This window comes from Heterodontus francisci, chromosome 10 (genome assembly GCF_036365525.1).
Source record: "Heterodontus francisci isolate sHetFra1 chromosome 10, sHetFra1.hap1, whole genome shotgun sequence".
In the NCBI taxonomy this organism is placed as follows: domain Eukaryota; kingdom Metazoa; phylum Chordata; class Chondrichthyes; order Heterodontiformes; family Heterodontidae; genus Heterodontus; species Heterodontus francisci.
This window is the reverse complement of record NC_090380.1, coordinates 119483476-119555564: the sequence shown is the minus strand read 5'-3', so window position 1 is coordinate 119555564 and position 72089 is coordinate 119483476.

Below are 72089 nucleotides of genomic sequence, written 5' to 3'. Positions count from 1 at the left end.
ATGTTATGTGCAACTGTAACATGACGTCCCAACTCTTGTACTCAATGCCTCGGCCAATGAAGGCAAGCATGCCATACACCTTCTTCATCACCCTGTCTACCTGTGTTGCCACTTTCAGGGAACTATGGACTTGCACCCCAAGGTCTGAATATGTCCTGCCATGGTTTAACTTCCCAAAATGCATCACTTCGTACTTGTCTGCATTAAATTCCATTTGCCACACCCTTGCCCACTTTCCCAGTTGATCTATATCCTGTTGTAACCTTAGACAACCTTCTTCGCTGTCCACTATACCACCAATTTTGGTGTCATCTGCAAACTTACTAATCATGCCCCTTACATTCACATCCAAGTCATTAGTATATATGACAAACAACAGAGGGCCCAGCACCGATCCCTGCGGCACACCACTGGTCACCGGCCTCCAATCTGAAAAACAACCCTCCACTACCACCCTCTGCCTCCTATCACCAAGCCAATTTTGTCTCCAATTTGCTAGCTCACTCTGGATCCCATGTGTTCGAATCTTCTGGACCAGCATACCATGCGGGACCTTGTCAAAGGCCTTGCTAAAGTCCCTGTAGACAACGTCCATTGCCCTGCCCTCGTTAATCCTCTTGGTCACCTCCTCGAAAAACTCAATCAAATTCTTGAGACATGATTTCCCATGTACAAAGCCATGCTGACTATCACTGCGGCACAGCTCCAGGGACCCGGGTTCAATTCTGGGTACTGCCTGTGCGGAGTTTGCAAGTTCTCCCTGTGACCGCATGGGTTTTCGCCGGGTGCTCCGGTTTCCTCCCACAGCCAAAGACTTGCAGGTGATAGGTAAATTGGCCATTGTAAATAGTCCCTAGTGTAGGTAGGTGGTAGGGAATATGGGATTACTGCAGGGTTAGTATAAATGGGTGGTTGTTGGTCGGCACAGACTCGGTGGGCCGAAGGGCCTGTTTCAGTGCTGTATCTCTAAATAAAAAAAATAAATAAACCATGCCTTTCCAGATGCTTATAAATCCTGTCTCGCAGAATCCCTTCCAATAACTTTCCCATCACTGATGTAAGGTTCACCGGCCTGTAGTTCCCTGGCTTATCCCTGCTGCCCTTCTTAAATAAAGGCACAACATTAGCTATCCTCCAGTCTTCCGTTACCTTACCCGTGGCTAACGATGATACAAAAGTCTCTGCCAGGGCCCCAGCAATCTCCTCCCTTGCTTCACAGAGCATCCTAGGATATACCTGGTCAAGCCCTGGGGATTTATACACCTTAATGCGCTTCAAGACCTCCAACACCTGCTCCTTTGTAATGTTGATATGCTCCAGGATATTACTGTTCCCTCCCTTGAACTCACTAGCTTCCATGACCTTCTCCATGGTAAATACAGACGAGAAATATTCATTTAAGACCTCGCCCATTTCCCATGGCTCCACACATAGATTGCCACACTGATCCTTAAGGGGACCTACTCTCTCCCTAGCTACCCTTTTACTCTTAATATACTTATCGAATCTTTTAGGATTCTCCTTTATCTTATCTGCCAGGGAAAACTCATGGCCCCTTTTTGCCCTCCTAATTTCCTTCTTAAGTGTAGTCCTACATCCCCTATACTCCTCGAGGGACTCGCTCGATCCCAGCTGCCTATACCTGACATATGCCTCCTTCTTTGTCCTGACCAGACCCTCAATATCCCTTGTCAACCAAGGTTCCCTAAACTTGCCAGCCTTGCCCTTCCATCTAACAGGATGAACTCTCGGCCCTGAACTCTTCCTATCTCACGTTTAAAAGCCTCCCACTTGCCAGACGTCCCTTTACCTGTAAACAGCCTCTCCCATTCAACTTTTGAGAGTTCCTGTCTGATGCCATCGAAATTAGCTTCCCCCAATTTAGGACTTCAACCTGAGGACCAGTCCTATCCTATTCCATAACTATCTTTATACCCCGTCCCACAGTGTGGTTAATGTTAGGTGGCCTGTACACCACTCCCACAAGTGACTTCATGCCTTTATGATTTCTCATCTCTACCCAAACTGCTTCTACATCCTGGTCTCCTGAACTTAGGTCAGGATAAGGGTGCATGGAATTGAGGGCAATATATTAGCATGGATAGAGAATTAGTTAAAGGAGAGGAAGCAGAGATTAGGAATAAACAGGTCATTTTCAAGTTGGCAGGCTGTAACTAATGGAGTGCCACAAGGTAAAGGCCTGCTCGGGTCTGCAAATGAGACCCGACCGAGGCCGACAGAACCCCATCTGACCACGAGCCCGACCTGGCCCGAGTCCTTCCATTTATTCCCGCACCCGACCCGACCATCCGTTTTTCACTTTGTTCCTTACCTGCACAAGCTTAAAATAACTGTAGCAAAACCACCTTTAAAGTCCAAAAAGTAAATTAACATTACAGTCACTTACCTGAGATGGTGATAGAGCGTGTCCGATCCGGCCCAAGCCCGACCCGAACCCGAATGCCGGACCCGGAAGTGCGACCCAACCTGACCCGAACCCGACACGTCGTCGGGTCCTGCCGGGTTCGGGTCGGGTAGCAGGCCTTTACCACAAGGATCAGTGCTGGGACCTCAGCTATTTACAATCTATATTAATGACTTAGATGGAGAGGCTGAGAGTAATGTATCCAAGTTTGCTGACAATACAAAGCTAGTGGAATGTGAGGAGGACACAAAGAGGGCAGAAAACAGATATAGACAGGTTAAGTGAATGTGCAACGAGATAGCAGATGGAGTTTAATGTGGGGAAGTGTGAAGTAATTCCTATTGGTAGTAAGAATAGAAAAGCAGAGTAGTTTCTTTAAAAACCATGTAACTTCCAAACGTTAATGTTCAGAGAAACTTGGGTTATACTCGTACAAGGAACACAGAAAGTTAGCATGCTGGTACAGCAAGCAATTAGGAAGGCAAATGGCATCTTGGCCTTTATTGCAAGGGGATTGGAGTACAAGAACAAGGAAATCCTGCTATAATTGTACAGGGCTTTGATGAGACCACTACCGGAATACTGGGCTGGATTTTATTAGCCCTCGAGGGATGGGCTGGGGGTCAGTGGGGGCTGTAAAATAGCGAGGAAAGGCGGGGCAGTAGACAGCCTTTTCGCCGCCAGGGCATTTTACCAGCAGCGGGGAAAGTGCAGGAAGGGCCCTCCTGCCCAGAGGCCAATTGAGCCTCTTAAGTAAGGGTCTCTTTCCGCCACCTTGGGCACTTTAGCAGCAGCGGATGAGCCCTCCGCCATGTGGGGAGACCGCCTGGTGAACTCCGGTGACCTCCCTGCAGACTCAGGGGTGGGGGCACTCTGTGGCCCATGGAGGGGGCTCCCGGGTGGCATTGGCCACCCCCACGGCAATCATCTCCCCATCACCAAGGCCTGCCTGACTGGCCTGGCAACCCAAGACCCCCACTTACTGGTTCAGAGGGCATACTGCTCTCAAGGCGTCCGTTCTGCTAAGTGCAGTTCCACCAGCAGCTGCTGCTTGCATTGGGGACTGCTGAGCTGCCAGCCCTCTGAAAAGCTGGCAGCTCCTTGGGGCAGGCACCAGTCCTTGAAAGGGACGGGAGCTCTGACCACAGTTTCCGGAAGGCTGAACAATGCAGTTGGATGTCCCATAAATGGCCAAGGCGGGGTTACTCCTGGCTGTCAGGCCTGCCATCGGGGCCCCTGCCGCGCCGACTAAATTCCAGCCACTGTGTGCAGTTTTGATCTCCATATCTAAGGAAGGATATACTCGCATTCTGTGCGGTATAGCGAAGGTTCAATAGATTGGTTCCTGGGATGAGATGGTTGTCCTATAATGAGAGGTTGAGTCAGTTGGGCCTATACTCTCTGGAGTTCAGAAAAATGAGAGATGATCTCATTGACATACAAGATTCTGAACAGCTTGACAGCATAGGCATCGGGAGGTTGTCTCCCCTGGCTGGGGTATCTTGAGCATGGGGGCACAGTGTCAGGATAAGGAGATGAGGAGAAACTTCTTCACTCAAAAGGTTGTGAATCTTTGGAGTTCTCTACCCCAGAGAACTGTAGATGCTCCATCATTGAGTATACTTAAAGCTGAGATAGACAGATCACTGATCTCTCAGGGAATCAAAGGATATAGTGAGCAGGCAGGAAAGTGGAGTTGAGGCAGACCATCAGCCATGATCAGAGTGAACGATGGAGCAGACTCAACGGGCCATATGGTCCACTCCTGCTCCTATTTCTTCTGTCCTTATGAGTTCCACACACTTATCATTGTAAAATATAACCACAATTAACGCTTACTTTTATTATCCTTGCAAAAGAAGCTGATATTTAACATGGAAATGAACACGCTGGTGTGTTACCTGCATATGTTCCTTACAAGGAGAAAATGCTGGATATGTTCAGTAGGGAGGCCGCAGAGGGGCCTGGGGAAAGATGGAGCTAGAATTTGGCTGTACTGGGGCGCCCCTTTCAACATCAGAAGTCTTGTGGTGCCACAATGAAACAGTCATCTGCAGAGCACTACCATTGACCACCTGGCAACTGTTGCGAAGATGCAAAGACACTGCAGATGAATCTCTTTTGAATGTTCCCACAAATGGTCTCAAGGCATTGGATCTAAAATATAGGGCTTAAATGCAGTTATTTACGGCAAGAGGTAAGATTGACTGGCCTATAATTACTTGGCTTATCCCTCGCACCCTTTTTAAACAATGGTACAACGTCCGCAGACCTCCAATAATCTAGTACCTCGCCTGTATCTAGTGAGGATTTGAAAATGATCCTCAGTGCATCCGCTATTTCCTCCCTGGCTTCCTTTAACAACCTGGGATGCAATCCATCTGGCTCTGGTGATTTATCCACTTTCAGGGATGACAGACCCTCAAGCACTTCCTCTCTCATTATGCTTATTGTATCTAATATTTCACACTCCTCCTCTTTAACTACAATGTCTGCATCAATCCTCTCCTTTGTGAAGACAGAGACAAAAAAATTCATTAAGAACCCTGCCCGCATCTTCTGCATCCATGCATAAGTTCCCCTGTACATCTCTGATAGGCCCTACCCTTTCCTTTGTTATCCTCTTGCTCTTAATGTACTGATAAAACATCTTCGGGTTTTCCTTGATTTTACCTGCCAATAATTTTTCATGTCCTCTCTTTGCTTTTCTAATTTCCTTTTTTATTACACCCCTGCACTTTCTATCCTCCTCTATGCTGTCTAAAGTATTAAGATATTTGTGATCATCATAAGCTTTTTTTTGTTGCTTTAACTTACCCTGTAAGCTTTTAGATAACCAGGGGCTCTAGATTTGGCAGTACCACCCTGAATCTTTGTGGGGGCATGCCTACACTGTGCCCCTAGCATCTCGCTCTTGAATGCCTCCCACTGGTTTGCCATTGATTTTCCTTCAAGTACCTGTATCCAGTCCACTTTCGCCAGGTCACCTCTCAGTTTCGTAAAATTTGCCTTCCCCCAATTTGCTTCTATTTTATCTTTGTCCTTTTCCCTGATTATGCTAAAACTAACTGTATTGTAGTCACCATCTCCAAAATGGTCATCCACTGTTACTTCATCCACTTGCCCATTACTTCATTACTGAAGACTAAATCTAGAATTGTGCACCCTCTTGTTAGGCTTATTACATGCTGGCTAAAAAAGCTCTCTTGAACATAGTTCAAGAATTTTGTCCCCTTTGTGCCCTTCATACTGTTTGTCCCCCAGTTGATATTGGGGTAGTTGAAATCCCCAACTATTATTGCCCTAAAGTTTTTGCACTCAGAAATGTGCCGACATATTTGTTCTTCAATCTCCCTCCCAGTAATGTAGCTGCCCCCTTTTTATTTCTGAGCTCCACCCATATGGCCTCGTTTGATGATTCATTTAACATATCATCCATCCTCAAAGCTGTTATTGATTCCTTAACTAATAATGCTACACCCCTTCATTTTTTTTATCTCCCTCTCTATCACGCCTGAAAACTCTATATCCAGGGATGTTGAGCTGCCATTCTTGCCCCTCTTTAAGCCATGTTTCCTTTATAGCAATGATATTGTGTTGCCATGTGCCTATCTGTGCCCTCAACTCATCGGCCTTATTTACTATTCTCCTTGCATTTAAATAAATAGCCTTTAACACCGCCAACACTTTTTAACCTTTGCTTCTTCTGCCTTTCAGAGTCATTCACTAATTTTGCTGATTTTCTGCGTCCTGTTCCCTGCCCTGAAATTTCCTAAGACTGCGCTCAGGTTCCCATCCCCCCGTCAATATAATTTAAATCAACCCCAACAGCACTAGCAAGTCTTCCTGCAAGGATATTTGTCCCAGTCCTGTTCAGGTGCAGACCGTCCGACTTATACAGGTCCCACCTTCCCCAGAACAGGTCCCAATGCCCCAGAAATCTAAAGCCCTCCCTCCTGCACCATCTCTCCAGCCATGCATTCATTGAGTGTATTTTCCTATGACTATACTCACTAGGACGTGGCCTTGGGAATAATCCGGAGATTACTACCCTTGTGGCCCTGCTTGCTAATCTCTTTCCTAACTCCCTAAACTCAGCCTGTAGAACCCTACCCCTTTTACTTGCTATATCGTTGGTACCAATGTGGACCACGACCTCCGGCTGTGCACCCTCGCCTTCCAGAATGTTCTGTAGCCGCTCGGTGATATCAATGACCCTGCTGGTCATCATACCATCCTGGAATCATGTCTGCGACCACAAAAACGCCTATTGGTTCCCCTAACTATAGAATCCCCTACCACTATTGCTCTCTTGTCCTTTTTCCTCCCTCCCTTCACAGCTGAGTCCGAACATGACTCTCATTGCACTCTACAGAGGAACCCTCCTTCCCATCGGTACTCAGAACTAAATACCAGTTAGAAAGTGGGATGCCCTCTGGGGACTCCTGCACTACCTGCCCTGACCTTCTTGTCTATCTGGCAGCTATCCAGTTCCTCTCTGACTGTTAACCATTAACATATTATTTGCCTTTGCTCCACGACCTTCTGGTCAGCTATTCTGTGACCTTGTCCTATCTACACCTTCTCCTTTGTTATCTATGCCCACACCCCTGTTTTACTTGCTTATAACCTTTCACATTTCTAATATTTGCCAGTTCTGAAGAAGGGTCACTGACCTGAAACGTTAACTCTGCTTCTCTCTCCACAGATGCTGCCAGACCTGCTGAGTATTTCCAGTGTTTCTTGTTTTTATTTCAGATTTCCAGCATCTGCAGTATTTTGCTTTTATCCTCTCTGACTGTGCTCTCTTAAGCACCAGGTTGACAACCACCTGAAATGTGCTATCCACGAAGTGCTCCGCCTCACAGATGTGCCACAGTGACTCCAATCACAGCTCGAGCTCCAAAACCCAAAGCCAGAGACACATCCTGCAGATGTATTTGTCAAGGACACATGGTGCGTCCACGACTTCCCACATACCACAGAAGGCACATTCCACTTGGCCGAGCTGCCCTGCTGTTACCTAGTTTTAAAGTCAATTATTGCTAGTGCTTACCAGTCATTTGCAATCAACTTTATCCCCTGCACCGTGGAGGCTGAAAAGGCAGAAAACAAAGAGACCAAAGAGCACCTCCCCCCCGAAATCCCCCAAACACAACCTCACTCTGTGCAAACAGTACTATTCCAGCTAGTAATCACTAATAAATTACAGGTATCTATCCTAGCGCTTTATTTTAAAAAGAACTTTTTTTTTTACTCAGCTCTACTTAGGCTATCCATAGGCAACAACAGCTGCCACCCACTGGCCAATCAGCCCACAGATTTTCCATGATGTCACTAGCAGTTTTTTTTCCCACTGAGCAGAGCACGTGCCGACACAGCCAAAGAGCCTGCCATTGACTGCCGCTGTCCCAGACGTTTGCTAAGTGAGGGCCGTGAGCCTTGCTCTTTAATTTATATAGCTCTGCTCGGTCCTGGTTCTTTGCAGGTCCGCCCCTGACTGCCGCTGCCCCAGATGTCTGGTAAGTCATGATTGAATTTATAAATTTGAATCAGAATTGTCCAGAAGCATCTTGTTTCAGCACAAGCTTTTAAACGAACAAAAAATTATTTCAGCATCAGCCAGACCAGTCCCTGCAGATTAATAAAATTTTAGGTAAGATTAGGAGAGCTCCAAAAATGCATGCAATTGCACCAGAAAATTGGAGCAACCAGAAAAAATAATTCAGCAACAGTTAGTTCATGATCACTTTAAGTAGCGCTGATTGCAGAGGTGAGCTTGAAAGAAGGTACAGAACATGTGTGACTTGTGTGCCACTAAGCCCCCACGATATTTCGAGTGGGAGCTCATTTAAATGAGGGGGTAGCACGGCTGCCCCCAACAATGTAGAGTGGGCGGCCGCTCCATTCCCGGCAATGGCGTCCTGCGCTACTGTACAGGCGCCGGCGCCATTTTTAAAGGGCTTCAAGCCCTTAGTACCATTTGAATTTTTAAAGAGACATTAATGTTACATTGTGTGTGAAAAACTAAATAAAAGCTGGAATCCCCTCTCCCACACCCCTAATGTTTGTTTTTGGGCTATCTCACCAAAATAAACTTTATTCCCAACCCAAACTTTCCCCCCCGAACCTCATTACTTTTGCCCTTCAACCCCTTCCCCCATCCCCTCTGCCAATCGAAAGTGTTTTCCCCGCTCCCTACCCCCTCCTGCCCTGAAGATTTCACTCCTCACCCCTCCCCACAAGTGTCACACCTGAGATCTTCAAACGGCCGGAATATCGTCACTACCAGGTAAGTGTTTATTCATTAATTTTAATATGATTAGAATATTCAGATGAAGGCTCTGCCGCCGAGCAGCAGGGGTGGGGGGGGGGGCGGGGACCGATGCCTCACCACCACCGGTAAACTGCGGCGGGGCCTTCCCAGCGTTGGAGGTCGTAGCGGGCCTCTCCCGGAAGAATTTTCCAGGCCACCTCCCCCACCCTCATCTGCCCAAGTGCAGCTCTTGGGTGTATAATAAGATTGGTGGACTGGCAGTAAAGGTGGTTGGACGTTCTGTTGCTGAGGAGATTAGCTGGTTCATCTGCCACTTGTATTATGATAAGCACCGGTAGTTAAAATCGACTGAGCCTCGAGCCAATGACATCTTTCGGGTGGGCCACCCGTCTTTGTCTCCTTATCTCAGTTAAAATTAACCACAATCTCTCCCAATAAGAGTACAGCAGAAATTAGAACCAGTGTAGGTAAAAAAAGGTAAAAAGTCAAAGCTTAAGACTCTTTATCTGAATGCATGTAGCATTTACAACAAGATAGATGAGTTGACGGCACAAATAGATATAAACGAATATGATTTGATAGCTATCACTGAGACGTGGTTGCGGAATGATCATGACTGGAAGCTCAATGTTCAAGGATACTCGATGTTCCGGAAGAATAGGCAGAAAGGAAAAGGAGGTGGGGTAGCTTTGTTACTAAAGGAAGGGATCAATGCAGTTGTGAGTAATGATATAGGTGCAATAGATTGTGATGTAGAATCAGTTTGGGCGGAAATAAGGAATAGCAAGGGAAAGAAATCACGGATGGGAGTGGTCTATAAGCCCCCGAGGAGTTGCCTCTCTGTCGGACAAAGCATTAATCAGGAAATAATGGAGGAGTGTAAGAAGGGCACTACAATTATCATGGGTGATTTTAATCTGTACATAGACTGGACAAATCAAATTGGCAAGGGTAACATGGAAGACGAATTTGTAGAGTGCATCAGGGATTGTTTCTTAGAACAATATGTTGCAGAACCTACCCGGGAACAGGCTATTTTAGATTTGGTAATGTGTAATGAGGTAGGATCAGCAAACATTCATTCTGGTCAAAGGAAGGACTCGATGAGAACGATGAACCACCCGTGGATAACAAAGGAAGTTAAGGAGAGTATCACATCAAAACAAAGGCGTACAAAGCGGCAAAAACTAGTGGTAGGCCAGAGGATTGGGAATTTTTTAGGAACCAGCAGCGGATGAGGGAGAAAATTGTTTTTTTTTCATTCATGAGATGTGGGCGTCGCTGGCCAGGCCAGCATTTATTGCCCATCCCTAATTGCCCTTGACAAGGCGGTGGAGCTGCCTTCTTGAACCGCTGCAATTCATGTGGGGTAGGTACACCCACAGTGCTGTTAGGAAGGGAGTTCCAGGATTTTGACCCAGCGACAGTGAAGGAACGGCGATATAGTTCCAAGTCAGGATGGTGTGTGACTTGGAGGGGAACTTGCAGGTGGTGGTGTTCCCATGTATTTGCTGCCCTTGTCCTTCCAGTCGGTAGAGGTCGCGGGTTTGGAAGGTGCTGTCTAAGGAGCCTTGGTGCATTGCTGCAGTGCATCTTGTAGATGGTACACACTGCTGCCACTGTGCGCCAGTGGTGGAGGGAGTGAATGTTTGTAGATGGAGTGCCAATCAAGCGGGCAGCTTTGTCCTGGATGGTGTCGAGCTTCTTGAGTGTTGTTGGAGCTGCACCCATCCAGGCAAGTGGAGAGTATTCCATCACACTCCTGACTTGTGCCTTGTAGATGGTGGACAGGCTTTGGGGAGTCAGGAGGTGAGTTACTCGCTGCAGGATTCCTAGCCTCTGACCTGCTCTTATAGCCATGGTATTTATATGGCTACTCCAGTTCAGTTTCTGGTCAATGGTAGCCCCTAGGATGTTGATTGTGGGGGATTCAGCGATGGTAATGCCGTTGAATGTCAAGGGGAGATGGTTAGATTCTCTCTTGTTGGAGATGGTCATTGCCTGGCACTTGTGTGGCGCGAATGTTACTTGCCACTTATGAGCCCAAGCCTGGATACTGTCCAGGTCTTGCTGCATTTCGACACGGACTGCTTCAGTATCTGAGGAGTTGCGAATGGTGCTGAACATTGTGCAATCATCAGTGAACATCCCCACTTCTGAACTTATGATTGAAGGAAGGTCATTGATGAAGCAGCTGAAGATGGTTGGGCCTTGGACACTACCCTGAGGAACTCCTGCAGTGATGTCCTGGAGCTCAGATGATTGACCTCCAACAACCACAACCATCTTCCTTTGTGCTAGGTATGACTCCAGCCAGCGAAGTAATGAGAGTAAATTGGCAAGAAATATAAAAACAAACAGTCAGAGCTTCTATGGGTATATAAAAAGGAAGAGAGTAGCTAAAGTAAGTGTGGGACCCTTAGAGGATGAGACTTGGGAATTAATAATATGGAACAGGGAAATGGCAGATAATTTAAATCAATATTTTGCATCGGTCTTCACAGTTGAGGACACTATAAACATCCCAACAATAATAGATGAGCAAGGAGTAAATGGGAGGGAGGAACTTGTAACAATCTCTATCACGAGGAAAAAGGTGCACGACAATATGATGGGTCTAAAGGCAGACAAGTCGACAGGACCTGATAGCCTGCATCCAAGGGTTTTAAAGGAAGTAGCTGCTGAGATAGTGGAGTCATTGGTCGTAATATACCAAAACTCACTAGATTCTGGTAGGGTACCAGCAGATTGGAAAACTGCTAATGTGATGCCCCTTTAGAGAGATTCATAGAGAAATACAGCACTCAAACAGTCCCTTCGGCCCACCGAGTCTATGCTGACCATCAACCACCCATTTAGACTAATCCTACATTAATCCCATATTCCCTCTCGCATCCCCACCATTCTCCTACCACCTATCTACACTAGGGGCAATTTACAATGGCCAATTTACTTATCAACCTGCAAGTCTTTGGCTGTGGGAGGAAACCAGAGCACCTGGCAGAAACCCACACAGTCACAGGGAGAACTTACAAACTCCACACAGGCAGTACCCAGAACTGAACCCAGGTCGCTGGAGCTGTGAGGCTAACCACTGCGCCACTGTGCCGCCCAAAGAAAGGAAGGAAGGATACAGACAGCAGGAATCTGCTAGTCCATTATTAAGGAAGAAATAGCAGGACATTTAGAAAAGCATAATGCAATCAGACAGAGTCAACATGGTTTTATGAAGGGGAAATCATGTTTGGCAAATTTGTTAGAGTTCTTTGAGGATATAACAAGCAGAGTGGATAAAGGGGAACCAGTAGATGTAGTGTATTTGGATTTTCAGAAGGCTTTCGATAAAGTGTCACATAAAATGTTATTGCACAAAATAAGAGCTCAGGGTATTAGGGGTAATGTGTTGGCATGGATTGAGGATTGGCTAACACACAGAAGGCAGACAGTCGGGATGAATGGGTCTTTTTCAGGTTGGAAAGCCGTAACTAGTGGGGTGCCACAAGGATCGGTCCTAGGGCCTTCAACTATATACGATCTATGTTAATGACTTTGAGGAAGGGACAGAGTGTAGTGTATCCAAATTTGCAGATGATACAAAAATAGGTGGGAAGGCATGTTGTGATGAGGACACAAAGAATCTGCATAGGTTAAGTAAGTGTGCAAAAACTTAGCAGATGGTGTTCAATGTGGGAAAGTGTGAGGTCATCCACTTTGGTAGGAAGACTAAAAAGGCAGATTATTATTTAGATGGAGAAAGACTACAAAATACTGCAGTACAGAAGGATCTGGATGTTCTTGTACATGAAACACAAAATGTTAGCATGCAGGTGCAGCAAGTAATTAGGAAGGCAAATGGAATTTTGCCCTTTATTGCTAGGGGGTTAGAGTTTAAAAATAGGGAAGTCTTGTTACAACTGTACGGGGTGTTGGTGAGGCCACACCTGGAATACTGCGTACAGTTTTGGTCCCCGTATTTAAGGAAGGACATACAAGCATTGGAAGCAGTTCGGAAAAGGTTCACTCGGCTGATTCCTGGATGAAGCGGTTGTCTTATCAAGAACGGCTAAACAGGTTAGGCCTTTATTTATTGCAGTTTAGAAGAATGAGAGGTGATCTTATTGAAACATATAAGATTCTAAGGGGGCTTGACAGGGTAGTTGTTGAGAATATGTTTGCACTGGTGGGGGAATCTCGAACCCGGGGACATAGTTACAGAATAAAGGGTCACACATTTAAAACTGAAATGCAAAGGAATTTCTTCTCTCAGAGGGTGGTGAATCTCTGGAATTCTGTACCTCAGAGAGCTGTGGAGGCTGGGTCACTAAATGTATTTAAGGAGGAGGTAGATAGACTTTTGAAATCTCAGCGAGTCGAGGGTTATGCGGAGCAGGCCCGAAAGAGGAGTTGAGGCCTGGGATAGATCAGCCATGATCTCATTGAATGGCGGGGCAGGCTTGAGGGGCTGAATGGCCTACTCCTGCTCCTACTTCTTATGTTCTTATGTTACCAATGTAGCAGTAAAGGAGGAGGCAATAGCAATATTTCAAAGGATAAAAATAGATAAAGAGGCACTTAAAAGGTTGACGTCAAGTCTGCCTCCTCACAGCAGAAAAGTTGCCTGGTCTGGATGAGCTACATCTGAGATTCTGGCCACAATCCTTCAATCCTCCTTGGATATGGGGGTGGAGCAGAGGAGTGAAAATAGTACACCTCCGTTTAAAAAAGGGGAGGGGGATAAACCTGGCAATTACAGGTCAGTCAACCTAAAGCCAGTGGTCATAGAGTCATTTACAGCACAGAAGGAGGCCATTCAGCCCATTGAGTTTATGCCAGCTCTCTGTAGAGAAATCCAGTCAATCCCACTTCCCCACTCTATCCCCATAGCCCAGCAAGTTTATTTCCTTCAAATGCCCATCCAATTTCCTTTTGAAATCATTGATTGTTTCTGCTTCTACCGCCCTCGTGTGGAAACTTTGAGAGACAATAAACCTGGGCAAATTTAATTGGTATTTAGAAGTTTATAAAAGTTGGTTGGCATCCTTCCATCCATGAAGGATGATGGACACGCTGCAAACAATTCATTGAAGTGGGGTGTCTTCTCTTGGTGCACCTTTGTTGATGGTTGTGAAGGCCAATCCTTTAGAGGCAGGTACTGCCACAAGTACTGAATGTGAAGCTGCCTAGTGACGCTGTGAGTTGTTGTTTTTGATGTTGGCGCCTGTTGCCAAGCTGCTGTAGCAACTTTTCATTGTAGTAGTGCACACCAGTCCTCAGGATATGTCGCCATTTCCCTCTCTTGCCAGCTAGTGACTCCCAAATGCGATAGTCGACATTTAGCACCTTCATGTCATGCTTGCAAGCATCCTTGAAGCGGAGCTTTGGGCGCCCCACTGGTTGCCTGGCCCCGGCTACCTCACTGTACAGAAGTATGGGTTCATAAATAAAAGTCAGCAGCGATTCGTTAAAGGGAAATTGCATTTGACTAATTTGATTGAGTTCTTTGATTAAGTAACAGTGATCAGGTTGATGAGAGTAGTGAGGTTGATGTGTATATGAACTTTCAAAAGGCAGTTTGAAATGTAGCACATCACAACCATCAACAAAGGTGCACCAAGAGAAGACACCCCACTTAAGTGAATTGTTTGCAGCGTGTCCATCAGTGGTTAGCACCGCAGCCTCACAGCTGCAGCGACCCGGGTTCAGTTCTGGGTACTGCCTGTGTGGAGTTTGCAAGTTCTCCCTGTGACCGCGTGGGTTTCCGCCGGGTGCTCCGGTTTCCTCCCACAGCCAAAGACTTGCAGGGTGATAGGTAAATTGGCCATTGTAAATGGCCCCTAGTGTAGGTAGGTGGTAGGAGAATTGAGGGAAGGTGGGGATGTGGTAGGGAATATGGGATTAATGTAGGATTAGTATAAATGGGTGGTTGTTGGTCGGCACAGACTCGGTGGGCCGAAGGGCCTGTTTCAGTGCTGTATCTCTAAATAAATAAAATAAAATGGACTTGTTAACAAAATAAAAGCCGATGGGATTAAAGGGACAGTGACAGCACGGATACAAAATTCGCTAAGGGACAGAAAGCACAGGGTAGTGGTGAACAGTTGTTTTTCAGACTGGGAGGTAGGTATACAGTGGTCTACCTGGCTACCGCTTTTATTGATACATATTAATGACCTGGACTTGGGTACACAGGGCATAATTTTAAAAGTTTGCAGAAGATACAAAATGTAATAAACAATGAAGTGGATAGTAACAGACTTCAGGAGAGCATAGACACACTGGTGAAATGGGCAGACATATGGCAGATGAAATTTCATGCAGAGAGGTGTGAAGTGACTCATTTTGTTGGGAAGAATGCAAATGTTAAAGTAGGGTGCGGGAACAGAAAGACCTGGAGGGTGATTGTACCCAAATCTTTGAAGGCAGCAAGTTGAGAAGCTAAAAAAGCATATGGGATTCTTGGCTTTACTGACAAAGGAATAGAGTGCAAAAGCAAGGAAGTTATGTTAAATTTTTATAATAACTGGTTAGGCTTCAGTTCAATTCTGGGCACCACCATTTTGGAAGGACGTCAAGGCATTGGAGAGGGTGCAGAGGAAATTTACTAGAATGGTATCAGGGATGAGGGACTTCAGTTATTTGGAGAGAAAATTCTTCTTCTTTGGCCTCCTTGTCTCGGGAGACAATGGGTAAGCGCCTGGAGGTGGTCAGTGGTTTGTGGAGCAGCACCTGGAGTGGCTATAAAGGCCAATACTAGAGTGACAGACTCTTCCACAGGTGCTGCAGATAAAATTGGAGAGAAAATTAAGTGGAGATTAATAGAGATATGCAAAATCATGAATGCTTTTAATAAAGTAAACAAAGAAAAACAATTTCCAATGGTAGAAAGGTCGATGACTAGAGGTTACAAATTTAAGGAGATTGACAAAAGAACAAGAGGCGACACGAGGAACATTTTTTTTCTAAAATACAGCAAATTGTTGTGATCTGAAATTTACTGCTTGAAAGGGCGGTGGAAGCAGATTCAATAGTAACATTGAAGGAAAAAATCTACAGGGCTATGGGGCAAGACCAAGGGAGTGGGTTTAATTGGATAGCACGACCAAAGAGCTGACACAGCCACGATGAACCAAATGATCTCCTGTGCTGTCTCATTCTATGATTCTAATCTTTTTATACCTTTGAATATTTCTATTAAGATAGGCTGACACTTCAGTGCAGTGCTCAGGCAGCGTTGCACTGTCAGAGGTATCATCTTTCAGATAAAACATTCAACCAACATCCCAACCACCTACACAGGTGACGCAAAAGATCCCGTCGCACTTTTTTGAACAAGAGCAGAGAATTTTCCCTTGTCCTGGCCAATATTAACAAGGCAGATTAACTGACCATTTAGGTTACCGCTGTTTGTGAAGAGATAATTTTAACTTCATCTAAAACTTCACCACTGCCTCAGCTCATCTGTTGCTGAAATGCTCATTCATGCCTTTGTTACCTCTAGGCTTGACTATTCCAACATACTGCTGGCTGGTCTCCCACATTCCACCCTCCATAAATTTATGATTATCCAAAACTCTCTGTTGCCCGTGTCTTAACTCGCATGAAGTCTCCTTCACCCAGCGCCCCTGTGCTCGCTGACTTACATTGGCTTCTGGTCAAGCAGTGTCTTGATTTTAAAATTCTCCTCCTTGCTTTCAAATCCCTCCATAGCCTCGTCCCTCCCAATCTCTGTAATCTCCTCCAACCCCACAATCCTCCAAGATATATGTGCTCATCTAATTCTGTCCTCTTGAGCATCCTTAGTTTCAATCATGTAACCATTGGTAGCTGTGCTCTCTGTTGCCTCAGCCCAAAACTCAGGAATTCCCTCTCTACACCTCTCTGCCTCTCCACATCACTTTCCTCTTTCAAGACACTCCTCAAAAACGGACTTCTTTGACCAAGCTTTTGGTCATCTAACCCAATATCTCCTTATGTGGCTTGGTATCATACTTTGCTTTATAATGCTCCTACGAGAGTAAATGAAGAAATGAAGCGCCTTGGAACGTTTTTTTTACATTAAAGGCGCTATATAAATATAAGTTGTTGTTTTATCGTCAGGCAAAAATTGGCAGATTGTGAATCAACAACTCATTTTACATCCGTCATGATCTTTTTTTCCACACTGGAATAGGCAGCTATCACCCATTTTTTGTCCGACGATAACATTTGAAATTACCCATACTGGGCTGAATTGGGTGTCGTTCCCATCCATCACATGGCCAAGCGTCCACCGTGATCATGAGACGGGCGTCATTTTTGCATAGTGAAAATGCGCCCCCACCCCCCCCCCCCCCACCCTCAGCAAATCATATGGCAGGGGCGAGATACAAGTCGAGATACATGACCCCGGTGCAATTGCTGCCGGCATATTTAAAAGCCTGCCAACCCTGCATTGACTCCTTGAGTCATTTGCAGTTTTGTGCAGCATAAATCTTTGATTGACCGGTTCCTGACCCCTAACCCCCTGAGGAGGGCAGATAAGGATTGCCGAAGCATGACAAAGGGTGGCCCCATGGTTCAGCAATGCCTCCCTGCAGAGTTTCTTCCAGACTGCAAGGGAAAGGTTCTTTTTCCCAGTGATAGCAAGAAGAGGTCCTCCCGCCTGACCAAGCAAGCCTGGGTGACAATCACAGAGGAGGTCAGTAGTCGTGGGATCACCCACCGGAAGAGGGTGTAGTGCCGAAAGAGGGTCACGACCTCCTGCGTTCGGCAAAGGTGAGTGCTCCACACCACTCTCTTTCTGGCTAGTGCATGCAAGTACGTGGGAGGGTGTGCGACAAGGGAAGGGTGGCACTACCACAGCGATGGCAGAGGGGCCAGGGTATTACCTCATCCTGACAGATGCTTGGCTGCATCTTGGTCACAGACTATATTCCTTCATAGCTCACCCCCATCAACTTCCCTGACAGCTTGCGTCAACAAGAGATATATTAGATCCCCCATTTGGGAACGAGGACTGCAACTAGCAGAACTGTCATGTTCATCTCTCTGCCAATTTCTCTCTCACCATCCTTCCTCTTGCAGGACAAGAGGGTCCACAATAGGAGGGAGACGGCCCAGACTGGCGGAGGAGTCCGTGATTTGTGTCCTCTCCACTGCCGAGAAAGAGGCCTTGGAACTGGCAGGGACCCAGAGCTGCCAAGCAATTTTGGACGGGAGACTGGAGTCCTTGCATAAGAGAGTGAAGATTGGTTTCCATCGACATACTCATTAACTTTGGAAACACACATTACACGTGGTTGACATAACGAGATCTGCACAGCCTAATCCACACATGATTGTGTTCTCTCACGCAGCTCAGCGCACGCAAGAGATCGCAGCCTCAGTGAGATATTTGTCCACTTTGGAGAAGGAGGGCCACTCAGAGGATGCACCATCCAATGACTCTGCTGGACCTTTCATCAGCGCAGATACCTTTATCTTGGCTTCAGAATCAGGGTCACAAGCTGGTGAGAGCACCGCACACGCACCCAAGCAGCTGGCTGAGGCTGAGACAGACGAGGCCCCCGACAGTCAGAGGACTGTGGGTGGCCTGACTGTCAGGGTCAGTCCGGTACCACACATCGTCGGCAGCTCTCTTGTATAGGGCATTGGTCACCTCCTTGATGCAGCGGGGGCTGCTGCCTGGGACAGCCTACACGTCACCGGTGGATTCCTGGAAAGATCCAAATGCGTAGAAGTTGAGTGCCACTGTTATCTTCAGGCCACCCCCGGTGCCCCAACCACCCCCAAAGTCTAGCACGCCCCTCACCCCCCAATCGATCACCCTTGCTTCGCTGGGGCCCAACCAATAACCCCCGGCGAGGCCCCTAAAACTTACCTTTTCCCAGGGCCATCCTTCCTATTCTTTTCGAGCTGGGCTGCAGTCCCAGCAGTGGCCACCGCTCCCGGTGGCACTGCTGGGACGAAGAGCTGCTGCCCACCGATTGGCCACCAGCTTCATTAGGCAGGACTTCGTGACTCAATGAGGTGGAAGTCCCATCTCAGACCTTTTAAAGGCCTGGGGACCCTAAAATCCAAACTGGATCCCCAGGCCAGGCAGAGGCCGGATCGCCACCGACATTTCGGTCAGTGGACAGCTCCCATCCGAAGATGGTAAAATTCAGCCCACAGTTAACGCTTCAGGTTTGTGACCTTTCATCAGAACTGGCAAAAGTTAGAATTGCAACAGTCTTTGAGCAAGTGAAAGGGGAGAGGGCTGAAGAAGAACAAGAGGGAAGGTCTGTGATAGGGCGGAGCGGGGAAGAGATTAATTGACAGAGATGTCATGGAACAGACTGCAAATGGAGTGCTAACTAGTTGCGGTAAAAGACAAAATGAGTCCAGAGAGTGCTAATGGCAGAATAATGAACAGCTCTGTCCGAAAGCAAAAGCATGAAGAACAAGTTTAAGACTAACACATAGTTAAAAATTAAATAATAATTTACAAATAATAAATAAAAAATAATGGGGCTCATCGTCTGAAATTATTGAACTCAATATTGAGTCCAGAAGGCTGTAGAGTGCACTGAGCTTCATTGGAGCAGGCCGAATCAGAAATGTGGGCATGAGAGCAGCGTGGTGAACTAAAATGGCAAGCAACCGGAAGCTCGGGGTCATGCTCGCGCACCGAGCGGAGGTATTCTGCAAATTGGTCACCCATCTGCATCTGGTCTCCCCAACATAGAGGAGACTGTATTGCGAGCAGCGAGTATAGTAAAAGTACAAGTAAATCACTGCTTCACCTAGAGTGTTTGGGGCCTTGGATTGTGAGGAGAGAAGAGGTAAAAGGGCAGATGTTACACCTCCTGCAATTGCATGGGAAGGTGCCATGGGAAGGGGACGAGGTGTCGGGGGTGATGGAGGAGTGGACAAGGGCGTTGCAGAGGGAACAGTCCCTTCAGAATGCTGACAGGGGAGGGGAGGGGAAAATGTGTTTGGTGGTGGCATCATGCTGAAGGTGGTGGAAATGGCAAATGATGACCCTTTGGATGTGGAGGCTGGTGGGGTGGAAAGTGAGGACAAGGGGAACCCTGTGGCGGTTCTGGGAGGGAGAGAAAGGAGTGAAGACAGAAGCGCGGGAAATGGGTCAGACAAGAGGACCCTGTCAATCACAGTGCGGAGGTCCTCAGTTGAGGAAAATGGAAGACATGTCAGAAGCGCTGTTGTGGAAGGTTACAACATCAGAACAGATGTGTCTGAGACGGAGAAACTGAGAGAATGGAACCTTTACAGGAGGCAGGGTGTGAGGAAGTACAGTCGAGGTAGCTTTGGGAGTCAGTGGGCTTATAATAAATACTAGTCGACAGCCTATTCCCAGAGATGGAGACAGAAAATTCGAGGAAGAGAAGGGAAGTGTTGGAGATGGACCATGTTTACATATGCATTAGGGGAGGCAGACTGAAATGGATCAGCGATATAAGCAATTCAAAGGAAAAGGAACATTCCTGTCAGCAGCTACACAAAAATTATACACAAACTTTATTATTGCAAATTCATTGCACACACGATTCAAAAAGCAATCATTTGTTCAGATTCCATTGCTGATTTTGAGGAGCCGAATACTGCAGGTTAGGTAAAACATTGGTGGCATAATGATATTCTGTTCCTAGATTTAACTGGAACATTTACAAATATGATAGAGTTTACCAAACATGAAAGTATCAATACTGCACAAAGCTTTATTTTTATGAGATTAGCAGACAGCCCACCTTGCATGTCTCAGATTATTTTTACTGTCTAGTTGAGAAGAAAACATGCACCAGATAACTAGACGCATGGCTAGAGCGAGCAATGTAACAAATGACTTACAGGCTTCCCAGTAGAATAAGCATGAACCTCCTTGGACCCTACTGAAGCTCCACTATAACCAAAAATTCAAAAGTCTCAAACAGGTAGGCAGTGGCGTAGTGGTATTATCACTGGACTAGTAACCCAGAGACCCAGGGTATTTCTCTGGGGACATGGGTTCGAATCCCACCACAGCAGAAGGTGGAATTTGAATTTAATTAATAAATCTGGAATTAAGAGCGAGTCTAATGATGGCCATGAAACCATTGACGATTGTTGTAAAAACCCATCTGGTTCACTAATGTCCTTCAGGGAAGGAAATCTGCTGTCCTTACCTGGTCTGGCCAACATGTGACTCCAGACCCAGTGGTTGACTCTTACATGCCCTCTGAAATGGCCGAGCAAGCCACTTAGTTGTACCTAACCGCTATGAAGTCAATAAAAAGGAATGAAACTGGACGGACCACCTGGCATCGACCTAGGCACCGGAAATGACAACGGCAAACCCAGCCCTGTCGACCCTTCAAAGTCCTCCTTACTAACATCGGGGGGGCTTGTGCCAAAGTTGGGAGAGCTGTCCCACAGACTAGTCAAGTAACAGCCTGACATAGTCATACTCACACTCACGGAATCATACCTTACAGACAATGTCCCAGACACTGCCATCACCATTCCCGGGTATGTCCTGTCCCACCGGCAGGACAGACCCACCAGAGGTGGTGGCACAGTGGTATACAGTAGGGAGGGAGTCCTCAACATCAACTCAGGACCCCATGAAGTCTCATGGCATCAGGTCAAACATGGGCAAGGTAACTTCCTACTGATTACCACCTACCGTCCTCCCTCAGCTGATGAGTCAGTACTCCTCCATGTTGAACACCACTTGGAGGAAGCACTGAGGGTGGCAAGGGCACAAAATGTACTCTGGGTGGGGGACTTCAATGTCCATCACCAAGAGTGGCTCGGTAGCAGCACTACTGACCGAGCTGGCCGAGTCCCAAAGGACATAGCTGCTAGACTGTGTCTGCGGCAGGTGGTGAGGGAACCAACACGAGGGAAAAATATACTTGACCTTGTCCTCACCAATCTGCCTGCCGCAGATGCTTCTGTCCATGACTGTATTGGTAGGAGTGACCACCGCACAGTCCTTGTGGAGACTAAGTCCCGCCTTCACATTGAGGATACCGTCCATTGTGTTGTGTGGCACTACCACCGTGCTAAATGGAATAGATTTTGAACAGATCTCGCAATGCAAAATTGGGCATGAGGCGCTGTGGGCCATCAGCAGCAGGAGGATTGTACTCAACCACAATCTGTAACCTCATGGCCTGGCATATCCCCCACTCTACCATTACTATCAAGCCAGGAGACCAACCCTGGTTCAATGAAGAGTGCAGGAGGGCATGCCAGGAGCAGCACCAGGCATAGCTCAAAATGAGGTGTCAACCTGCTGAAGCTACAACACAGGACTATCTGTGTGCCAAACTGCGTAAGCAGCATGCCATAGACAGAGCTAAGCGATCCCATCACCAACGGATCAGATTTAAGCTCTGCAGTCCTGCCACATCCAGCCATGACTGGTGGTGGACAATTAAACAACTAACTGGAGGAGGTGGCTCCACAAATATCCCCATCCTCAATGATGGGGGAGCCCAGCATATCAGTGCGAAAGATAAAGCTGATGCATTTGCAACAATCTTCAGCCAAAAGTGCCGAGTTGATGATCCATCTCGGCCTCATCCTGAAGTCCCCAGCATCACAGATGCCAGACTTCAGCCAATTCGATTCACTCCGCGTGATATCAAAAAACGACTGAAGGCACTGGATACTGCAAAAGCTATGGGCCCTGACAATATTCCGGCAATAGTACTGAAGTCCTGTGCTCCAGAACTTGCCGTGCCCCCAGCCAAGCTGTTCCAGTGCAGCTACAACACTGGCATCTACCCTGCAATGTGGAAAATTGCCCAGGGATGTCCTGTACACAAAAAGCAGGACAAGTCCAACCCAGCCAATTACTGCCCCATCAGTCTACTCTCAATCATCAGTAAAGTGATGGAAGGTGTCATCAACAGTGCCATCAAGCGGCACTTGCTTAGCAATAACCTGCTCTGTGACGCTCAGTTTGGGTTCCGCCAGGGCCACTAGCTCCTGACCTCATTACAGCCTTGGTTCAAACATGGTCAAAAGAGCTGAACTCAAGAGGTGAGGTGAGAGTGACTGCCCATGACATCAAGGCAGCATTTGGCCGAGTATGGCATCGAGGAGCCTGAGCAAAACTGAGGTCAAAGGGAATCAGGGGGAAAACCCTCCGCTGGCTGGAGTCATACCTAGCGCAAAGGAAAATGGTTGTGGTTGTTGGAGGTCAATCATCTGAGTTCCAGGACATCACTGCAGGAGTTCCTGAGGGTAGTGTCCTAGGCCCAACCATCTTCAGCTGCTTCATCAATGACCTACCTTCAATCATAGGGTCAGAAGTGGGGATGTTCGCTAATGATTGCACAATGTTCAGCACCATTTGCAACTCCTCAGATACTGAAGCAGTCCGTGTAGAAATGCAGCAAGACCTGAACAATATCCAGGCTTGGGCTGATAACTGGCAAGTAACATTCGCGCCACACAAGTGCCAGGCAATGACCATCTCCAACAAGAGAGAATCTAACCGTCTCCCCTTGACATTCAACGGCCTTACCATTGCTGAATCCCCCACTATCAACATCCTAGGGGCTACCATTGACCAGAAACTGAACTGGAGTAGCCATATAAATACCGTGGCTACAAAAGCAGGTCAGAGGCTAGGAGTCCTGAGGCGAGTAACTCACCTCCTGACTCCCCAAAGCCTGTCCACCATCTACAAGGTACAAGTCAGGAGTGTGATGGAATACTCTCCACTTGCCTGGATGGGTGCAGCTCCAACAACACTCAAGAAGCTCGACACCATCCAGGACAAAGCAGTTCGCTTGATTGGCACCCCATCAACAAACATTCACTCCCTCCACCACTGACGCACAGTGGCAGCAGTGTGTACCATCTACAAGATGCACTGCAGCAACACACCAAGGATCCTTAGACAGCACCTTCCAAACCCGCGACCTCTACCAACTAGAAGGACAAGGGCAGCAAATGTACGGGAACACCACCACCTGCAAGTTCCCCTCCAAGTCACACCCCCTCCTGACTTGGAACTATATCGCCGTTCCTTCACTGTCGCTGGGTCAAAATCCTGGAACTCCCTTCCTAACAGCACTGTGGGTATACCTACCCCAAATGGACTGCAGCGGTTCAAGAAGGCAGCTCACCACCACCTTCTCAAGGGCAATTAGGGATGGGCAATAAATGCTAGCCTAGCCAGCGACGCCCACATCCCTTAATGAATTTTAAAAAAACATGAACCTGTGTTGGAGATTTCCCATGGCTTTGCCTATGGCATTCAGGACCCAAGATGGCATTGCGAATTGGCCACCATTTATTTTAACGGAAATGAAAAACGAGAAGTTTCTCTAATAGATAACCGAGTCACAACAGCAATTACACCCAGATGACAAATTAAAAATCAATCCCACCGGATTTCGCCTCCAAATAATCAGACTCCAGTGTTTCTTCTGACAATATGTAAATGGACAAAGTAATGATAAGGAACACTCATTTTTGTGTAATGTATAGAAATTTCACAATGCAAATAATTTTTTGTCAGCAAGTATTATGAAAACTAATAAACTAAGGCTAATAAATTAAGAACTATTCTCCAGATACCTAGGTTGAGTGAATGATATAATTTTTTGTTAGAATAATCTTGCTCGAATTTTTTTGCCAAGGAACAAAGGAAGGGAATGAGAGAAGTTAATGCATCCTCAAATAAGCTAGTCAGCAAAAACAGTTATCACTGCATTACTATTTCAACAATGGCATTTCAAATTTTTGAGTTAAATTACACTCATCTATTCCCTCCGCTCCCATTAAAATTTTATATGACACCTGTCAGAAGTTGTTAAAGTGAGATTCATACCCATGTCTATTGTACAATATACATAAAAAAAAACAAAAATGAAAATGTCAGCAACTTTCTGAATTTTAATCTCAAACTGTCGAGTTTCATGGTAAAAAAAATGCAATGAACATATAGGCCAAACAAGTAAACTACATTATAACACCCTGGGGGGACAGATAACGGCAGTCAATTCCAAAAATAAGGAAGAATAAACGCACGCTTCATTCTCATTTAAACCTCATCAATGGACAACTTAAAATATTTAAATGTTAAATACAACAGCAATCAATTCCATAAAATGGACAGAATTAAAGCAACAATATCAGCAATAACAATGAATTTATTGACATTATAGAGATCCTGTTTTTGCATTTGCAGTGGGATGAGCTTTAAAATAATGGGCACAGCGGCGCCCTTTAAACTCAGCGGAGTGCCCGCATTTAGCAGCCGCCGCAGAGCCCCCACGATATTATGCATGGGGGCTCAGTGGCATCACGGCGCCGAGCTGCCCTCCCCATATTACGTGGGGAGAGGCGGGACATTCGGCTCAGTGAGAGACCTTTTGACAGATGTGTAGCCCTATTTTAAGCGCCCCAGCACCTGCTTCCTGACAGCTGTCAAAGAATACTTACCTGACTGCTGAAGAGTGGGGCTGCTGTCAATCTGGCAGCAAAGCAGAAATCCAGCAGGTCAGGCAACATCCGTGGAGAGAGAAGCAGAGTTTACTTGTCCAAGATCACAGACCTGAAAGTTAACTCTGCTTCTCTCTCCACAGATGCTTTCTGACCTGTTGAGTTACCCCAGCACTTTCCACTTTGCTGTCACATATACCCTGCTGTGTCCCAGTGTCCTGTGAAGTTGCGATCCCCTTCTTCCACTCAAGTGTAACATTCCTTCTTGTCGGCATGCCACACCTGGGTGAATAATCTTAATTTTGCACATTCTAGGACGTGAGACTTACATATACCATAAAAGGTATTAGAGGTTTACAGAGAAGACACTGACTGAAATAGGAATGCAGAGGTGTCACAGCAATGTAAATACGTCTTTCACTAAATGTTCCTCACCAACATGTGTGTCCTTTTCTCTGTGTGAATGATGTGTGCCTGCATGTAGCGCCAATGTTACATCCTTTTGCACCGTTGGCCGTTCTGGAGAGCCAACGTATGCAATAACATCATTGCTATGCCACCATTACTCATGAGCATCTCCACGGATGCAGTGACATGGACATTGGCTCAGTCAGCTGCTGCTTCTAATGGTTTACACAGGATGCTGCAGATGTGGACTGGTGCACAACGGTGAGCGAGGGTGATGTGTGGCTTGCAGAACTCATGTCGGTTCCTATGGGGTAGACAGCCTTTGTCTGATAAACCGCTGCCGTCCCTTGCTCACGGCTAGCACTGCGTGCAGAGCACGGGTGCCATCTGCCCTCCCATGCATCTTTCATGTTGTAGGTCCTCAGCGTCCTCATAATCCGAGGAGGAATCCTGTTGATGTCTCTCCTCCATGCCAGTCCTGGCCCCTATTGGGTGCATGGTTGTGAAGAGCAGCAAAGAAAGGAGCTGGGCTGTTCAGCCCATAGTACAGGGCATCACCCTATCCGTCCAGGCATTGGAAGCGCTCTTTCAGCATGCCGATCTCCTGCTCAATGGTGGCTCATGTAGCTCAGTGGTTGGCGTTGTATTTCTCCTGTTCAGCAGTGGTGGTGTCGGGAGCCATGTCTGCAAGGGATAGCCCTTATCTCCAAGAAGACACCACTCCATCTGAGCTAGTTCAGTGAGCAGAGGTAGCAGCTGGGACTGGCACAGGTCCCAGGTGTCATGACAGCTGCCTGAGAAGTGGTCGCAGATTTGCATGAAGCTTCTGCGGTGATCACATACCAGCTTCACCTAAATTGAGAGGATTCCTTTAATGGTGAAGTCTGCAGGTGGTAGCCTGGCAGGAGGCCTGATGGCCACATGAGTGCAGTTTATGAACATTACAACCTATGGCTCTCTGGCAATGGTGCCGAAACCGATGGCCCTCTGGGCCTGGCTGTGAGAGTCCGTCCTGAAGCGGACATACTCACTGGCCCTCCGATGCAGGGCTTCGGTGACCTCCCTGATGCAGCGGTGCACTGCTGACTGTGTGACCCCACATAGGTCTCTGGTGGGCCCCCGAAAAGCTGCATAGCTTGAGAACCACTGCCAATATGAGGACCAAAGGCACAGAATGTCCAATGAAGACCATGGGCTGCAGGTCTTCTTTGAGCAGGGCACAGCGACATGTCACCACCCTCTCTGCTTGAACCCTCTCTGCTGACACTGGTGCTCTGACATCCGATGCCATGTCATGTGGGGCCTGTATATGCACGGCAATCGTAACGGCGAGCTCCCCTTGGGGGCTGCTGCTCACGACCAGGGGCCGCTTCATGGATTGCACTTGCCTGTTGATTTTGCCTCTGGCGCATACAGATCCTCAGGATCACGCGATGTAGGATTGCAATACCTATTTCCATTTGATAAATAAAGTTGAACCCTGCACGTATTCGAAAGTTCATAACAGGGCAGGGATTGGTGTTGACGGGTACATCAGCTGCTTTCATGGATCAACTATGTGGTGTGCTATGGCATTGCCCATCTTGGCCAACACTGAGTGGCACAGCATGACCACATCAAGATCCTACCAGCTGAATCGATTGCCCCACCAGCCATATAACCTTAATGCTCCTATCCTTTCTGGCACCCTCCCCACACACAGGGTGACTCAAGTGCCATTGCACCTTTACAAACACGAATTAACGCAGAGCATACACTGTTTACGGAGAGAAGGTACACAGTACTTCCCTTCATGCCTGCAGAGCTTTCCCTCCAGTAATCACAGACCCCCTCCTTCCTCCCTTCCAGTATGCAGAGTGAGACCCCTGAATAGCAGAACTTACCTTCGCTGGCGACAACTTCTGTCTCTGAGGACCTGCCGGCTTTTCAAATCGTGAATGGGACGGCACGTGACTCAAAAATCTGGAAGTGTCCATGGAGAGGCAGCGGGCTGCATAATCTGCAGAAGTAAGTACCGTTTAACATATTCTAATAGGGGTGCCGCCACCTTGCGGCGGTGGAGGGGGGGGCGGGGGAGGTGGCTGCACTGAGGTCCCCAGCCGCCAATAATTTGCAGTGCTCCCTTCTCGAGGCGGATCTCTCCCTGCAGAATTTTACTGGTCCCCGCGCCGCGATCCGTGGCTTCGAGGGGCCGGTATATTTCAGCCCTATGTGTTTGCTCTAAAATGGAGACTGGGTGACCAGGCCCAGAACCCAAGCTTACAGAATTACACTTATGTCAATGATTATAATTTATTTTCTGCCCTACAGATTGGATTATAAAAAATTGTTGTAGGTAACAGTAGAAGTTATAATACAACCAAACACTAATCTAAACCTTAGTTCCAAGAAGAACAAAGGCTGGATTTTACCAAGCCCACGACGTCAGTCTCCATGGCGGGGGAGGCCGGTAGATGGTTCCAGCAGCTGCCGCCACAGAAGCCGACGGGATCTGGATTTAAATATTTAAATTAAAACTAGAGCTGGCTGCTGGTGTTTTAATCAAAGTAACATTTACCAGTCTATTTGTAAATACTCATTTCCTCCCCATGGCTTTCTCTCTTCTGTTCCACTTCGAGCTGGGCACTTTGTTGATGTGTTCTGAACCAGTCAATTGGATTGTAGGCATGTATCTCTTTCTCTCTACTAACTCTTAGGGCTGAATTTAAATTTAAATCAACTTACCTTGAATCTTCCGGGCCCGCCGCAATCTTCAGCGCGGCGGCCAACTCTCCCGTGTCTTCAATTCCCCGTCTGGGGAAAGCAGTCGTGATATTGGTGGGGAAGGGGGAGGAACTAAGATTTTTACTACGGGTAAGGGGATGGAGTCACATCAGCATCATCAGTGTAGGGGGTGCTGGGAAGGGGTGCACTTTCAACTTTGTGCAGTCTGTCGGGGGTGGAGGTCAGAATTCAAAGGTAAGTATTTTTTGGTGGGGGAAGGGCAAATACTTACTGTAATTTTTATCGTGGGGGGGGGGTTGGAAAGGGGTTTTACAATTTTATTTTGTAAATTTTGGGGGGAGGGGATTCACTTTCAAAATTCAAATTTGCCAGCAGGGCTGGCTGCTCTTTAAAAATGGCGCCAACACCTGCACACAGGCAGATGACGCCATTGCACATGATTGGAGGGGGAGGAGCGGGCCACTCAGGCTATTTAAATGATTCAATGCACGGGAGATCACGGCGGCCTTTTGGTGCGGGCTGCCATTTATTGCCGGGATCGATAGCGGGCTCTTAAAATCAGCCATAAGAGTTAGTAGAGACAGAGAGAGATATATGGCTATAATCCAATTGACTGGTTCAGAATACATCAACAAAGTGCCATGCTCAAAGAGGAGCAGAAGGGAGAAAGTCATGAGGAAGAAATGAGTATTTCCAAACAGACCGGTACATATTACTTTGATTTAAACACAAACAGCCAGCTCTAGTTTTACAGCAAATTATTTTCATAAATAAATGAGACCTATTCTGTCCTAAAAGTTCTAACTCAAAAAAAGTTGAAATTTCTCCATTGACCAACTTTATTAAAAGGTTTCATGTAGAAATAGAACCAGTAGCTATTTGTTAGGACAATCGTTTATTATTAGCAGAATTGTTTTGTATTAACAGAGTTATTTTGGGGGATGTGGGGAATTGTTGCTTGGCGTACCCCACAAATTGTGGTGGGAATCCTTACTGTTTCTAATTGGCATTAATGACTTGGAATCAGCAGCTCAATGTAAACTGAATTAATTTTCAAACAATTGTAATACCATTTAATGTGACCAGACTGTTCAGAATTACAAATTAAGTTTGACAAAATATGTAAATGAGTGGAACAATAACAGATAAAATTTAATAAGACTAAATATGAAGGAAATAACAATACAAGTAAAAGTAAATTGCGCTGAATCATAGAGGTTTATACTACAACAGGCAATGTGGCCCATTATGTCTGCAACATTTCTTTGCAAAAGCAATCCAAAGCTAAACCTAATGCCTTACTCTCTCTCAAAAACATTGTCTTACTCTGATTCAAACCTTTATCTAATTTTTCTCTGAAAGTTCCAATAATCTTTGCTTCAACCACTCAATATAGCTAAGCAGTTGATGCTTCATGTATATAATTTCTCAACCTCCTCCTTACTCTAAATCATAATCTTAAACTAGTAATCCTTACTCATTGACTTTCCCAACCACAGAAAAGTATTGCATTAGCATCGTTACGGCATCCATCTGAAGCAATACTTTTATATATTTTGGACCTAAATTTTCCTCCTCTTTCACATGACCCAGCCTTCCCTTATTCAAAATATAATTACCACAATTTTGTTAGCAAAATATACCACCTCACATTCATTAATATTGAACTCCATCTCCCACTTTTTTGTCCAATCCACCAACTGATCAATATCCCCCTGCAGCTTTATTTATCCCTTGGCAAAATTATTTACTATTTATCCAATTTTAGTATCATTGACAAATTTGGACACTAACTCCTCTTGCCCTATACCCAAATCATTGATGGACACAATGAACAGAAGTGGTCCCATATGAATCCTGTGGCACACAGCTACATACTATTAACCACTCTGAGAAACTACCCTTAACCCTTATACAAAAGCAAAATACTGTGGATACTGAAAATCTGACATAAAAACAGAAAATGCCGAAATATTCATCAGGTCTGGCAGCATCTGTGGAAAGAGTTAACTTTTCTGATCGATGACCTTTCATTAGAACTTCTTAACCCTTAATCTGTTTCCTCTTTTCTAACCAGTTTTTAATCCAATTTAATACCCTTACTCCAATATGATTCTATGATTCCATAACCCTTTTGCCAGTAGTCTTCTTGGTACATTGACAAATTATTTCTGAAAGCCCAGGTACACCGCATGCACTGCAATTCTGCCACAAACCATACCTGCCAGATTACAACCTTGGGTCCTGCTATGAGGCAAAGAATGCTAGCAAAGCGTAAGACACATATGGTGCTTCTGCCTCCCCTCTCCCAAGATGTGAAGCAAATGGATAGAATAGCAGTGGAGTCAACTGCCCTTCTGTGCGCCAACACCTGAGAGGGATACAACTCATTGCAGGTATCCTAGAGAAATTAACAGTTGCAGAAGCATCTGCAAACCCTCCCTCAAGGTCATGAAACATTCAGGCAAGTCAGTCAGCTCAGGAGAAGTCACTGTCAACCTGACTGCAAAGTATAGAGGGCAGCAGCTCAGAAGGAATAAAGGTCGACTCTCTCTCTCAGGGATTGAAGGATCTTTCTGATTCCGTGAGATCTATTCTTTCATTGATAGCTGGTAAGCAGAATCCCGTTCCTAGTATCAGTGAGAAAAAGATGGTGTGTGTGCTTCAGATGCTGCTTCCCCTCAAGCAATGAAAATGAAAATTTGTAGTATCAAGACAGATGGCAGTGGGAGTTATATAATCTATGCTACTGGAAGGTCTCTGAGAATCTGGGCTGAATTTTACCATTGCGCCGCAGTTCGCGACGGCGCACTCTGATGGCGGCAGGCACCCCACACGGATGCACCGTCCCTGAGCCCCGCGATATTATGCACGAGGGCTGATTAAAGTAGAGGGGGCGGAGCGGCTCCCCCCGATGACGTAGAGGGGATGGCCACCGTGGCCTCGGCAACAGCATCCGGCACCAACGCACAGGCGCCAGCGCCATTTTTAAAGGGCTCTAAGCCCTTAGAAGGAATTTTAATTTTTAAAGGCACAGAATGCTTTATTTCTTATTAACACATAAAAATGATATGAAGGCCCTTCCCCAAACCCCTCCCCAATGGTCATTTCATTGCCCGATATTGAATAAAATTGTGTTTTTCCCTACCCGAACTTTCCCCCCCAACCTTCTTACTTTTGCCCTTCAACCCTTTCCCACCATCCCCACAGCCAATAAACATTGTTTTCCCCACTCTTCCATCCCTCCCCCCCTGAAAATTTTATTCCTCTCCTCTCCCCACCAGGTTCTCACCTCGGAACTCTATACAGAGTTCCGAAAGCGTGCGTTCGGTGCTCGTTGGCGGTAAAATCGACATGGGACGGCTGCCACTTGCAGGTAAGTCTAATTGCATATCATTTGGTTTGATTTAAATATGCAGATGAAGGGCCCGCCACCAGGCGGCAGGGGGCTGCACTGAGGTTTCCCGCCCCCACTGCGAATATGCGGCAGGCTGTTCTCCACGTCGCAGGTCGAAACGGACCTCTTCCCATAGAATTTTACTGGCACCCCCAAACTTCCCCGTCCCCCCGCCACGAACCGCGGCGTCAAGGGGCTGGTAAAATTCAGCCCTCTCTGCTGCATCTCCCTGCATTTGTCTGATACGTGCTAGTGATGTTCTCAATTTTTATATAGACCATGTCATAACACTGGCAATAATGTTTTATCAGTTGAGATTTTACACTATGAGGCCAGGATTAATATTTGTTTTAAATGAAGGTTCAATCGATAAGAAGCTGATTCCTCTAGTTTGGCATAATCTTAAAATTAGAACTTGAACACTGAGGAGTGAAATGAACAAGCACTTCTTCACACAAAGGATTGTGGAAATCTGGAACTCTCTCCCCAAAAAGGCTGTTGGTACTGGGGACCAATTGAAACTTTCAAGACTGAGGTCAATGGATCTTTGTAAGTTAAGTGTATCAAGGAATATGGAACAAAGGTGCATAAATGAGCCACAAACAGAAAATGTTAGTAATACTCAGCATCTGTAGTGAGTTAACGTTTTGGGTTGATGACATTTAATTCGAAATGAGGTTGAATTACACATCAGCCATGATCGAACTGACTGGCAGAACAGGTTTGACTGCCAGAACAAGTTCCAAATAAGGGCTGAATGGCCTACTCCTGTTCCTATGTATAATCAAGATCATGAGTTTCTATCACAAATGCTATTTTCGCTAGTAAAGCAGTCCAAGGAACTAGTTGAAGTAATTTTGTAGTTATCTATTTTACTATCACTGTATTTTGGTAAAATCAAACAGCTAGATGATGCAAATTATTACTAACTTTTGTTTAAGAATTCCTTCCCCACTTTTCATGTACCAAGACAGCATGACAGATGCCATCATAGAGTTACTTATGGCACAGAAGGAGGCCATTTGGCTCATCAAGTCCATGTCGGCTCGCGGCAGAACAATCCAGTCATTCCCAGTCCCCCACTCTATCCCTGTAGCCCTGCAAATTTCTTTCCTTCATTTCCTTCAAGTGCCCATCCAATTTCCTTTTGAAATCACTGATTGGCCAGAATTTTTCACTCGGCAGAAGGGAGCCATCCGCTGACTGAAAAGTCGGTGGTGAACCTGCCTCCATCTGGTCTGGGCATCTGGAACACCTTTTGCGGTCCCCAGGCCTTTACGTGGTCTGAGGCGGGACTCCTAATGGAGATGCCGGCCAATCAGAGGGCTAGCAGCTCTCTGTCCCAGCAGCTGGGACTGCAACCCAGCTGAAGATGGAAGATGTCGGGGAGCCCAGAGAACGGTTAAGTTTTTGGAGCCTTGCTGGGAGCAACTGGTCGGGCCCCGGCGAGGCAAGGGTGAATAGCGGGGACAGGAGCCGTGTTGGGCGTTGGGGGTGGTTGGGGCATTTGGGGGCAGCACTCCGTCGGGCACAGGGTGCCTGATCAGAAGGGCCCCCCTCCAGGCAGTCAAAAGGCTGCCTGCTTTTGTCAGGCAGTTTTTCTCGGGTCTGGGACGCCCACCAGCCAAGGGTAAAATCCCTGTGGCGACAGGCAGAGGCCCTTAAGTGGCCATTAACTGGCCGGTTTTCCGACAGGCTTTAAACAGAAATTCGGAACCCGCCAGAAAACCCCAAATCTGTCTGAAGGTCAGAAACCACTGTTCCCGATGTCAGCAGCTGTCAGCTGTGACCTGCGATCTTTATTAAAAACTGACCAACCATCTGCTGAGCATTCCTGCTCTCTGCAACTGTCACAGAAGAGGGGACAGAGAGAGAGAGGGGGTTGGAGAACAGAGAGAAAAGGTGACAGGGGGAACAGAGAGAGAGAGAAAGAGACAAAAGAGAAAAAAGGGGACAGAGAGGGGGGCAGAGAGAGAGAAGGGGATGGGGAACAGAGAGAGAGAAAGAGAAAAAGGGGACAGAGAGAGAGGCGTGGGGACAGAGAGAGAAAAAAGGGATGGGGGGATACAGAGAGAGAGAAAAGGGGACAGAGAAAGAGAGAGGAGAGAGAGAACAAAAGGGACAGAGAGAGAGCGAGAAAAGGGGACGGGGTGGGGGACAGAGAGAGAGAAAGAAAACGGGATGGAGAGAGAAAAAAGGGGACAGAGAGAGAGGGGGACAGAGAGAGAAAGGGGGGACAGAGAGAGAAAGGGAGGGACGGAGAAAGAGGGGGACGGAGTGGGGGGAAACACAGAGAGCGAGGACGACACAGAGAGGAAGGATGAACAACACAGAGGGGGACACGGGGCGGGGGCGGGGAAGAGAGAGGGAGCAAAAGTGATCAAGATGGACATCTATCCGGAATACTCTACATTGCTACAAGTGTGCGGGCAAATATTGACTACTTCTGCAAGCAAAAAACGCCAGGTATCTTACTAAATCAGTGTCCAACATAGTCAATAAATTAAACTTCTCATTTAAAACTTCTTCACAAAAATGTACATTTGTTGTTTTGATTAATAGCAAGATAGGGCGGCACAGTGGCGCAGTGGTTAGCACTGCAGCCTCACAGCTCCAGCAACCTGGGTTCAATTCTGGGTACTGCCTGTGTGGAGTTTGCAAGTTCTCCCTGTGTCTGCGTGGGTTTCCTCCGGGTGCTCCGGTTTCCTCCCACATGCCAAAGACTTCCAGGTTGATAGGTAAATTGGCCATTATAAATTGCCCCTAGTATAGGTAGGTGGTAGGGAAATATAGGGACAGGTGGGGATGTGGTAGGAATATGGAATTTGTGTAGGATTAGTATAAATGGGTGGTTGATGGTCGGCACAGACTCAGTGGGCCGAAGGGCCTGTTTCTGTGCTGTATCTCTAAATAAATAAAAATAATTAAACTTTTAATGCCTTTATCTTCCAGAAATTGTCTCACCGGCCCCCTGTATAAACGGTTTGGAAAAGGTTGGATGACCCTGCTGTAATGGGATGCCCAAAACTGTACACAATACTCCACCTACAACCAAACTAAGGTCTTGTATAAGTTCAACTTTACCTCTGCTTCTGCATTCTAGGAGGAAGATTTTGAGGGCTTCCACTCAGCTGAAGTTGGGCAGCATCAATGATTATCTGCTCCTCTACCACATTTAAATCATACGATAAACTATGTTTCCCTTCCTTATTTCGAAAATGTATTTCCTCAGATCTTTCTGCAAAACCTACAGTGAAAGAGCCTCGCAAATCTTTCAGGTGGTTGTGAGATGTACTGGAAGAGGTTAGATTGATGAAGTCTCAGATTTCATCGCTCGGCTTGTGGAAAAATATCCTGCTAACACAACAGATATCAGAAACTAAATCTGCAGCAAACGATGAGCAGTAACCAGTACCTTACCACTACATGATATAGCATGTTATAATGAATAGTAACATAGGACAGCTCCTTGAGCCTGTTTTGTCATCCCCTATCACTATAGCTCTTCCAAGCCATTTCCTCCCCTGCTGTGCAGCAGAGCCCTCCGCGGTTCCACGAACTTGGCTGTTGCTGCTTTCCCCTGGGAGGTCATCCCTCCCAACAGTATCCAAAGCGGTATATCTGTTTGAGAGGGGGATGGCCACAGGGGACTCCTGCACTACTTGCCTGCGCCTACTACTCCGTCTGCTGGTCACCTATCTCTTTTCTGCCGGTGCAGCCATTACCTGCGGTGTGACCACCTCACTAAACGTGTTATCCACGACTTCCTCAGCATCGTGGATGCTCCACAGTGAATCCACCTGCAGCTCCAGCCCTGTAATGCGGGTAGCCAGTAGCTGCAGCTGGATACACTTCCTGCACACATGGTCACCAGGGACACTGGATGCGTCCCTGATTTCCCACATAGCGCAGGAGGAGCATATCACGGGGCTGAGCTCTCCTGCCATGACTTACCCTTAGGTTAATGAGTTACTCTTAATTAAAAAATACTACGTATTCTCGGGGCCTTGTTCTACCCACTTCAATCTAAAGTCCTTTAAAAAAACACTTTAGTAGTACTCACCTTATCACCAAAGATTTTTTTCCAACAAAAAAAAACTTACCCTTTTTTTTTAAGATAGTCTAACAGTTGCTACTCACCAACCTTGCAGCTCTCCTCTGATGTCATTGTTTCCCTTTTTTTTCAAAACTCCGGCATGCTGGAAGAGGTTCCACTGCTCTCCTCTCCGCTCCCGGAAGGTCCTTGATCCTTGGGGTCGATTTATTGGCTCCGCTCCCGGCGTTCTCCACAAAGGTCCGCTCCGCTCCCGGAAGGTAAGTTTATTAATCTTAAACTCTAATTCGGTTAACGATTACGAATATGCGACACATCCACACTCGCATGCATGCGCAATAATCATACACGCAGATAGAGACAGAAAAAGTAGAAAGAATAAAGGGAAAAAGTCTCCTGTGGTTTGTGGATTTCAAAGTTCTCGGTTGGGCGGGTGATGCTGTCTCTTACACCGACAGGATGTGGATCATCATTGCCCAGACCAATCTTTGTCAATTGAATCAGTGAGCAGATCTTTTGTCTCTCCAAGCACTGTCTCTTAGTATGCAAATATTCTCTAGCCAAATGTCTGGTGCTCTCTTTAAGCAAGTCATTTCTTCACTCCAGCAACAGTTTAAAATTAATGTTCATATGATGAAATTAATATGCCTCATTCTTGGCAGGTGGGGGTCTTCATGACTGTCTCCCTGTCCTCAACTCCCCCACCAGCAAAAAATGTTTCTCTCTAGCCTATCAATTCCATTTAAAATTCTAACAACCTCAATCAAATCACCCCTTAACTTTCTATATTCCAGAGAATACAAGCCTAATGTGTGTACCCTGTCCTCATAATCTTGCCCTTGGAGCCCAGGTCACATTCCAAAGAATCTGTGCTGCACTCCTTCCAAGGCCAATATATCTTTTCTCAGGTGTGGTGCCCAGAATTGTGCAAGATACTCTCGATGTGGTCTAGACAGGGCTTTGTATAGCAATAGCAAAACTTCTCCGTTCTATATTCTAGCCCTCGAGTTATAAAGGTTAACATTCCATTAACCTTTTTTGATTATTTTTTGTACCTACTGCTACATTTTAGTGATCTGTGTACATGGGCCCGTAAATCTCTTTGAGCTATATCAATGCTCAAATACGACTACTATTCTTCAAATCCTGTTGATGCCGGTCCAACTTAAATTTTTTTTAAATCAGCATGCTTTTTCAAACAATTGTTCTCCGATTTTGACAATGATAATCAGCTTTTGTACAGATTCCCCAAGGAATGGCAGTATTTATCCTAGAGACAAGAGCATAATACTCATTTCAGTTAACATGTATTTTCCATACCATTGGTTTCTTTGAATGTAATGTCCTCTGCTTTTCACTATTATTGTATATCTAAACTCCGATGCCATAAAATCATCAAATAGACAAATACCAGAATAATACCTTTTCCTTGTTAAATAAAAATACAGCAGGTTTCATTACTTTCAGAGACACAAGAGAACTCTACGGGTTACCAGATCATTCCAGGCAATCAAACTGAAGTAAGAAGCAACATGTTTCAGAATTTTATTAAGATCTAAACTTAAAACATACTAAAAACAGGAGTACGCTATAATATTATGGCTACTTGCTGAACTTGTAAAAGCATGTCATCAATAAAAATAATTTCCATGTTTATATTAAATCTCTAAATAACTGCAATAGCAATTAAAATTTTAATCGCTCTGAAGTGAATGCTATCAAATACAGTTTCTTTCAAAACTGGTGCTCCTAAAGGACTTTTCATAGAAATTGTTCCTCTGACTATATAAAGAGTTAGCACTGAAGGGATAGTTTTTACCGACAAAAATTAATTTTATTACTATGTCAAAAACTTTTTTTAAGCTTGAACAAAGCCAGTTGCATAATACAAATCAAAAATTTCCAAATTTTGTGATTAAACAACCCATTATATACCAAGAAAACAGTTATTCCTCCTCATACTTGTTTTTATATAACATAATTTTAAAATGTTTATAGTTTCAAGTCTCGTTCACGGTTGTATGTCATTGCTTTCTTAATCACGTTTGTTTAGGTGTCAGCCATGGCTCAGTGGTTGTTCGCTTATCTCGGTGTAAGAAGTTTCACTCTCAAGCCGTAAACACAGAAATCGATGCTGACATCCCAATGCAGTACTAAAGGACTGCTGCACTGTTGGTGGTGCTATCTTTCGGATGAGACATCAGATCATGTCTGCCTTCCCAGGTGGATGTAAAAGATTCCATGGCACTATTTAGAAGAAGAGCAGGGTAGGTCTCCTGCTGTGCTGGCCAATATTTATCCTTCAACCAGAACAGATTATTTGGCCAATATTACATTGAAGTATGTGGGATCTTGCTATGTATTTACGTGCTTAATTAGCTGTGAAGTGCTTTGAGACATCGTGACATCATGAAAAGAAAATAATTGGTTGGCAAGTCAACTCTGATTGGTCAAGGCACCCTTTTTTCATGCAGAATAAATTATTGCTCCCTTTGAAATTTGGCATTCTTGCATCTGTCCTGATAAGTGCAAGACGAAAAGCTTCGACTGCGTGTATCTTTTTTCAGCATTACTCAAGTTCTGTACTACCAAGCAACTAAAAATAAACAAATAAAACTGGAAACAAGCTGTCACACAACACCCTTAGCCACTCCTATATACCACTTGACAATGTCAGAGAAAGCAAAGGCAGAAATCTGGAAACATCTACCCTTTAAACCACTAGTGGTGCATAATGCAAAAGATGGTAAAATGTGAAGCGGAAAAAACATCCTTTTAAAGAATGCTAAATAATACATTAACGTAGTGGGAGAAATGAAAATGCAAACTCTATGCAATGAAGATGTTGTTTAAACAAATGCCAAAAAACAAGAGAGAGCAGACAAGGCCTCAACTGAAAGACAGCACCACCAACAGTGCAGAAACTCTGCAATGGTGTGTCGGCTTACACTTCTATGCTCAAGTGCTGGAGTAGGACTTAAATCAATAACCTTCTGACTCACAGGTGAGAGTACTACCAACTGAGCCACAGATACGTGCTTTGTATCTGCTTTGCTATGTAAGTTTCATCAGTGAATCTGTTCAAAGGGACTGTTGAAGATTCCTCAACGCTCTTAAAATACAGTCACAGGTAAAAGATGTTTTTCTTAAGTACCTCCTCTGAACTGAAATGCACTCATGTGTAAGGTCAATGTAATGGCATGTTCAGTACCAAAAATTATCCTTATACCAAGAAATTTTGTACCAGAAGCTACATGGTCCACCCACCACATTGGCCTGCTCACTCAATGTATGTCTACCACATCCTTCTGTTCAGTTACTATTACATTTAAACCATAAGATTCAGACTAAACTAATAGTCGATTTATATACAAGTGAAAGAATTACGTAAAAGCACAAAAATGCTATAACAGACTAGCAATATAGTATTGATTTAAATAAGAAGTGAGGAATCTTCAACAGTCCCTTTGAACAGATTCACTGATGAAACTTACATAGCAAAGCAGATACAAAGCACGTATCTGTGGCTCAGTTGGTAGTACTCTCACCTGTGAGTCAGAAGGTTATTGATTTAAGTCCTACTCCAGCACTTGAGCATAGAAGTGTAAGCCGACACACCATTGCCGAGTTACTGCACTGTTGGTGGTGCTGTCTTTCAGTTGAGGCCTTGTCTGCTCTCTCTTGTGCATAAAGGATCCCATGGCACTATTCTTTGAAGAAGGGTGAGGAATTATTCCTGGCCAATATTTATCCCCCAGTCAACATCAAAAAAAACAGATTATCTGGTCACTATCACTTTGCTGTGTGCAAATTGACTATCACGCTTCCTACATGACGACAGTAAATGCACTTCAAAAGTAGTTTGTTGGTTGTAAAGTCCTTTGGGGTGTGTGAAAGTCACATAAAAGCAAGTCTTCCTTTTACTTTCTTTCTTGTCATTTTGCATTAAATTTGTAGTGTGATGCATGAATCAGAAAATGAAAACCTATGGCAATACTTGCAGCCCAACTTCGTGAGGAAGCTGCCAGGGCACGCAGGTACGTTTTTGTTGCCTCGCCGGGGGTGACTGGTCGGGCCCCGGTGAGGCAAGGGTGGTTGACTGGGGTAATGGGGAGCATGTTGAGTGTTGGGGGTGGTTGGGGCAGCGGGGGCGGCTCTCTGTCGGACACAGAGTGCCCAATCATGAGGACACTCCCCACCCCCAGGATGTCAGAGAACCACCTGCTTTTAATAGGCGGCTTTTCTCGGGCCTGACCACACGACCAGCTACGGGTAAAATTCCCGTGGAGATGGGCAAAGGCCCTTAAGTGGCTGTGAAGTGGCCACTTGAGGGCCTTGATTGGCCTGGGGCGGGCAGGCTGTTTTTAGCCGCCGCCGCCCTGTGTAAATTGGCAGCGGAGACGGGAGCGGGTCGGGAAGGCACCCCCAAGCCTCCCGATCCCTTTTACACCCCCCCCCCACCACCTTCCCGTTCTTTGCGGGGGGGGGGCTTAAAATTCAGGCCAAGGGTTCTTAGGGAAGATGTCCAAGAGCTTGATCAAACAGGCAGATTTTATGGAGTGTCTTATTCCATGGCTTAGGCTTCAGCAGTTGAAGGCATGGCCCCCGCAGGTGGGGTGATTAAATAAGGGATGAATAAGAGGCCAGAATTAGAGGATAGAGGAGCGCAGATATCTCGGACTGTGGGGCTAGAAGAGGTTACAGAGAAAAGGTAGAGCGAGGCCATGGAGAGATTTGAAAACAAGGATGAGAATTTTAAAATAAAGGCATTGCCTAGCCAGGAACTAATGCACAGTGGTGATGGGGTAAAAGGGACTTGGTGAGACTTAGTATGAGCTTAAATTTATGGAGGGTAGAAGATAGGAGGCCAGCCAAGAGTGTGTTCAAATAAGCAAGTTCAGAGGTAACAAAGGAATGGGTGACGTTATCAAGGTACAAATGGACAGTGTTAGTGATGGCACGGGTCTGTGGTCAGATGCTAATCTTGGGATCAAATATAACACCAAGGTTACAAGCAATCTCGTTCACAATTGCCAGTCAGAGGGATGGAGCTTTTGGCTGAGACCAAAGACATCCCAATATTTAGTTGGAGGAAATTTCTGATCATCCAGTACCAAATGTCAGTCAAGCAGTCTGACAATTTAGAGACAGTGGACAGTTCGAGAAAGGTTGTAGTGAGGTAGAGCTGAGAGTCATTAGCATATTTGTGTTTCAAATGTCACCAAGGAGCAGCATGTAGATGAGAAATAGGAGGGGCCAAGGATAGATTCTTGGGGGACACCAGAGATAACGGTGCAGGAGCAGGAAGAGAAACTATTGCAGTAATTCTCTGGCGATGACTGGATAGATAAGAATGGAATCAGATGAGTGCAGTCCCATTCAGCTGGATGACGGAGGCGAGATGCTGGAGGAGGATGGTGTGGTCAACCGTGCAGACAGATCAAGAAGAACTAGGTGAGATAGCTTACCATGGTCACAGTCAAATAGGAGCTCATTTGTGACATTGATAAGAGCAGTCTCGGTACTATGGCAAGGGCTGATTGGTGGGATTCAAACATGGAGTATCGGGAAAGATGGGTAGAGATTTGGGAGGTGACAGCATGTACAAGCACTTTGGAGAGGAAAGAGAGGTTGGAGATGGACAGTAGTTTGCAAGGACAGAGAGGTCAAGGCTTTTTTTGAATAGTAGAGTGATGATGGTGTTACGACCAGGTGAGAAAGGTGTCTCGGGGTCCCTCTCAGCCTTCAGCTGGTCTTACTGTAACAGGGTTTGATTTTAAACACAATGTGTTTTGAGCTCCCTCTTGGTGAATCCTTGTTCACCACTTGCCAATTATAAGGCAAAGAAATGAGCACAAACAGGCTTTCTTAGGTTTAAAGAAGAAAGATTGAAATGTATTAAAACCTAAACTAAAAGCTCTAGTTCGGCTGACGCCTACGGTTACATGACGCGCCCACCCTAGCGTGCATATGTGAAACACACATGCAGATAGGGGCAAAAAGAGAAGAAAAATAAAGTAGAAAGTTTGAGGCAATCTCTGAAGAGGTTTTTTTTTGCTACTGTGCTTCGAGCTCACTACAGTCCTTGCATGTAGGTAGATCTTGCTTTACGTTGGGGCGCAGAATTCTTCTTAAACCTTGTTCACTGTATCAGACTTTTCTCTCTTGTGGTTCATGTGTCTTCGATGAATTCCGAAGCTGGTAAAAAAGAGATGGTGCTCAACAGGAGAGAGATGTTCTCAGTCCAAAAGCAAAGAGCTTTCTGAGTTCAATTCTCTGTGGCGAGTTCAAATAAACCTGCAACATCCAGTCAGTCATGTGACCAACTGGCCTAATCAGTCCTGGCCCTTGTGGATTGTCTTGTCCTAGTAGACCTTGGAATCTCTCCTCTCCACACAGTACCTGGTGATCAAAGGTCTATTGTAGGTTAGATTGGAGCAGGGAATAGCCCCTTTGTCCTTCCGTCTGTCAATATGCAAAAATGTCTTTCCAGCCAGCCTGGCAGCCCTTGTATCAGGCCTTCTCTTCTTCCCAGCAACAATTTGAAATTTAATGTCCATGTGGTGAAATTAATGTGCCTCATTCTTGGCAGGTGGGGGCCTGCATGACACCCCCACACCCAGGGGAATGAAATGTGATTTGGAAAAAAGGCGCATTTCATTAAAAGGTTTTAGAGAAATATATATAAGGCACAGAAAACAAGGCATTTCTCTCCTTCATTTCCATTCATTCATGAATCCTAAAACTTACAAAACTGTCTTTTCTGGGTGCCAGTGCTGCTTTAATTTCCCCTTTCTGGCATTGCAGTAACCATGTGGTTCTTTGGGGAAGTTTTTCTTCAGTTTGCCCATTGCCATGACTGCCTAGGGTCTTTGCTCCTGTTGAGATCATTTCTTTTTTCAGGAGAGATAGTAGTGGGCCGGTCTATCCTGAACTCTGTCAGTGCTTGGCTGAGTTATGCAAAGGCTTTTGACTTCAGGTGGTTCCCTTTTCCTCTGACTGTGGGGGAGGATTCTTTATTAATCTCCCCTTTGTTCTCTGCGACATTCCTGTCTGCAGGTATGTGTGCAGACCCAACTACACTCCATTTTGACTAGATGAGGCATTACCCTCACAGTTTCTCTGCCCCCTAGAGGTCATTCTTTGCCTGTGTAGGTTCCTGTAAATGCTGTTAACAACTCTGGTGAGGTGCTTCCAGAGTCTGTATTTACGTAGGAGAATGTGGGGTCTAACTTATCAAATTTTTCAGGGTTGGTTGACTGGATAGTAGGGGTTTTCATCTGGGATTCCTCCCGGACTTCCTTTAACCTGCCCTCCTGGTCACTTTTTCCCCTTCCCTGTCTAAATGTGCCTTGTGCCTGCATGTCCCGTTTTGTTCTCGGTGGGGGTCCCTTACAATTCACCAGCCCTCTGCTGGAAGATCCTCCTAACACTGGTACAGGACTAAGGGGTGTAGGTTTCACTGTAGGTTGGGGTTTCCCCTCAACCTGGCACATGTGGCAACTCTTGCAGTATTCTACCACATCTTTGTGGAGTTTTGGCCAGTCAAACTGCTGGCTTATGCAGGCTTTGGTCTTTCATATATCAGCATGTACAGCCACTGTAGTCTCGTGGGCCCTTCTTAATATTTCTCCCCGGTACCTCTGTGGCACCACTAACCGGTGAACTACTGGCCACTCCTTGCTCACAGGCCTGTGAGGAGAACTCCATTTCCTCATCAGAACCTAATTCTTTAAATAGTAGCAATCAGGGAGTCCCTCTGCTTCACTTTCAGACTGGGCAGCCTGTGCTAACCTTTACAATACGGGGTTCGGCTCGCTGAGCCTCAGCGAGGGAAAATCCATTTAATTCATTCCCTGGGTCTCCTAACTTTCCAAAGAAAGTCTCGGACAGGCAGACCTCATGGTCATCTGCTTGCCAGGCTCTCCAGATCCACTGCACCTCTACATGGATCTTTATGGAGAGTGGGAGAGAGTTTTTAAATTCCTCTAACAGAATTATTTCCCTGACAATCTCATAGCTGAGCAGTACTTTAAGAGCCCTCAGTCACTGGTCAAAAGCCAGCTGCTTACTTCTTTCAAACGCCAGATAAGTTTGATTAGCTTGCTTCTTGAGGGTTCTAAACTTTTAGCGATAGGCTTCGGGTACTAATTCATATGCCTCGAGGATAGCATTTTTGGTCAGTTCATAATTAGATGAACTCTCATCTGGCAACAAGGAATAAACCTCATGGGCTTTTCCAGTTAGCTTGCTTTGTAGTAAAAAAGACCAGCTCTCGGCTGGCCATTTGAGTTGCCTTGCCAGTTTCTCAAAAGACACGAAAAATGCTTCCACATCTTCATCATTGAATTTTGGGATCAGGAGCCAGTTTTAACAATTCTGTACCCAGCCCTGAATTACAGTCCTCCATATTAGCCACGCTTTCACTGGGGTTACTCTGTCACCCCCTAGTTAACTCAAGCCGCTTCAGCTCTATTTCTTCATATTCTTTCTTTCTCTCTCTCCTCTCTCTCTCGTTCCTTCTCCTGTCTTTTTTTCTCTCTCGCCTCTCTTTTTCTTTACGTTCCTTCTGGAAGGCTCTCCCTCCCTCTCCTGTTTCTCTCTCTTTCTCGGTATTCTAATTCAAGTTTCCTTCGTTCCAACTGTATCTTTGCTAGCAGCACCCTGTCTGGGTCTGCTTCTAACACTGCTTCTGCTTCTTCAGATTCAAGGGAAAAATGGTTGGCCACTAGCCTTAAGAGTTCAGACATCCTAGCCTTGCCACCTACAGTGATCCCACACTGTTCAGCCATTTTCATCAACTCCTCCATAGACTGCGCTTTTAATTTATCCCAAGTTACTTCACCCTGGCTTGGAGAGCTACTAGCTTCAGTTGCAGACATGTTAGTATTCAATCACACACAACCACAAGAAAACCTGTATTAATCTTGCTTTTCCGTCTGTCAATATGCAAAATTGTCTTTCCAGCCAGCCTGGCAGCCCTTGTAATAGGCCTTCTCTTTTTCCGAGCAACAATTTGAAATTTAATGTCCATATGGTGAAATTAATGTGCCTCGTTCTTAGCAGGTGGGGGCCTGCATGACAATGGCAAATTTGAATGGCAGGTAGTACCTGAGTAGAGACAACTGTTCACATTATCAGCTAACATAGGCATCAGGAACAGAAGTTGCATGGTCAGCAGTTTAATGTGACATAGGTAGGGTGGAGGTAGCATGGAGGATCGGCAAACTGATTTCCAGATTTTGGAAAGAGCTGCAGAGGGCGAGTGAGCTAGAAGATATTTGGACGGAAGATTATCAAAGGACGTCCTGCTGGAGATATTACCGTGGAAAGGAAGAGCCACGTGGTATACAGAAAGAGTGTGAAAGAGTTTGAGGTCACCATAAGATCTAGAGGAGGCAAAGAGTTTGGCCCAGGAGGATGAACTTTTGGCCAGGAAACCAGACTGCAGCTAAAGGTGAAAAACCATACAACCATAGAAAAGTTACAGCACAGAAAGAGGCCATTCAGCCCATCGTGCCTGCACCGGCCAAAAAAACTAGCTGCCCATTCTAATCCCACCTTCCAGCACCTGGTCCATAGCCTTGTAGGTGACAGCACTTCAGGTGCCGTCTAGGTACCTTTTGAATGAGAGTTTCTGCCTCCAGCACCAATCTGGGCAGCAAATTCCAGGCACCCACCATTCTCTGGGTGACAAAATGTTTCCTCGTGTCCCCTCTAATCCTCTACTGATCACCTTAAATCTGTGACCCCTGGTAATTGACCTCTCCACTAGGGGAAACAGGGCCTTCCTGTCTAGTCTATCTAGGCCCCTCATAATTTTGTACACCTCAATTAAGTCACCCCTCAGCCTCCTCTGTTCTAAGGAAAACAACCCTAGCCTATCCAATCTTTCCTCACAGCTGCAAATTTTCCAGCCCTGGCAACATTCTTGTAGATCTCCTCTGTACTCTCTCCAAAGCAATTATGTCCTTCCTGCAATGTGGTGACCAGAACTGTAAGCAGTACTCCAGCTGTGGCCTAACCAGCGTTTTATACAGTTCCAGCATCACATCCCTGCTTTTGTATTCTATACCTCAGCAAATAAAGAAGAGCATTCCGTATGCCTTCTTCATTCTATCTCTCTGTCCTGCCACCTTCAGGGACTTGTGCACTTCTACTCCAAGGTCTCTCATTCCTCTACCCCTCTCAATATCATGTATTCCCTCGCTTTGTTTGCCCTCCCCAAATGCATTACCTCACACTTTTATGGATTGAATTCTGTTTGCCACTTTTCCACCCACTCAACCAAACCATTGATATAATTCTGGAGTCCACAGCTATCCTCTTCACTATCAACTACACAGTCAATTTTTCTGTCATCTGCAAATTTTCCAATCATGCCTCCCACATTTAAGTCGAAATCATTAATATATACCACAATCACCAAGGGACCCAACACTGAGTCCTGTGGAATGCCACTAGAAACTGCTTTCCATTCACAAAAACATCCGTCGACCATTACCCTTTGTTTCCTGTCATTGAGCCCATTTTTGGATCCAACTCACCACATTCCCCTGCATCCTATGGGCTTTTACTTTTCTGGCCAGTCTGCCATGTGGGACCTTGTCAAATGCTTTAGTAAAATGCATGTGGACAACATCCACTGCACTACCCTCATCAATCCTCCTTGTTACCTCCTCAAAAAATTCAATTAAGTTAGTAAGACATGACCTTCACTTTACAAAGCCATGCTGACTATCCCTGATTAATCCACGCCTTTCTAAGTGACAGATTTTCCTATCTCTCAGAATTGATTCTAATAATTTGCCCACCACTGAGATTAGACTGACCAGCCTATAATTATTTGGCTTCTCCCTTGCATCCTTTTTAAACAATGGTACAACAATCGCAGACTTCCAATATCTGGTACTTCGCCTGTATCTAGTGGGGATTTGAAAATGATCCTAAGAGCATCTGCTATTTCCTTCCTGGCTTCCTTTAACAGTCTGGGAAACAATACATCTGGCTCTGGTGATTTATTCACTTTCAAGGATGTCAGACCCTCTAGTACTTCCTCTCTCATTATGCTTATTGTATCTAATATTTCACACTCCTCTTTAACTACAATGTCTGCATCATCCCTCTCCTTTGCAGACATAGACAAAATACTCATTAAGATCCCTGCCCACATCTTCTGCATCCAGGCATAAGTTACCTTGTACATCTCTGATAGGCCCTACCCTTTCTTTAGTTATCCTCCTGCTCTTAATGTACTGAAAAAACATCTTTGCGTTTTCCTTAATTTTACCAGCCAATATTTTTTCATGTCCTCTCTTTGCTTTCCTAATTTCCTTTTTTACTTCACCCCTGCACTTTCTATACTCCTCTACGCTCAGTAAAGTATTAAATTTTTAGTGACTGTCATAAGCTTTCTTTTTCTGCTTTATCTTACCCTGTATGCTTCTCGATAACCAGGGGCTTCTAGAGTTGTCAGTACCACCCTTTTTCTTTATGGGGACATGGCTACACTGTGCCTGTTGAATCTCACTTTTGAATGCCTTCTACTGGTTTGACACTGATTTTTCTTCAAATAGCTGTATCCAGTCCATTTTCGCCAGATCACCTCTCAGCTTTGTAAAATTAGCCTTTCCCCAATTTAGAACTTTTACTTCTGTTCTATCTTTGTCCTTTTCCATAATAATGCACAGTGGCGCAGTGGTTAGCACCGCAGCCTCACAGCTCCAGGGACCCGGGTTCGATTCCGGGTACTGCCTGTGTGGAGTTTGCAAGTTCTCCCTGTGTCTGCGTGGGTTTTCTCCGGGTGCTCCGGTTTCCTCCCACAAGCCAAAAGACTTGCAGGTTGATAGGTAAATTGGCCATTATAAATTGTCACTAGTATAGGTAGGTGGTAGAGAAATATAGGGATAGGTGGGGATGTTTGTTGGGAATATGGGATTAGTGTAGGATTAGTATAAAATGGGTGGTTGATGTTCGGCACAGACTTGGTGGGCCGAAGGGCCTGTTTCAGTGCTGTATCTCTAATCTAATCTAATCTAACTGTATTATGGTCACTATCTCCAAAATGGTCACCTACTGCTACTTCATCCACTTGCCCTGCTTCTTTTCCTAAGATTAAATCTAGAATTGCACCCTCTCTTGTTGGGTTGGTTACATGCTGGCTAAAAAAGTTATCTTGAATGCAGTTCAAGAATTTTGTGCCCCCTTCACACTGTTTGTATCCCAGTTGATATTAGGGTAGTTGAAATCCCCAACTATTGTTGCCCTATTGTTTTTGCACTCAGAAATCTGCCTACATATTTGTTCTTCTATCTCCCTCTCACTATTTGGGACAGTCCTAGTAGTGTGGCTGCCCCTTTTTTATTTCTGAGCTCAACCTATATGGCCTCATTTGATGATTCATTTCGCATTTCATCCTGAGGATGGACAGTCAAAGGTTCGGCAGTCAATCAAGAAGCAGACTGCTTAATTGGCACCCCATCCACAAACATTCACTGCCTTCAATACCGACGCACAGTGGCAGCAGTGTGTACCATCTACAAGGTGCACTGCAGCAGTGCACCAAGGCTCCTTCGACAGCACCTTCCAAACCCGCAACCTCTGCCACATTGAAGGACAGGGCGGCAGTTGCATGGGACCACCACCACCTGCAAGTTCCCCTCCAAGTAACACACCATCCTGACATGGAACTATATCGCCGTTCCTTCACTATTGCTGGGTCAAAATCCTGGAACTCCCTTCCTAACAGCACTGTGGGTGCACCTACCCCACATGGACTGCGGCGGTTCAAGAAGTCAGCTCACCACCACCTTCTCAAGGGCAATTAGGGATGGGCAATAAACGCTGGCCTTGTCAGCGACGCCCATATCCCATGAACGAATAAAAAAAATAGCAGTGGTAGCGGCTGGGCTATAAATTAGAAAAAGTTACTTTAAAATTTAAGCAACCAAGCAGCAGATCAGAAGCACAGCAGCTGAGTGTTACAGTGTAGTCCAGTGTAGAAGGATAATCTTGATGTCCAGAGAAGTCCAGGAATTTGGAAACAAAATTTGAGCCAAGCTCCTGTGCTGACTGAGGAAAACAAACAGCAGGCATGGATTGGTAGTAGGCCTAGGCAACTTTAATAAACTTCATTTTTCAAAAGTTTGCTAAGTTCAAATGTATTTAGAGTAAGTAGCGCCCGGTTAAAATATACCCACAGGTTGTTTCAACCAATCAAACATCTCATATCAATGAGCCACAGGAATCTGGTGAAAGTCCAGTTTTTACTTCTGACTCAGGTCACTTTGGTGAGGCAGGACATATATAACAATCAACTGAGAAAAACAGATTTCAACAGTGAGAAATGAAGGCACATGTTGCACTTGTTTTTAATTTATTAATTCATTCTTGCTTCTGAATAATGTAACTTCTCAGTCAGTCTGAATCATGAGGGTACATGGTCTGATAGAGTCCTTAAAGCTAAAGGCGATTAGGATTATCCAGAGGTGTTTCATTATTTCCAGTGTAACACCAATGTATATTTGAATTTTCAAATCCCACAGAGGACTGATGACTAAGGTCAGAGCTTGTGGAGTCAGAGGTCGTGTAGCAGACTGATAGCAAGCCGGCTACAAAACACAAAACAGAGAGGGGTCAAGGACAGCTATTCAGACTTGCAAAAGTTGGGAAGTGGCATTCAACAGGGATCAAAGCTGGGACCACTGTTGTGCACAATTTACATTCACGATTTGGACTCGGGAATTGGAAGTACAATTTATAAATTTTCAGACAACATAACATCAAATTGGGACTATCGTTAATACAAAGGAATATTGTGACAAAATACAAAAAAGTAATTAATAAACATGCACAGTGGGCATTTAAATGGCAAATTAACTTCAATATAAATAAGTGTACGGAGGGGTGTTTTGCTAGGAAGAACAAGGAAGTCACTTACTGCTTGGATAGTAAGAGTTTAAATGGTGTAGAGGAGCAAAGTGACAAATCAAAAAAAGTAGAGATTCAGCTTAAAAAAAAAGCAAACAAAGCTCTCGGGTTGATTTCTAAAGGGATAAAATTGAAAAGCAGGGAAGTCATGTTCAATAAGAACAGTAAGTGCTGGAAATACTCAGCAGGTCTAGCAGCATCTGTGGAGAGAGAAACAGAGTTAACATTTCAGGACTGTGACCTTTCATCAGAAACCATCTCCCGCCGATGGTTCAAGATAATACGCCAGTTGGGCCACACCCCCCACAATCATGTAGTTTGGGAGGGCTCTGTGACGCCAGCAATGGCATCAGCTGCCTGTGCACAGGCACTGGCACCATTTTAAAGGCAGCCAGACCTGCCGCTAAATTTAAGTATTTAAAACCGTATGCCTCCAGTACACCACAATAAAAAAAATCACTCCTCCCCCCCCCCAACAATAACACTTACAGATAATAGTTGCCCTCCGCCCCCAAAAAGCCTTGCATGCAAGACTTGACCTTTCCCCCCTCCCCAAACTTTTCAAAGTGCAGAGGTCACCCCTTCGTCCCCCCTCCCCTACACTATTAATGCACATTTGACCCCGACCGCCACCCCACCCCCCCCCCCCACCACCCCCAACTACACTGAAAATCCTAAGTACCTCCCCTTCCCCACCTTGGTGGCACCAGCTTTCCCTGAATGGGAAGTGAAGGCGCGTGAGTCCCGGCCGCCGCTCGGAAGATTTAAATGTATTCATTTTCTTAATTTACATATTCAAAGTCAGGTCCCGTTGCCCAGTGGTGGGGGGGGCGCTGTCGGGAAGATGGAGCCCGACACTCCCAGCGTCGGGCTCCATGGCGGGCCACTGCCGGAACAATCTTCTGGCACCCCCCCCACCCCCCCCCCCCCCACCTCCCCTCCTGCCACACTGATCCCGACGGCGGGACCTCGATAAAATCCAACCCAACGTGTGTAGTTCTGGTCCCCATATTTTAAACTGCTCCACACACCACTGACCACATCCAGGCGCTTACCCATTGTCTCTCGAGATAAGGAGGCCAAAGAAGATTTTAAACTGATATAGAAGCATTGAAGAATGTGCAAAAAAAATTATACAAATGATGCCAGAACAGAGAGGGTATAACTATTAGTAAAGGCTGAACAGGCTGGAACACTTTTCTCAGGAAAAGGAAAGACAGAGATGACCTGATAGAGGTCTTTAAAATGGTGAAGGGGTTTAATCAGGTATATGTAGACAAGATGGTTCCACTTGTAGAGGATTCAAAAAATAGAGACTATAAATATAAGATAGTCACTAATAAATCCAATAAAGAATTTTGGAAAAACGTCCTTACCCAGAGTGTGGTGAGAATGTAAAAGTCTCTACCGCTTGGAATAGTTGAGGTGCATAGCATAGATGAATTTAAAGAGAAGCTGGATAAGCACAAGGGAGCAAAGAACATAAGGGTAAGGGTAAGGTAAAGAGGGGCATGAGGAGGCTCATTTGCAGCATAAATGGAGCATAGACCAGTTGGGCCAAATGGCCTGTTTCTGTGCTGTAGATTCAATGCAACTCATATCATCGAATCATAGAATGGCTACACCACAGAAGATGGCCATTCAGCCTATCATGTCCATGTCAGTTCTCTGTAAGAGCTACTCAGCTAGTCCCACTCCCCTGTCTTTTCCCTGGAGCCCTGTAATTTTTTTCTCCTTGGATAATTATCAAATTCCCTTTTAAAAGCTATGATTGAGGATCCCATAAGCCTTATTAACTCAATAATGGCTTTCCCAATGGTCAAAGGTTTTATTGTTCATTCGGCTTCCCACTATCCCATTACTTTGCACACGTCAAGTTTCAGTTCAGAGGCTTGTTTATGGAAAAAGAAGCCTCTAATATCACACCAACAAACTTCCTTTTATAAAGTGCTCTGATGGGTCAGAGGTGAGATAGTTATTTCTTTGTATTACACACAGTCTGATATAAAAAAACAGACATTAAAGGCTCCAAATATTAAGTAACCATGTTAACTGGTAATTAATTGCTGCTAACAGGCATCAGCATAAATGTCAGCAAACCGGATACAGCAATGAGTGGATGGAAATGGAAATGTGGCTGTACCAGCTGGACAACACACACACAGATACACACACACAACACACACACAGACACACACACACAGAAACTCAAGGCAGGATTCCCCTTATCTTCTCTACTATTTTAACTGCTGTAATGAGGGAAAATTGTGCTGAATCCTTCCAGTTTTATATATTTGTTTTCACTGGAATTGACAGCAGCCTCAGAAGATCCCATGGTGTATTCAAACTATCGCGACACTGGACATCAGCAATGCCTGTAAAAACAGATGCCTGGCACTTCTGGAGCTTGGCAGAGCCCATTCAAAAATTAACTACAATACATTCTCACCCACCATATTTGTTAGGAAATTTTCAGGCCAAACATCTTTTTCTACCCAAATGACACACTGGCACCTTTAAATTGCTATGGATGCAAGAGTAATCTTCGAGTGCAGACAGAAATCCTGTCAGAAGAGACTGTATTAGGCTGACCCTAAGGAAGTTCCCAGATCAGTTCACCAAAAGTCAAGCTTGTCACAAAATTAACATCTGTGATTTCAGCAAAAATGCTAAGCTTCTATGTCTCAGCTATAAATAAATACAATTGCTAATTCCTACTACCATGTCTATCTAGAGTCATAGTAAAAATTATGTGATACACCCTGTTTGGGAATTGAGACAGCTCCACTTCAGTTACAAGAAGATATGCTCAGAGAGAAGTTCAATTAGGAATCATTTATTTAAAAAGGGTATTTACTTTGGCCTGTCCCTTGACAGTTCTAATTGTAGGAGGTCAATTACAGGTTAATTGCAATTGGTAAGGGAAGTTTATATATTGGCAGATGCTTCAAAATTTCCAGATGCTTCAAAATTTCCAGATGCAAATCAGAAAAACCAAGCATGAACTGACTGCATCTGTTAAGGCCAGATCTTGTGCCATCCAGAATCCGGGTTTCGTGCCCGGGGGGAGGTGCCGGAGAATTGGAGTGCAACAGCCCATCACAGACCCCAACGCCAGGATTCCTGGTTCCAATCTTCCTGCCCAGAGGCCAATTGAGGCCCTTAAGTCGCCTATTAACAGCCAATTAAGGGCCTCTTTCCACCGCCGCTGCTTTCTTACCAATGGTGGCGGGGGTCCTCCGCCGTGCGAGGAGGACACCTTGTAAGACAAAGCACTCTCCCTGCAGGCTTGGGGGGCAGGGTCCCTCCTTCGTGGACAATTTGTGGCCCACGGAGGACTCCCCCGGGAACAACTATACCCCCTGGGACACCCCTCCTCTTGGACCGAACGACCAGCCCCCCACCCCCCTCGCCGGGGCCTTCCGACTGGCCCTGGTGTCCCCACCTCACCTACTGGGCCTGGGTTTGAGGCCTCTGCAGTACCAGCAGTGGCCATTGCTCCCAATGGCGCTGCCGATACATAGAACCATAAAAAAATAGGAGCAGGAGTAGGCCATTCGGCCGTTCGAGCCTGCTCCGCCATTCAATATGATCATGGCTGATCATCCAAACTCAGTAACCTTTCTCCCGGTCTCCCTTGATCCCATTAGCCCTAACAACTATATCTAAATCTTTCCTGAATGTATTTAATGATTTGGCCTCAACTGCTTTCTGTGGTAGAGAATTCCAGAGGTTCCCCACTCTAGGTGAAGAAATCTCTCCTCATCTCAGTCCTAAATGGCTTACCCCTTATCCTTAGACTGTGACCCCTGGTCCTGGACTTCCCTGCCATCGGGAATATTCTTCCTGCATCTAGTCTGTCCAGTCCTGTTAGAATTTTGTAGGTTTCTATGAGATCCCCACTCATTCTTCTAAACTCTAGCGAATACATGCCTAATCAATCCAATCTCTCTTCATACGTCAGTCCTGCCATCCCAGGAATCAGTCTGGTGAACCTTCGCTGCACTCCCTCCAAGGCAAGAACATCCTTCCTCAGATAAGGAGACCAAAACTGCACACAATACTCCAGATGTGGTCTCACCAAGGCCCAGTATAATCGCAGCAAGATATCCTTGCTCCTGTACTCGAATCCTCTTGCTATGAAGGCCAACATACCATCTGCCTTCTTAACTGCCTGCTACACCTGCATGCCTACTTTCAGTGACTGGTGCACAAGGACACCCAGGTCTCGCTGCACCTCCCCCTTTCCCAATGTATCACCATTCAGATAATAATCTGCCTTTCTGTTTTTGCTACCAAAGTGGATAACCTCACATTTATCCCCATTATATTGCATCTGCCATGTATTTGCCCACTCACTCAACCTGTCCAAATCACATTGGAGCTTCTCTTCTTCCTCCTCACAGCTCACACTCCCATCCAGCTTTGTGTCATCTGCAAACTTGGATATATTACATTTAATTCCCTCATCTATATCATTAATATATATTGTGACTAGATGGGGTCCTAGCACTGATCCCTGCAGTATGCCAGTAGTCACTGCCTGCCACTCGGAAAAAGACCCGTTTATTCCTACTCTTTGTTTCCTGTCTGCCAACCAGTTCTCTATCCATGTCAGTACCTTACCCCCAATCCCATGTGCATTAAATTTTGCACGCTAATCTCTTATGTGGGACCTTATCAAAAGCCTTCTGAAAGTCCAAATACACCACATCCACTGGTTCTCCCTTATCTATTCTACTAGTTACATCCTCAAAACATTCCAGTAGATTTGTCAAGCATGATTTCCCTTTCGTAAATCCATGTTGACTTTGTCCAATCCTGTCATTGTTTTCCAAGCACTCTGCTATTACATCTTTTATAATGGACACGAGCATTTTCCCCACTACTGATGTCAGGCTAACCGGTCTATAATTCCCTGTTTTCTCTCTACCTTCTTTTTTAAATAGTAGGGTTACAGTAGCTAGCCTCCAATCCGTTTGAACTGTTCCAGAGCCCATAGAATTCTGAAAAATGACCAGCAATGCATCTAGTATTTCGAGGGCCACTTCCTTAAGTACTCTGGGATGTAGATTATCAGGCCCTGGGGATTTATCGGCCTTCAATCCCATCAATTTCCCCAACACCATTTCCCAACTAATACTGATTTCATACAGTTCCTCCTTCTCACTAGACCCTATGTTCCCCAACATTTCTGGGAGGTAATTTGTGTCCTCCTTTGTGTAGACAGAACCAAAGTATATATTTAATTGGTCAGCCATTTCTTTGTTCCCCATTATAAATTCCCCCGTTTCTGACTGTAAGGGACCCACATTTGTCTTCACTAATCTTTTTCTCTTCACATATCTATAGAACCTTTTACAGTCAGTTTTTACGTTCTCTGCAAGCTTACTCTCATACTCTATTTTGCCCTTCTTAATCAATCCCTTGGTCTTCCTTTGCTGAATTCTAAACTGCTCCCAATCCTCAGATTTTCTGCTTGTTCTGGCCATTTTAAATTTCTCCTCCTTGGATCTAATACTATCCCTAATTTCTTTTGTAAGCCATGGTTGAGCCACTCTTCCTGTTTTATTTTTGCGCTAGACAGGAGTGAACAATTGTTGTAATTCATCCATGCACTCTTTAAATGCTAGCTACTGCCTATCCACTGTCAACCCTTTAAGTAACATTCCCCAATCTACCATAGCCAACTCACGCCTCATACCTTCATAGTTTCCTTTATTTAGATTCAGGACCCTAGTCTCGGAATCAGCTCTCTCACTCTCCATCTTGAAGAAGAATTCTAACATGTTATGGTCGCTCTTCCCCAAGGGATCCCGCACAATAAGATTGTTAACTAATCCTTTCTCATTACACAATACCCAGTCTAGGATGGCCTGTTCTCTAGTTGATTCCTCAATGTATTGGTCCAAAAAAAATCACGTACGCACTCCAGGAATTCCTCCTCTACAGTATTATTTCTAATTTTGTTTGCCCAATCTATATGTAGATGAAAGTCACCCATAATTACACTTGCATCCTTATTGCATGCATTTCTTCTTTCTTTTGGGCCTCCTTATCTCGAGAGACAATGGATACGCGCCTGGAGGTGGTCAGTAGTTTGTGAAGCAGCGCCTGGAGTGGCTATAAAGGCCAATTCTAGAATGACAGGCTCTTCCACAGGTGCTGCAGAGAAATTTGTTTGTCGGGGTTGTTGCACAGTTGGCTCTCCCCTTGCGCCTCTGTCTTTTTTCCTGCCAACTACGAAGTCTCTTCGACTCGCCACATTTTAGCCCTGTCTTTATGGCTGCCCACAAGCTCTGGCGAACGCTGGCAACTGAGTCCCACGACTTGTGATCAATGTCACAGGATTTCATGTCGCGTTTGCAGACGTCTTTAAAGCGGAGACATGGACGGCTGGTGGGTCTGATACCAGTGGCGAGCTCGCTGTACAATGTGTCTTTGGGGATCCGGCCATCTTCCATGGGGCACACATGGCCAAGCCATCTCAAGCGCCGCTGACTCAGTAGTGTGTACAGGCTGGGGATGTTGGCCGCCTCGAGGACTTCTGTGTTGGAGATACGGTCCTGCCACCTGATGCCAAGTATTCTCCGGAGGCAGTGAAGATGGAATGAATTGAGACGTCGCTCTTGGCTGACATATGTTGTCCAGGCCTCGCTGCCATAGAGCAAGGTACTGAGGACACAGGTCTGAAACACTCGGACTTTTGTGTTCCGTGTCAGTGCGCCATTTTCCCACACTCTCTCGGCCAGTCTGGACATAGCAGTGGAAGCCTTACCCATGCGCTTGTTGATTTCTGCATCTAGCGACAGGTTACTGGTGATAGTTGAGCCTAGGTAGGTGAACTCTTGAACCACTTCCAGAGCGTGGTCGCCAATATTGATGGATGGAGCATTTCTGATGTCCTGCCCCATGATGTTCGTTTTCTTGAGGCTGATGGTTCGGCCAAATTCATTGCAGGCAGCCGCAAACCTGTCGATGAGACACTGCAGGCACTCTTCAGTGTGAGATGTTAAAGCAGCATCGTCAGCAAAGAGGAGTTCCCTGATGAGGACTTTCCGTACTTTGGACTTCGCTCTTAGACGGGCAAGGTTGAACAACCTGCCCCCTGATCTTGTGTGGAGGAAAATTCCTTCTTCAGAGGACTTGAACGCATGTGAAAGCAGCAGGGATCTCTAATTTCCTGTTTAATGCCATCCTCTACATCACCACTGCTGAGCTGCCAGCCCTCTGATTGGCCAGCAGCTCTTGGAGGCGGGATCCATGTCCCAATAAAGTCTTTAAAGGGACAGGGATCCTGCCTCCTAAAACTTTGACCCCAAAAGAATGGAGAATTGCGCTGGGGGGCCGAAAAAATGCCGAGGCGGGGATCCCCCTTGCCCTTTTCGGCCCGGCGCTGGTAGCCCCGCCTCCTGCACAAAATCCAGCCCTTAAGTATGTGAAGTGATATTCTAATTGTCAGACAACCTAAAAGTTTTACGCAGACATTAGCATATCTCCTGTGACATTACTCTTGAGTAAACTGGAGTATGTATTATTGCGAGCACTTTTCTCTCTTTCTAAATCTCTCTTTCACACAGCAGTCAGCCAGGCAGCTTTCAGCGATGTTTAAGTCAACATATTACTGCCAGTTACAATATAAAATTGGTAAAAAGTCACAAATAAAATATAACATTCTACATTATTTACTGCTCTAACAGGTTTGCGGCTGCCTGCAATGAATTTGGCCTAACCATCAGCCTCAAGAAAACGAACATCATGGGACAGGACATCAGAAATGCTCCATCCATCAATATCGGCGATCACGCTCTGGAAGTGGTTCAAGAGTTCACCTACCTAGGCTCAACTATCACCAGTAACCTGTCTCTCGATACAGAAATCAACGTGCATGGGAAAGTCTTCCACTGCTATGTCCAGACTGGCCGAGAGAGTGTGGGAAAATGGCGCACTGACACGGAACACAAAAGTCCGAGTGTATCAAGCCTGTGTCCTCAGTACCTTGCTCTATGGCAGCGAGGCCTGGACAACGTATGTCAGCCAAGAGCAACGTCTCAATTCATTCCATCTTCGCTGCCTCGGGAGAATCCTTGGCATCAGGTGGCAGGACCGTATCTCCAACACAGAAGTCCTCGAGGCAGCCGACATCCCCAGCTTATACACACTACTGAGTCAGCGGCACTAGAGATGGCTTGGCCATGTGAGCCGAATGGAAGATGGCAGGATTCCCAAGGACACATTGTACAGCGAGCTCGCCACTAGTATCAGACCCACCGGCCGTCCATGTCTCCGCTTTGAAAACATCTGCAAACGCGACATGAACTCCTGTGACATTGCTCACAAGTCGTGGGAGTCAGTTGCCAGCGATCGCCAGAGCTGGCAGGCTGTCATAAAGGCGGGGCTAAAGTGTGGCGAGTCGAAGAGACTTAGCAGTTGGCAGGAAAAAAGACAGAAGCGCAAGGGGAGAGCCAACTGTGTAACAGCCCCGACAAACAATTTCTACTACAGCACCTGTGGAAGAGTCTGTCACTCTAATATTGGCCTTTATTGCCACTCCAGGCGCTGCTCCACAAACCACTGACCACCTCCAGGCGCTTACCCATTGTCTCTCGAGACAAGGAGGCCAAAGAGAGAGAGAAATAACAACTAAAATACGACTTAAGTTATGGTATTTTAAGAACCAGATTTTTCAAAACAACTTCACACATTAATGGTATGGTAGTGGGAATAAAGGATATAAGGGTAAAAGATAGAGCAATTAGATAACTCTAGATAATGAAGTAGCACTGGGAAGATCGGTGACATAGAAGGAAAAAGCACTGCATCTTGATGGGATATATCCTAGACTGTTGCAGCAAGTCAGAGAGAAAATAGAAGAGACTCCGATTTTCTTAAACATCTTTCGATATAGTTGATTGTTGATGTAATACTTCTGTTTGAAAAGGGAAACAAGGATAAACCAAGCAACTATAGACCAGTTAGCCTGGGAGACACAAAAGCAAAATACTGCAGATGCTGGAAATCTGAAACAAAAACAGAAAGTGCTGGCAATACTCAGTAGGTCAGGCAGCATCTGTGGAGAGAGAAACAGAATTAACATTTTAGGTCGTGACCTTTCATCAAAGCTTGTGCATGTAGCTTGGGAAATTGTTGTGTACAATCTCAAATATTTGAGATATTTAGCTGACTGCGTCGTGAGAGAAAATTTTTGGTTTGGTGAGAGTCCAAAGCAAGGGCGAATAAGCTAAAAAATGTTATTCATTCACAGAATGTGGGAGTTACTGACAAGGCCAACAGTTATTGTCCATCCCTAATTACCAATAAGAAGGTGATGGTGAACTGCCTTCGTGCAACACTGCAGTCCATCTGGTGTAGGTACTCCCACAGTGCTGTTAGGGAGGGAGTTCCAAGATTATGGTGCAGCAACAGTGAAGGAACAGCAATATAGTTCTAAGTCATAGAATCACAGAATCTCTACAGCACTGAAGGAGGCCATTTGGCCTGTCGTATCTGTGCCGGCTCTCTGCAAGAGCGACTCACCCAGTCCCACTCCCCGCCTTTTCCCCATACCCTTGCAAATCTTTTCTCTTCAGTTAATTGTCCAATTCTCTGTTGAAGGCCTCGATTGAATCTGCCTCCATCACACTTTCAGGCAGAGCGTTCCAGATCCCAACCACTCACTGTGGAAAAAAAGATTTTCCTCATGTCACCTCTGGTTGTTTTGCCAATCATCTTAAATCGGTGTCCTCTGGTTCTGGATCCTTCGGCCAATGGGAACAGTTTCTCACTATCTACTCTGTCCAGACCCCTCATGATTTTGAACACCTCTATCAAATCTCCTCTTAATCTTCTCTTCTCCAAGGAGAAGGAGCTTCTCCAACCTCTCCATGTAACTGAAGTTCCTCATTCCTGGAGCCATTCCTTTGAATCTTTTCTGCACCCTCGCTAATGACTTCACATCTTTCCTGAAGTGATGTTCCCAGAACTTGACATGAAACTCCAGTTGAGGCCGGACCAGTGTCTTTGTCCTCTTGAGGTTTATCACTATCCTCCTCACAGTTCACAATATTTCCAAGTTTTATGTCATCCGCAAATTTTGAAATTTTGCCCTGTGCACCCAAGTCTAGATCATTAATATCGATCAAGAAAAGCAGGAGTCCAAGCACCGACCACTGGGGAACCCCACTGTATACCTTCCTCCAGACTGAAAACAACTATCACTACTGTTTCCTGTCACTAAGCCAATTTTGTATCCATGCAGCTCCCGTCCCTTTTATTCCACGGACTCTATCTTTACTGACAAGCCTGTTATGTGGCACTTTATCAAATGCCTTTAGAAGTCCATGTACACCACATCAATCGCATTATCCTCAACCCTCTCTGTTACCTCATAAAAAAAACTCAATCAAGTTAGTTAAACGTAATTTGCCCTCAACAAATCCATGCTGACTTTTCTTAATTAATCCATATTTTTATGCAGCAAGCGACAATGACATGGATCTCACTGCCTACAAATGTGGTGGAAGTGGATGAAGAATAATTTCAAAAGGAAATTTGATGGACACTTAAGGGAAGTAAACTGGCAGGGTTACAGGGATAGAGCAAGGGAATGGGATTGACTGGATTGCTTTACAGAGAACTGGCATGGACTCCTTCTGTGCTATAATATCTCTATGGGCTGAATTTTCCTGACCCATTGAAGACAGGCTAGGAGGCAGGAGGGTTGGCAATATGGTGGGGGAAGGTGTCGGGAGGGTAGCCCGACGTCTTCACGCTGATATGGCATATTCCCAGCAGCAGTAATCTAAGCAGAATCCCGCCCACCAAGGGCAATTGAGCCACTTAATGGCCCAATTAAGGACCACTTCCCACACATACGAGCAATTTACCCTCATTGAAAGGGCCTGTCCCCACATGGGGAGACCATCAGGTAAACCCTGGCAGCTTCCCAGCGGGTTCCTATTTGGGGGAGAGTGGGGGCCTCCTTAGTGGGTGCTCCAAGGCCCATGAAGGGTTCCCCCAATCCCAGCCTGGCATAGCCAACCCTACACCCAACTCACCACTGGTGCACCATGATCTCCACCATCACTCCCCTGATCGCCAGGGCCTGCCTGCCTGGCCCTGGCTTCCCCAAAGACACTCACTGCTGAGGCTGCTGAGCTGCCAGCCCTCTGATTGGGCCAGCAGCCCTCGGGTACGGGCTGCTGTCCTCAATTAGACAGCGGTTCCAGTGGCAGCCTGTAAATTAGCCACCACTCCAGGGTCCCAGCACAATAGAGTTGTCTCCTGTTTTCAGCCCTGATGGCAGGACTGCTGCCTTAGCTGAAAAATTTAGCCCTATGACTGACTCTATGATCTGAAAGTTTTAATGGGCGGCACAGTGGCGCAGTGGTTAGCACCGCAGCCTCACAGCTCCAGCAACCCGGGTTCAATTCTGGGTACTGCCTGTGCGGAATTTGCAACTTCTCCCCGTGTCTGTGTGGGTTTTCGCCGGGTGCTCCGGTTTCCTCCCACCACCAAAGACTTGCAGGTTGATAGGTAAATTGGCCATTATAAATTGCCCCTAGTATAAGTAGGTGGTAGGGGAATATAGGGACAGGTGGGGATATGGGATTAGTGTAGAATTAGTATAAATGGGTGGTTGATGGTCGGCACAGACTCGGTGGGCCGAAGGGCCTGTTTCAGTGCTGTATCTCTAAAATAAAAATAAAATAAAAAAAACTCTGTTTCTCTCTCCATAAGTTGCCAGACCTGCTGAGTATTTCCAGAAATGTTTGTTTATATTTCAGATTTCTATGTTTCTAGCATCTGCAGTATTTTGCTTTCTTCTCATTCCATGCTTTACACTATTCCATCATTTTGAATTATGTAATAAATGGAAACATTTCATATGCTACATTTAAAAGATCTTGCACACCAGAGAGAAAATAATTGCTGTCGTTAATCTCTGCTGCCGCCACTCAGTTTACTTGAATTGGGCACATGACAGATAGAACTTCATTTATTACCCCAAATTTGCTAAACCTCTGTTGCTCTAATACAGGTGTACAGGAGTACTTAGTGCACAGGCAAGAGTTTGGATTTTTTTGAAAAAAGTGGAAAAATCTATGCTTGATACTTTTAATCTATAACTTTGTGCAAAAGGGAACTGGATCAATTTATGAAAAGGGAGGAAATGGGGATGAAAAGGAAGGAAATGGGGATGAAGTGCTAACATTGGCAAAAGGTTAGCTGTCACACAACAGAGTCCTTCTAATCTCACTGCACTTGATATAAAGGGTTAGTATCTAAGACAGTTTTTATATGCACCAGACCCTGAATTATCTTTCAGGAAATCATATTTCACCTTGTCATACAAGTAGTCTTGACAATAATTTCTGCTTATTATTTAATCACCAGTTGTTAATTTCTACATTTTGACTCTAAAGGGAAATTAACTCCAATCTACCATTTTGTTGGCGGGAGACAGTGGTGTGGTGGTCAGATCACTGAACTAGTAATCCAGAGGTCCAGGCTAATGCCCTGGGGACATGGGTTCGAATCCCACCACAGCAGCTGGTGGAATTTAAATTCAATGAATTAATACAAATCTGGAATTGAAAACTAATCTCAGTAATGGTGCCATGAAACTATCATTGATTGTTATAAAAACCCATCTTGTTCACTAATGTCCTTTAGAGAAAGAAATCTCCATCTTCACCCAGTCTGGCCTACATGTGACTCCAGACCCACAGCAATGTGGTTGACTCTTAATTGACCTCTGAAATGGCCGAGCAAGCCACTCAGTTGTTCAAGGGCAATTAGGGATGGGCAACTAGTGCTGGCCTTACCAGCAATGCCCACATCCCATGGAAGAATAAAAAAAAGAAATGCAATGCGAAGTTTTACCCCACTTTAAAAGACAACTCCGGATCAACAAATGCCACATTTAATAGAACTTCCAGCTGAACTGTAATGTATCTGTAATTGATTATAATGACACTTAAAAAGGAGGAAGGTCTTAGGGGCATATACGTAGGTAACACTCGCCTCTGTCAATATGCAGGCCTCAAACGGGACTCACTCCTAGCCAGGTTGATCCAGTAACATGTATTGAATACCATAGCAATTCCACTGCAAACAGTGGGATTACACCTCAAGACTAGCCTAAGGAAACTCAGGAGCCACATGATCTTGTTTAAACCACTCATTTAGGAAAATTTACATACCTAGCCTGCAAAGGAAGAAAAGTATTCATAGAGCACTTTGCACATCCTCAGAACAGGACATTTATAGTCAATAAATGGTTTTTGAAATATAGTCACATACACAAGTATATAATCTGAAGGCAAACTTGGCAGCTAACTTGAACAAAGCAGCATTTAATAGTAAAAGGAATAAATGACGAGTTGGTAGTGCTGGTTGAACAATGAATGTTGACCAGGATACTAAAACACCCTGCTCTTCTTCAAACAGTACTGTGGATTATTTTACATCTACCTAGCCAATCAGTTGTGTTTCAGTCTAATGTCACATTAACAGATAGCATTCGCTAATAATGTAGCACTCCTTCAGTACTGCACTGAAGTGTCAGTCGAAATAATTTGCTGGAGTGGGGCTTGAAACCAATATGCTTTTGACTCCAAGACAATACTGCTAAAAACTAACTAGGTAATGTCTCGCAGTGAGAGAGAATCAATTTCAGGGTGTGTATTTCATTGATAAAATTGTTATTTCTGAAAAGAAGTCAAATAAACTGAAGGCAAGAATGCTATTTTCTTCTACAAAATAGGAAGAGGTTAGTAAACAAAATTAGAGCACATGGGACTGGGGGGAAATATACTGGCATGGATTGAGAAATGGTTAATGGGCAGAAAACAGAGAGTAGGAATAAATGGGTAATTTTCAAGTTGTCAGGCTGTGACTAGTGGGATACCGCAAGGATCAGTGCTTGGGCCCCAGTTATTCACAATCTATATCAATGATTGATATGTGGGGATTAAATATAATATTTCCAAGTTTGCAGATGACACAAAACTAGGTGGAAGTCTGAGTTATGAGGAGGATGCAAAGACGCTTCAAGGGGATTTGGAGAGGCTAAGCAAGTGGGCAAACATTTTGCAGATGGAATACAATGTGGAGAAATGTGAGGTTATCCACTTTGGTAGGAAAACAGAAATACAGAGTATTTCTTATATGGTGAGAGGCTGGGAAGTGTTGAACTTCAAAGGTGTCCTTATTCATGAGTCACTGAAAGCTAACATGCAGGTCCAGCAAGCAATTAAGAAGGCAAATGGTACGTTGGCCTTTATCACAAGAGGTTTTGAGTATAGGAGTAAAGATGTCTTACTGCAATTATATACAGCCTTGGTGAGACCGCACCTGGAATATTGTGTGCAGTTTTGGTATCCTTACATAAGGAAAGATATACCTGCCATAGAGGGAATGCAACAAAGGTTCACCAAACTAATTCCTAGGATGAAGGGATTGTCCTATGAGGAAAGATTAAATAGACTGGGCCTTTATTCTCTGGAGTTTAGAAGAATGAGAGATGATCTCATTAAAGCATACAAAATTCTTACAGGGCTCGACAGGATAGATGCAGGAAGGATATTTCTCCTGGCTGGAGAGTCTAGAACTAGGGGACACAGTCTCAGAAAAAGGGACAGGTCATTTAGGACTGAGATGAGGAAGAATTGCTTCGTGGAGGCTCAGTTGTTGAGTATGTTCAAGACTGAGATCAATAGATTTCTACATATTAAAAACATCAAGGGATACAGCGATAGTGCAGGAAAATGGTGTTGAAATAGAAGATCAGCCATGATCTCACTGAATGGCAGAGCGGGCTTGAAGGGCTAAAAGGCATACTCCTGCTTCTATTTCTTATGTTATGTTCTTAATAGAATACATTGGACATAGTGAGGTAATTGAACATCCGGTGTTGCATAGCTAGGCAGGAGTCACTGAAGGTTGCATTCACTGCCGAGACCACTTCCTTAACACTGAGCATGTATCATGCCCTTCAAGAACCTCCTTCCCTCTCGACCAAAATGGTGAACCATCTTTGCCTCATTTCAGCCAATAACACCTCAACTGAACTGTTGCTACATTTAGGAGCTCAGTATGCTGAAGACCCACCAGTTTCAGACATTGCATTGGTTCAAATTGTTTGAGACACAAAATACCTGCCATGAAACTTTGCAGTAGCATAGAATTTCCCTTCCGCCAGGTCCAAAGGCCATCTCCCAAAACAGGGCATAGAAAAATTATTGTAAGCTAGCAGACTTAAAATGAAGTTGGCCAAGGAAAATTGAATGGATCATAGTGGAGTTAGACCAGAAAACAAATGTGCTGTAACACCACCATACCAGAACATCAAGATCTTCTGCTCTTTGAAAAGTTGCACATTGCACTGTACAGCAGTACTGCACTGCTAATGTGGGGGAAAATCAACAGCACAGACTGGTTGGGCCAAATATCCTATCTGTGTGCAATTCTTACATAACTCTTTGTAAAAGGAGAGCAGAATTCCTTCATCACGAGAGGGACAACTATTTAAATGGCTCACTGAGGATCTCCAGTGGCTTAAATTAGTACTGCATCATTATAAAACCATATATAAATTGCCTGAGGACCTAAACATTTTGACAGTTAAATCCTGGAACAATATTTCTTCTTACTTCAGTTGGGAAAAAAAATTGTATATCATATGTCAGTCTTTCTCCTAGCCCCAAGATTAAATTTCTTACATTTGCTGATTGTTCCAACAGTGGGAACAAAGCTGAAGTGACACGCTACCCTAAAAAAATTAATCACATGCTATTTTCTAAAGTAGTTAAAAGATTTATAAGATCATGGTTCAGACAGAATGAAAGTGATCTAAACCAATTCTTGATAGCATCTTCTTTATCCTTTTTATTGCAACAAGATGGATGGGAATAAAATTGGATTTACATTTGTGACACAATCTGATTTTACCAGATTTGACCTCAATCTTTAAGCACATGGGAGAAAGCTTTGCAGATTAGTGCTTAGACAAGCATTTGCAATGCAATGAACCTGTGAACATCGGCTTTTTTTTAAAAACAGAAGAAAGGGTTCTTCTAATTAAAATGGCATTAATATATCAGGGATAGAAACTGGTAATAACAAAAGTTGCATTTCAATCAATTTGAATCACCTAACCTATTCAAAAGAATTTAACCTAACATAGAAACACTTTTTTACAATCCAACCAAGAGAACAGCCGAGCTTATTATCAATGATTAACTAACATTTCAAATATAACAAAAACTCTTTACTGTTTGAGTTACCGAGCTACTGTCTAATATGACCTTGCCCTCACCAATCTACCTGTCACAGGTGCATCTGTCCATGACAGAATTGGCAGGAGTGCCTAAGTCCTTGTGAAGATGAAGACCCGACTTCACACTGAGGATACCATCCATCGTGTTGTATGGAGCTACCACCGTATTAATGGGACAGATTCAGAAAAGATCTAGTAGCTCAAAACTGGACATCCGTGAGGCGATGTGGACCATCAGCAACAGCAGAATTGTATTCAACAAAAATCTGTAACCTCATGGCCCAGCATATCCTTCACTCTACCATTAGCATCAAACCAAGGGATCAAAACAGAAAGTGCTGGAAATACTCAGCAAGTCAGGCAGCATCTGTGGAGAGAGAAGCAGAGTTAATGTTTCAGGTCTGTGACCTTTCATCAGAAATCATGAATCATCAAAAATCTCTCTCCACAGATACTGCCTGAACTGCTGAGTATTTCCAGTACTTTCTGTTTTTATTTCAGATTTCCAGCATCTGTAGTATTTTGCTTTTAATTAAGCCAGGGGATCAATCCTGGTTGAATGAGGAGTGCAGGAGAACATGCACCAGGCATACTTAAAAATGAGGTGTCAACCTGGTGAAGCTACAACACAGGAAGCAGCATATGATAGACACAGCTAAGCGATTCCACAACCAACAGATCAAAGCTCTGCAGTTCTGCCACTTCCAGTCGTGAATGCTGGTGGACAATTAAACAACTAACAGGAGGGGGAAGCTCCACAAACATCCCTATCCTCAATGATGATGGAGCCCAGCATGTCAGTGCAAAAGACACAGCTGAAGCATTTGCACCCATCTTCAGCCAGAGGTGCCGAGTGGATGATCCATCTCGGCCTCCTCCTGAAGTCCTCAGCATCACAGATGCTAGTCTTCAGCCAATCCGATTCACTCCATGTGATATCAAGAAACAACTGAAGGCACTGATTACAGCAAAGGCTATCAGCCCTGACAACATCCCAGCAGTAGTACTGAAGACTTGTGCTCCAGAACTAGCTGCGCCCACAGCCAAGCTGTTCCAGTACAGCTATAACACTGGCATCTACACAACAATGTGCAAAATTGCTCGGGTATGTCCTGTCTACAAAATGCAGGATAAATCCAATCCAGCCAATTACTGCCCCATCAGTCTATTCTCGATCATCAGCAAATGATGGAAGGTGCCGTTGACAGTGCTATCAAGCACCACTTACGCAAAAACAACCTGCTCACTGAGGTTCAATTTGGGTTCTGCCAGGGTCACTCGGCTCATGACCTCATTACAGCCTTGGTCCAAACATGGACAAAACAGCTGAATTCAAGAGGTCAGGTGAGAGCAACTGCTCTTGACATCAAGGCAGCATTTGACCGAGTGTGGTATCAAGGAGGCCTGATGAAATTAAACTCAATGGGAATCGGGGGAAACTCTCCACTGGTTGGAGTCATACCTAGTACAAAGGAATATGGTTGTGGTTGTTGGAGGCCATACATCTAAGCCCCAGGACATCACTGCAGGAGTTCCTCAGGGTAATGTTCTAGGCCCATTTTCAGCTGCTTCATCAATTACTTCCTCTCCATCATAAGGTCAGAAGTGGGGATGTTCGCTGATTGCACGGTGTTCAGTACCATTCATGTCTCCTCAGATACTGAAGCAGCCCTTCCAAACAAAAATTCTCTCGTAGCATGATGTGTTATTTTAATTCTCTCCTTTAGAGCTAAGACGACTAAGATGACCTTTTTTTCCCCTGATCAGCTTCTTAACTAAATTCCATCATCAATTTCCAGTAGCAATTAGAGAGTTTAATCTGTAAGCTTTTGCCACCCAGTGATGTGATAATTGAACATGGACTGAGCAGTCCATATTCAGCAAGACCTAGGCAACATTCAGTCTTGGGCTGATAAGTGGCAAGTAATATTCGCGCCACACAATGTCAGGCAATGACCATCTCCACAAGAGAATCTAACCAAATCCCCTTGACATTCAATGGCATTACCATCGCTGAATCCCCCACTAGCAACATCCTGGGGGTTACCATTGACCAGAAACTTAACTGGACCAGCCATATATATATACTGTGGCTACAAAAGGAAAGTGGAGTTGAGGCCGAGATTAGATCAGCCATGATCGTATTGAATGGCGGAGCAGGCTCGAGGGGCTGAATTGCCTACTCCTGCTCCTAGTTCTTATATTCTAAAAACAGGCCAGAGACTGGGAATTCTGCAGCAAGTAACTCATCTCCTGACTCCCCAAAGTCTGTCCACCACCTATAAGGCACAAGTCAGGATTGTGATGGCATATTCTCCACTTGCCCGGATGAGTGCGGCTCCAGCAACAATCAAGTAGCTCAACACTATCCAGGACAAAGCAGCCCGCTTACTCAGCACCCTATCCATCACCAACGCACATTGGCAGCTGTGTGTAACATATACAAGATGCACTGTAGCAGTTCGCCAAGCCTCCTTCGACAGCACCTTCCAAACCCACGACCTCCAGAAGGACAAGGGCAGCAGACGCATGGGAACACCATCATCTGAAGGTTCCTCTCCAAGTCACACATCATCCTAACTTGGATCCGTATCGTCGTCCCTTCACTGTTACCGAGTCAAACATCTGGACCTCCCTCTCTAACAGCACTGTGGGTGTACCTACACCAGATGAACTGCAGCAGTTCAAGGAGGCTCACCATCACATTCTTAAGAGAAATCAGGAATGGGCAACAAATGCTGGCCCTGCATGCGATGCTCACATCCCATGAAAGAATATTTTTTTAAAAACTTAATTTGAATTAATTGTGATCAATTAAATCAGAATTAATCTTACATGTTTACCTCATTTAAAATAATGTTGCATTACAAGAATCAGTTTTGAAAACAGTAATCTCTTTTTGGCTTGGACAGTTGATGTCTTGAACACTAAAAATTTGCAAATTATGAAAATGTGAACCTGAAACTGTTTTCTGTCTTAATTCTGAGCACTGCCTATAAATTGAAATGACTCATTTAAGCTGTATCATAAAAAGAACTGTCAAACCACTACTTAAGTAAAAGTATTGCAGTTGCACCATTGTGTACGGATGTTTAAAGGTATCAAACTGAATAAGTTTTTCCTAAAAGTAATAATGTCCAATAAACTCACAGTGCTTCCCTTCCAAACAAAAATTCTCTCGTAGCATGATGTTTCATTTTAATTCTCTCCTTTAGAGCTAAGATGACGAAGATGACCTTTTTTTTACCTGATCAGCTTCTTAACTAAATTCCATCATCAATTTCCAGTAGCAATTAGAGAGTTTAATCTGTAAGCTTTTGCCACCCAGTGATGTGATAATTGAACATGGAGAAATCACGAATTCATTTGTTATACTGAATTCTCACATAGCATAGCCTCTCCAGGAAGGTTTGAGAAACGAACAATCCATATGGAATTAAGAAGAGGATAACTGAGTTCCTGAAAAATAATTTTCAATTCCATGACTGAATTTTAAACTGAAAGGGTTACAGTCAACTTCACAATCACAGAATTGTGTAACTGTAGAATTTCACTGGGTATCAGCCCATCTGCCTGTGTCAACAACAAACAATAACTTGTATTCATAAAGCACCTTTAACATAGCAAAATATCCAAAGACACTAAACAAGAGCATTACGAAAACCATGATCGACATACACATATATATATTAGACCAGCTCCACGAAAGATCTATCCACTTCATCTACCTCTTCTCCAAATCTTTATATTTTTCTTTTTCACAAGTGCAACTATATATACTATATTTTATCCTGTTTACTGAACTTGCTGTATTTTTCAAGCTTCAAAAAGGCAAATTTTTGCTTCAATCAAATGCAACAAAATCTTTTCAAAGCCATAACACAGCACCGATGGAAATACATAAAAATTCCACTATTCCAAGCATGGTTGGCAACCTTCCATCTACGACAGATGATGGACATGAAGCAAACAATCCATTTAACTGGGGTGTCTTCTCTTGGTGCACCTTTGCTGATGGCTGTGAAGGTCAATCCTTGAGAGGCTGGTTCTGCCACAAGTGCCGCACGTGAAACTTCCAAGTGATGCTGTGAGTTGTTGTTTTTGACATTGGCGCCTGTTGCCAAGCTGCTGTCGCAACTGGTCATCGTGGTAATGCACACCAGTCCACAAGATGTGTCGCCATTTCCCTCTTTCACCAGCTAGTGACTCCTTAGTGTGACAGTCGACATTTCCGCCCTTCATGTTGGGCGTGCAAGCATCCTTGAAGTGGAGCTTTGGGTGCCCGACTGGTTGTCTGGCCCCGGCGACCTCACCATACAGAAGGTCCTTAGGTATGCGATTGTCTTCCATCCTGCGAACTTGTCTGATCCACTGAAGCACCGCTGTTTGATTAGTGCCAACACACCTGGCAGCTCTGTCTTTGAGAGGACTGCCACATTTGTGATTTTGTCCTGCCAGGATATACCTATAATGCACCGCAGACAATGAAGATGGAAATTATTGAGATTCTTTTCCTGGTAAGTCGCCCATACTTCACAGCCATACAGCAAGGTGTCGAGAACACAGGCCTTATAAACCATCAGCTTGGTCCTAAGGGTCAGCTTTGTGTTATTCTATGCGCGTTTAACAAGTCGTCCAAAGGTGGTAGCTGCTTTCCCTATGCGTGTATCGAGCTCTGCATCAAAGGACAGATTAGGCCAGCACAGTGGCGCAGTGGCTAGCACTGCAGCCTCACAGCTCCAGCGACCCAGGTTCGGTTCTGGGTACAGTCTGGGTGGAGTTTGCAAGTTCTCCCTGTGACTGCATGGGTTTCTGCCGGGTGCTCCGATTTCCTCCCACAACCAAAGACTTGCAGGTTGGTAGGTAAATTGGCCATTGTAAATTGCCCCTAGTGTAGGTAGGTGGTGGGAGGTGGGGATGTGGTAGGGAATATGGGATTAATGTAGGATTAGTATAATTGGGTGGTTGATGGTTGGCACAGACTTGGTGGGCCGAAGGGCCTGTTTCAGTGCTGTATCTCTTTATGAATCTATTGTCTGTCACTGTGAACCCAAGGCAGCAGAATTTGCTAACCACTTCCAGAAGGTTGTTATTTAGTGTGATCAGGGTGAGGATGCAACACCTTGTCCCATGACCCTGGTTTTCTTGAAGCTTATAGTCAAGGAGAACAAGTTACAGGCATGGGAGAGACAGAACATGAGTGTTTGTAGCTGAGTTTCCATATGAGCAACTAGAGCAGCATCATCAGCATAGAGGAGTTCTCTGATCAGGACATGATGTGTTATTGTCTTTGCTTTCAGCCTTGATAGATTGTAGAGCATACAAGTATATATCAGGGGTGACTTTCCATACAAGATATTTCTAATATCTCAGTTTGGAATTTTATCCCTGTGAGTTCTACTACAACAGTTCTGAATGAATTTCTGAATTTGATCCATAGCTCATTTATGCTATGGGTTTTATTCTAATTACACCAGTAAAACTCAATTCAAATACATTTTCAAAGGAGAATTGAATAAAGAATATCCCCAAAAAACTGTTTGTTAAAACAAGAGTAAAAGTCACTGGACTGGTAATCCAGAGGCCCAGGCTAGTGATCAGGGGACATAGGTTCGAATCCCACCACAGCAGATGATGAAATTTGAATTCAAGAAATCTGGAAATAAAAAGCTAGTCTAATGGTGACCATGAAACCATTGTCGATTGTTCACTAATGTCCTTTAGGGAAGGAAATCTGCTGTCCTTACCTGCCTACATGTGACTCCAGACCCACAGCAATGTGGTTGACTCTTAACTGAAATGGCCTAGCAAGCCGCTCAGTTCAAGGGCAATTAGGGATGGACAATAAATGCTGGCCTTGCCAGTGACGCCCACATCCCATGAACGAATTTTTTTTAAAATTGCAATTCTAACACTCCACTTAGCCAGTTACTGAATTCAGTTGGAATGCATCAAGGAAACATAAAAACACGGCCAGAGAAAAAGTCATCAAATAAAATCTCCTCCATCTATAGATATGGGTTGCAGAAAATGGTTTCCATCCCACATTTGTCATCATCTCAGGGAAAACTTTTCAAATTTCTTCAAGAACCCCAGGACAGTCAATCAATAATCTTTCTTATCACTCTACACTTACACATCTTTATTCAAATGTGAGCAGTTGCTTTC